Here is a 72,089-nt window from a genome sequence, read left to right on the forward strand (position 1 = left end):
AAACCACAATTCATTCATAGTTTCATAGAAATATTGTTGGATTTTTTTTCTGGTTTGTGCGGAATCGTTAGGAATAATATAAAACCAATCTGCACACCACCAAGGTGAATTGGTTTAGTCTTGACTCTTCGTTGACAGTGTTGGGGGATGGGTAACGTATTGATGCCCGAGTGCCAAATCAACACAAATTTGTTTCTATTTGTCTTTGTTACTTATTTTTGAAATTTGAGTCTTATTTTTGTATATATATATATATATATATATATATATATATATATAGTTTTAAATGTTATGATAATTTATTTGTGTTGTTCCAAATGTCTGAGGGGGGGCTGAAGGGGTCGGGGGTCGCCCAAGGAGCCACTGGCTAGAAACGCCACTGGCTGCAGGGGTTGCCTTTCATCAGCAGAACCCTGATATTTCAAAGGTTAAGAAGGTAGACTTTGTGGCCTTTATAAATATGGTGATTAATGGCACTGCCAAGGTGGAGAGAAGGTCCAGGAAAATAGTATTATTGTGGATGTGCCGGAGAGGTTTCTCGGTGGAGGAGTTATATGGAATATTGTCACAAGCCGTACCACCCTCTCAGATCCTACAGCCTGAGAAGGGAGATATGGAGATTTGAAAGAAGTGGGAGTTTTGGTCAATTTACAATTTTTATTTGGGTGGATTAAGTTAGTTTCTCTATCATGTATGGATTAGATTATTTTCCCCTTTAAAAAAAATCCCGTCCAGTTGGTGGCGCCAATACATATTTTGGGGATGAAGTCCGCCATAAAACCCACAGAAGAAGAAGCAGTACCAACACCTGGTTGTTTGTGACCAAAATGTGCAATCCGAGATGATTTTCAGTTTATTTTATAAATAGTTTTGGCTCTTGTTTCGGCTGATGAATATCGACTATCTTAATTCGCTACCGTTTGCTAGTTGGCTGTTAGGTATCACAAGCTAGCCATGTAGTTTAAATAGGAAAACTTTTTTCAAAACATCAACCAACGCCAATTTAGCACAAGTGAGCAGCTGAAAACTACTGTCATGATCTGATCTGAGTGGATGTGGAACTACCTACGCTAGCTAACGTAAGTTAAAATTTTCCATTCCTCTTGATGCTATTTATCACTAGCTAATGACTGCGTGTTTGAAAACATCGCTACATAGCTTGCAAGCTAGCGTTAGCAGATAGCATGCTAGCTAGCTTGTCGTACTATAGACGTAACGCACGAATTTGTCAAATTAAAACTACATGTATCGTTAGCTAGAAAACATAAGCTACACAAACTAACGTTAGGTATTTTTTAACTAGCTGGCTACTAGCTAGTTAATGTAGGAGGCATTTGTGGCGTAAATTTAGCTAGCTAACGTTAGCTTGCTAACAAGCTCCTAGCTAGACCAGAGCGGGCTACCATAATCTTCAAAGTTGACAGGTTAATTAGCTGTTTATGATCGTCTATAGTACTTGCTTGCGCAGTCAATCGGAAGGCTATGCCTTTCACCAACACCACATGACGTTGTTACTGCTCTTGTAAATTATTTAACAAGCCGAGCTCCCTGCCATCCAGGACCTCTAATTTACCAGGCTGTGTTAGATGAAGGCCCAACATTTTTCAGACTCAAGTCACCCAAGCCATAGACTGTTCTCTCTGCTACCTCATGGCAATTGGAACCAACAGTACCCTAACAGCTTCTACCCCCAAGCCACGAGACTGCTAAATAGCTAATCAAATGGCTACCCGGACTGCTCGCATTTACCCTTTTTTTCTCTCTCACTATTTTACCTACTTTACGAACACACTACCCACACACTTGCACATACTGACATCCCACCACACACACTACATGAGCCTGCACACATGCATACTGATGCCTCACACATGCTGCTGCTACTGTCTTATCTATGCTGTTGTAGTCACTTTACCCCTACCTAAACTCAGCAAAAAAATAAACGTCCTCTCACTGTCAACTGTTTGTTTATTTTCAGCAAACTTAACATCTGTAAATATGTGTATGAACATATGATTGAACAACTACCATAGGCATGTGACCAACATACATTTAATAATGTGTCCCTGAACAAAGGGTGGGGGTTCAAAATCAAAAGTAAGTCAGTATCTGGTGTGGCCACCAGTTGCATTAAGTACTGCAGTGAATCTCCTCCTCATGGACTGCACCAGACTTGCCAGTACTTGCTGTGAGCTGTTACCCCACTCTTCCACCAAGGCACCTTGAAGTTCCTGGACATTTCTGGGGGGAATGGCCCTCACCCTCCGATCCGACAGGTCCCAGATGTGCTCAATGGGATTGAGATCCGGGCTCTTCGCTGGCCATGGCAGAACACTGACATTCATGTCATGCACAGAACGAGCAGTATGGCTGGTGGCATCGTCATGCTGGAGGGTCATGTCAGGATGAGCCTGCAGGAAGGAAGGGAGGAGTTCTTCCCTGTAAACGCACAGAGTTGAAATTGCCTGCAATGACAACAAGCTCAGTCTGATGATGCTGTGACACACTGCCCCAGACCATGACTGGACCCTCCACCTCGAGTACAGGCCTCTGTGTAACGCTCATTCCTTCGACGATAAACGTGAATCTGACCATCACCCCTGGTGAGACAAAACCGCGACAAGTCAGTGAAGAGCACTTTTTGCCAGTCCTGTCTCATCCAGCGACTTTGTACCGATCCTTTGCAGGTGTTGTAACTAGAGGTCGACCGATTCTGATTTTTCAACGCCGATACCAATTTATTGGAAGACCAAAAAAAGCCCATCCGATTTAAATCGGTCAAAATATATATGCAATGATGACAATTACAACAATACTGAATGAACAATGAACACTTTAACTTAATATAATACATAAAAATATATTTAGTCTCAAATAAATAATGAAACATGTCAAATTTGGTTTAAATAATGCAATAACACTGTGGAGAAGAAATAGTGCAATATGTGCCATGTAAAAAAACGGCCCTATGTTCCCTGCTCAGAACATGAGAACATATGAAAGCTGGTTGTTCCTTTTACATTTACATTTACATTTAAGTCATTTAGCAGACGCTCTTATCCAGAGCGACTTACAAATTGGTGCATACACCTTATGACATCCAGTGGAACAGCCACTTTACAATAGTGCATCTAAATATTTTTAGGGGGGGTGAGAAGGATTACTTTTAACATGAATCTTCAATATTCCCAGGTAAGAAGTTTTAGGTTGTAGTTATTAGTGGACTGTTTCTCTCGACTATTTGTATTTCATATACCTTTGACTATTGGATGTTCTTATAGGCACTTTAGTATTGCCAGCCTAATCTCGGGAGTTGTTAGGCCTAGTCATAAACAGCACTGTGCTTAGAGCATTGCTAAGAGCTGCTGGCAAATGCAGTAAAGTGCTGTTTGAATGAATGCTTACGAGCCTGCTGTTGCCAACCACTGCTCAGTCACTGCTCTATCAAATCATATACTTAATTATAATACACACAAATACGAGCCCTTGGTATAACATGGTAAAATCCGGAAATTATAATTTTGTAAACAAAATGTTTGTCCTTTCAGTGAAATACGGAACCGTTCTGTATTTTATGTAATGGGTGGCAACCCTAAGTCTAAATATTGCTGTTACATTGCACAACCTTTGCTGGTATTTTACATAATTATGAAAAATGAATTTGTCTTTGTTAGGAAGAAATGGTCTTCACACAGTTCGCAATGAGCCAGGCGGGCTGCTGTATGTACTCTGACTCTGCTTGCACTGAATGCAAGAGAAGTGACTTTTTTGCCCCCCTTAGTTAATATTGCCTTCTGACATTAATTTCTTAACGACATATGAGCAGGGACCCTGGGCATCTTTCTTTTTGTTTTTTTTCAGAGTCAGCAGAAAGGCCTCTTTAGTGCCCTAAAGTTTTCATATCTGTGACCTTAATTGCCTACCTTCTATCAGCTGTTAGTTTCTTAACAACCTTTCCACAGGTGCATGTTCATTAATTGTTTATGGTTCATTGAACAAGCATGGGGAAATGGTGTTTAAACCCTTCATAATGTAGAGCTGTGAAGTTAATTAGCCTGCAGAGTTCTGTATTACTAAGTCTGTACCCAAACAATTTGAGCTTGTACTTCTAAAAATTCACCTTTCCAGAAACAAGTCTCTCAATGTTGCCGCTTGCTATAGATCTCGCTCTGCCCCCAGTTGTGCCCTTGATACCATATGTGAACTGATTGCCCCCCCCATCTATCTTCTGAGCTTGTGCTACCTGGTGACCTGAACGGGGACATGCTTAAAACAAATCCTACAAACAAAGCTTGATGCCCTCAATCTCACACAAATTATCAATGAACCTACCAGGTACAACCCCAAATCAGTAAACACGGCACCCTCATAGATGTCATCCTAACTAATTCGCCCTCCAAATACACCTCTGCTGTTTTCTATCAAGATCTCAGCAATCACTGCCTCATTGCCTGCGTCCGTAATGGGTCTGCGACCAAATGACCACCCCTCATCACTGTCAAACGCTCCCTGAAACACTTCTGCGAGCAGGCCTTTCTAATCGACCAAGCCGGGGTATCCTGGAATGACATTGACCCCATCCCGTCAGTAGATGATGCCTGGCTATTCTTTAAAAGTGCCTTCCACACCATCCTAAATAAGCATGCCCCTCTCAAACAATTTAGAACTAGGAATAGATAGTCCTTGGTTCACTCCAGACCTGTCTGCTCTTGACCAGCACAAAAACATCCTGTGGCGTTCTGCATTAGCATCGAATAGCCCCTGTGATATGCAACTCTTCAGGGAAGTTAGCTTTTCTAACTGCCTGTGTATATTTATTCCTAAGGCAAGCTTTTTCAAACAAATTTGCATCCTGTAGTACTAACTCAAATGTTCTGGGACACTGTAAAGTCCATGGAGAGTAAGAGCACCCCCTCCCAGCTGCCCACTGCTCTGAGGCTAGGAAACACTGTCACCACCGATAAATCCACTATAATTGAGAATTTTGATAAGCATTTCTCTCCGGCTGGCCATGCTTTCCACATGGCTAGTCCGGTCAACTGCCCGGCACCCTGCACAGCAACCCGCCAAAGCCCCCACCATTTCTCCTTTACCCAACTCCAGATAGCTGATGTTCTGAAAGAGCTGCAAAATCTGGACTCCTACAAATCAGCCGGGCTAGACAATCTGGACCCTCTCTTTCTAAAATTATCTGCCAAAATGGTTGCAACCCCTATTACGAGCCTATTCAACCTCTCTTTCGTATCGTCTGAGATTACCAAAGATTGGAAAGCTGCCTCGGTCATCACCCTCTTCAAAGTGGGTGACACTCTAAACCCAAACTGCTACAGACCTATATTTATCTTACCCTGTCTTTCTAAGGTATTCGAAAGCCAAGTCAACAAACAGATTACTGACCATTTTAGAATCCCAACATACCTTCTCTGCTATGCAATCTGGTTCTAGAGATCATTGGTGCACCTCAGCAACGCTCAAGTTTCTAAACGACATCATAACCGCCATCGATAAGAGACATTACTGTGCAGCCATATTCATCGACCTGGCCAAGGCTTTCGACTCTGTCAATCACAACATTCTTATTGGTAGACTCGACAGCCTTGGTTTCTCAAATGATTGCCTCGTCTGGTTCACCAACTACTTCTCAGAGTTCAGTGTGTCAAATCGGAGGGCCTGTTGTACGGACCTCTAACAGTCTCTATGGGTGTGCCGCAGGGTTCAATTCTCAGGCAGACTCTCTTTTCTGTATACATCAATGATGTTGCTCTTGCTGCTGGTGATTCTCTGATCCACCTCTACACAGACGACACCATTCTGTATACTTCTGGCCCCTCCTTGGACACTGTTAACAACCCTCCAGGCAAGCTTCAATGCCATACAACTCTCCTTCCGTGGCCTCCAACTGCTCTTAAACGCAAGTAAAACTAAATGCATGCTATTCAATCAAATACAAATACCTAGGTTTCTGGTTAGACTGAACTCTCCTTCCAGACTCACATTCAGCATCTCCAATCCCAAAATAAATCTAGAATTGTTTCCTATAATCGCAACAAAGCGTCCTTCACTCATGCTGCCAAACACCCCCGTAAAACTGACCATCCTACCAATCCTCGACTTCGGTGATGTCATCTATAAAATAGCCTCCAACACTCAAACTGCATCCAGTTTGTTGAGTAATCGCAGTGCCATCCGTTTTGTCAAAGCCCCATACACAACCCACCATTGCGACCTGTACGCCCTCGTTGGTTGGCCCTTGCTTCATACTCGTCGCCAAACCCACTGGCGACAGGTTATCTAAGTCTCTGCTAGGTAAAGCCCCGCCTTATCTCAGCTCGCTGGTCACCATAGCAGCACCCACTCGCAGCACGCGCTCCAGCAGGTATATAGTGGGGCAAAAAAGTATTTAGTCAGCCACCAATTGTACAAGTTCTCCCACACAGGACAGGGTCCTGAAAAAGGTACATAGCTACCTCAATTACCTTGTACCCCTGTACATCAATTTTGTATTGGTAGTCCCTTCACTGTGTAATTATTGCTTGTCACTTTTTTTGTTGTCTGTCTAACTGTTGGACAAGGACCTGTAAGTTACCATTTTTATGTAAGTCTACACCCATTGTTTACAAAGCATGTGACAACTATAATTTATTTTTATCGTGCCTTCCAACCAAAGCAGTTTGGTTATGAGAGATACAGGCTTTGAATTCAACCTTTTGACTGTGGTAATATAGCTAGCTATAGCAAATATGATCTATTATATTGTAAAGATGGTCAAGTGACCGCTCTTACAATAGAAATGCATGCCCTCAAAGATGGGATGCAAGAACAGGTGGGACCGTTCTAGACATTGAGATGGCAGATACAGTTGAAGTCGGAAGTTTACATACACCATAGCCAAATAAATTTATACTCAGTTTTTCAATATTCCTGACATTTAATAACAAATTTCAGTCTAACTCTCCCTCTTTGTGTGGGGGGATCTGCAGCGAATTGTAATTAATGTGGACTTCCTATTTTTTATTTTTTTTGTTCAAGTGAAGTAAAACAAATGTGATGTACTGTATTCTTTATATTTTGGGTAACAGATTGAGTAAAAATTCCCTGTCTTAGTTCAATTATGATCACCACTTTATTTTAAGAATGAAATGTCCAAATAATAGTTGTGATTTCTGCTTATCACATTCCTAGTGGGTCAAAAGGTTACATACCAAATACTTATTGAGTGTAGCATTGCCTTTAAATAGCTTAACGTGGGTCAAATGTTTCAGGTAGCCTTCCACAAGCTTCCCACAATAAGTTGTGAACTTTGGCCCATTCCTCCTCACAGAGCTGGTGTAACTCAGTCAAGTTTGTAGGCCTCCTTGCTCCACACGCTTTTTCAGTTCTGTCCACACATTTTATATAGGATTGAGGTAAGGACTTTGTGATGGCCATTCCAATACCTTGACTTTGTTGGCCTTAAGCCATTTTGCCACAACTTTGGAAGTATGCTTGTGGTCATTGTTCATTTGGAAGACCCATTTGTGACCAGCATTTAACTTCCTGACTGACGTCTTGATGTTGCTTCAATATATCCACATAATTTCCCTTCTCATGAAGCCATCTATTTTGTGAAGTGCACTAGTCCCTCCTGCAGCAAAGCAACCCCACAACATGATGCTGCAACCACCATGCTTCACGGTTGGGATGGTGTTCTTCAGCTTGCAGGCCTCCCTTTTTCCTCCAAACATAACGATGGGCATTATGGCCAAACAGTTCTATTTTTGTTTCATCAGACCAGAGGACATTTCTCCAAAAAGTACGATCTTTGTCCCCATGTGCAGTTACAAATCGTAGTCTTGCTTTTTTATGAGTTTTTTTGGAGGAGTGGCTTCTTCCTTGCTGAGCGGCCTTTCAGGTTATGTCAATATAGGACTTGTTTTACTGTGGATATAGATACGTTTGTACCGGTTTCCTCCAGCATCTTCACAAGGTTATTCTGTAATTGATTTGCGCTTTTCACACAAGTGTGTTCATCTCTAGGAGACAGATAGCATATCCTTCCTGAGTGGTATGACGGCTGCTTGGTCCCATGGTGTTTGTACAGATGAACGTGGCACTTTCAGGCGTCTGGAAATTGAATGATCCAGACACCCACAGGTACACTTCCAATTGACTCAAGTGATGTCAATTAGCCAATCAGAAGCTTCTAAAGCCATGACATAATTTTCTGGTATTTTCCAAACTGTTTAATTTCTTATGGTATTGGGGAGGCTTGTGTCCCTCTTGGCCAAAAGGCAGGGAATATGCTGCGTGGCAAATTCAAATAAAATGATATAAAATCAAACTTTCATTAAATCACACATGTAAGATTCTCAATTAAAGCTACACTCGTTGTGAATCCAGCCCACGTGTCAGATTTTAAAAAGGCTTTTCGGCGAAAGCATAAGAAGCTATCTGATGGCACAACAGTAAACAAAGAGTAGCATATTTCAACCCTGCAGGCGCTCCACAAAACGCAGAAATAAAATATAAAACATGCCTTACCTTTGACGAGCTTCTTTTGTCAGCACTCCAATATGTCCCATAAACATCACAATTGGTCCTTTTGTTCCATTAATTCCATCCATCTATATCCAAATGTCCATTTATTTGACACATTTGATCCAGACAAACGCAATGTCACTACAAATTATTTCAAAAGTTGCCTATAAACTTTGCCAAAATATTTCAAACTACTTTTGTAATACGACTTTAGGTATTTTTAAACGTTAATAATTGATCAAATTGTAGATGGGTATCTGTTTTCAATAGAGGACGAGGGGAAACTAACGCTACTTTTCAAGTCTTGCTCAACTCTCACCAGTGTTACCCAGTTCCTAGATGGTTGTACTTCATTGCACAAATGAATAACCTCAACCAAATTCCAAAGACTGGTGACATCCAGTGGAAGTGGTAGGAACTGAAAACAAGTGCCTAAGAAATATCGTTTCCCAATGAGAACTCACTGAACAGACAGACCTAAAAAAAAAAAATTGGAACGGTTAGTCCTCTGGGTTTTACCTGCTACATAATTTCTGTTATACTCACAGATATGATTCAAGTAGTTTTAGAAACTTCAGTGTTTTCTATTCAAATCTACTAATAATATGCATATCTTATTCTTGGCATGAGTAGCAGGAAGTTGAAATTGGGCATGCTATTTTTCCAAAAGTGGAGATGCTGCACCCTATACACTGAGTTGACTGTGCCTTTAACTTCTTAAGGTATGTAAACTTCTGACCCACTGGAATTGTGACAGTGAAATAATCTGTCTGCGAACAATTTTTGGACACATTTCGTGTCATGCACAAAGTAGATGTCCTAACCGACTTGTGAAAACTTTGGTTTGTTAACAAGGAATTTGTGGAGTAGTTGAAAAGCGAGTTTTAATGACTTAACCTAAGTGTTTGTTAACTTTAGACTTCAACTGTACCTGTGTGAACAACAGGCACAATTATGTACATTTATTCCGTTGACAAAATGCTATGTGTGTCCACATCGGTGCATTCTTAACAACCTAACCATTACTAAACTTTTATTGGATCAAATGAGCAATTCCATTATTTGTTGACTTAATTTGACTCTCATTGACCACCATACAGAAACTCAGTTCGTTGTCTTATTTTCGTGGACTGATTTTTGGGCTTAGTAAACCCTGTCGCTTTGCCTCTTTATATCTGGCTCTCGTCCGTGTTTATTATAAAAAAAAAAAAAATTGTATTGATATCTTCCACCTAACATACCATGCTGACCAGACCGGACACGTCAATTGTGCGATCGTTGAATTGCTTGCATGTGTACATTTATTTTGCGGTCATTGCATCCCACGCTACTCGCGGGCATCAGCGAGCATCCGGGTGGCCCGGCGTTAAAATCGAAATCTGTTCTTCTCGTGACAAGCAACGCGCTGCATGTCCGGCCTCATCTCATTGGTTTTTAGGAGCATATTCCATCATGGGTGATTTCCTGACCCTGTAATGCAAACAACGCTTCTTATAACACCAATGCCCACTTCTAAGTTAACCTCTATCCACTAGGCACTTGAGTAGATCTGAAAGGATTGGAGTGGATAGGTATATGCAAAAGATGACTGTCCACACTCCGGTAGGTTGTAGTAATGCTTTAGTTGGTTGCCAACTGACATATTAAGTCCAAAATAAGAAGCCTGAAGGAGGAGCGATGACGAGAAACGGGATCTGTTTACTGGTTTTATCTGTGGATTAATTGTCAGAGTTGACGACATTTGTGCATTTCAGGTAAAATAACAACCCAATGTTTATACCTCAGGACAAATTAGCTAGCAACAATGTAATTCAGAGTTTGTTTTGAAATTGACCTGACTCTCCTGATCATGTCTTGGTGTGGGGGTACGAAATCCATATGCATGTAAACGGTTTGGTCAGCATGTATGGCATTTTGAAAGATTTCATAATCAAATGGAACATGAATTTATTCTAACAAGGATGAAGCAGCAGTACTCGCCTTGCCCATTTATTCTTATTAGACTTGGCTTTACTTTATATATTATTACTTAATATTGGAAGCCGTGGTGTGCCTAGATGCTTTTGCCAGTCATTTCTTTTGAAATGGGTTCACGAGACAGGGTGTGACGGATGTATTAACTTTTTGGTGGGTGTGTGTGCAGGTGGTGATGGCAGAACGTCGTGTGGAGTGTTCATGGAAGAGGCACGTCGGAGAGCAGCTGAAGCAGAGGGACCGTGTGCAGAGGCAGGCCTTCGAGGAGATCATCCACCAATGTTAGAGCCACATACCATATCTCAGTGCTATTGATGCTAAGATGCTTTTTAGATCTGCCTGTGCAGCTATCCCAGAAAGTATGTTTTTAATAAAGTTCCTTTTTGTGTTTGTCTCAGATAACCGTCTCTTGGAGAAGTCCGATCTACAGGCTGTTCTTTCAGAGAGATACCAGTCGGACAAATATGACTTTCAGAACAGACATGACGGCAGGTAGGCCTCCCTAGGATTTGACCTTTGAACTTGTTTGTGTGTTGCGAAATCAAGCTACTACAATATTGCTTATACCTATCCACTCAAGTCCTTTCAGATCTACTCGAGTGCCTAGGGGATAGAGGTTAATTTAGAAGTGGGCATTGGTGTTATAAGAACCGTTGTTTGCATTAGATTGGATGGTGTTCCAGAAATCCCTTGCTTGAGAGAAATTCTAAATGGGATCCTTGGGATGTCCAAATCTTAATTACCACATTGATGTTGAAACGGTTAGGGTAGGGATTTCCCAAGAATCTCGGATAGCACTAACCTTGCTTGTGACCTTGTATAACCATTTGTGTTTGATTCCTCAGCCCGGGGGCAGACTCGAGTCGCAGCGACAACCTACAGCAGGAGATGGCCCAGATGCGAATCAGGCACCAGGAGGAGCTGACGGAGCTTCATAAGAAAAGGGGCGAGGTTAGCTTGTTTATTGTGCCTGCCCATCCAACGTCCAGCCCAAATCTTCCTCTGGAGAACTACACTGTAGGCTTTCGTGCTGACCCTAACCTGGCACAGCTGACTCAGCTAATTTGAGGTTCTGGGGAGCAGCTAATTAGTAGAATTGGGTGTGCTAGATTAGGTTTGGGACAAAATCTGGAGGGTAGATTTCCAGAATGAAGGTTGCTCACCCCTTGGCTGTGTCTGAAAATCTTACTAGATGCCAAGTCCTTGCTTTCTCATTTCCTCTCAAACAAACTGGCCCCGGTTTGAGGCAAAAATAGAACGGGTTTAAATTAACTACTTCATACATAGAACAAAAATATAAACTCAGTCAACAATTTCAAAGATTTTACTGAGTAAAAGTTCATAAGGAATTCGGTCAATTGAATTAAATTAATTATGCCCTAATCTATGGATTTCACATGACTGGGAATACAGATAGCTTAACCTGTCTAGGCTAGATGGGACGCTACCGTCCCACCTGACCAACATCCAGTGAAAGTGCAGGGTGCCAAATTCAAACTACAGAATTGTAAATATTCAACATTTTTGAAAATACACATGCAATATGTCAAATTAAAGCTTGACTTCTTGTTAATCCAGCCACTGTCATATTTCAAAAAGGCTTTACGGCGAATGCAAACCATGCGATTATCTGAGGACAGCCCCCCATCAAACAAAGACGATCATATTTCATCCTGCCAGGCGCGACACACAACTCAGAAATAACGATATAATTCATGCCTTACCTTTGTGATGAGTCGGTGAACATATCTGATAGTAATGGGGCAAGTTGATTGGCTTGCCCTTCCATTTATTTAAAGCCATCGGGGCCTGTGGCCTTGCCACTTTGCGTTACCTTTAGACCCTTTTATTTTATCTAGATGCTGAGGGTTATCCAGAACTTTACTCATGTACATAACTTGGATATCAATGGATGGAATATCTAAAGTTGTCCATAGCTGTATCTGATGGTGTTTTGGATTTGTGGAGGTTGGAATAAAATTAATATTAGAGGGATCACTTGTAATATTATGGGACGAGTCTTATACCTGAGAAATAAGATGAATGTTGACTGGCTTTTTAAGTTGGTGTGCCAACAGGAGGCTGGCCTTGTCACCATATTCGAAGTATCCCCCCTTTTGTTCATTGCAACAAACTCTGCTTTCAGTTAAATTGAGTTTGAAGTTTTAGCCTCTGTGTCTAATTCAGGGAATTGTGAAGTTGTATATTGGTGGTCTTGTGCCAAGATTGAGTCCAGTAGTTCTTGAAGTTTCAGTTCTTTCTTTGACCATAATGAGCATTGTAAGAAATTCTTTCCCCGTAATACACCTTTGGAAGTCTCCCAAAGAAGAGGGAGAGGTGTCGTCATTGAATACATCTGTTGGTTGAGATAGTCACAGAATTCTTTGTTAGACAATATGGTCCTGTTAAATCTCCAATTCTAATTTCTTGTGTTCGGAGTTAGCGCTTAGGCATTATTTTGGGCGAAAGGTCTGAAATTACTATAGCAGAATATTCTGTAGTCTTAACTGAAGGGAGAAAGGTTCTATCTAAAAACTAGTCTATGCGCGAGTAGGCTTGATCAACATGACAGAAGTTGAAGTACAATGTGACCTGGGGTGGTGGACGCAACATGGATCAACACAACCCATTTGGGTCATGAATGAAGAAAGAGCTTTTGCCTTCCCGGAGGTCCCCGCCAACGATGAGGCGGTGGGTGTCAAGATTAGGGAGAGAGGCTAAATACCCCAAATGTAAAAATGTGCATTCGGAAAGTATTCAGACTATTTTTTTTAATAAAAAAACAAACAAATTGTTACTTTACAGCCTTATTCTAGAATGGATTAAATTGTTTCCCCCCCACTAAATCTACACGCTACCCCATAATGACAAGGCAAAACCAGCTTTTTAGAACTGAAATATCACATTTACCTAAATATTCAGACCGTTTACTCAGTACTTTGTTGAATCACCTTTGGCATTGATTACAGCCTTGAGTCTTGGGTATGATGCTTCAGTCTTGGCACACCTGTATTTTGGGAGTTTCTCCCACTGTTAACTGCAGATCCTCAAGCTCTGTCAGGTTGGATGTGGAGCGTCACTGCACAACTATTTTCAGGTCTCTTCAGAGATGTTAAATCGGGTTCACGTCCGGGTGCTGGCTGGGCCACTCAAGGACATTCAGAAACTTGTCCCGAAGCCACTCCGGCGTTGTCATGGCTGTGTGCTTAGGGTCGTTGTTCCTATTAGGCTGGAGCGAAGGTTCACCTTCCAAGGTCCTGAGCGCTCTGGAGCAGGATTTCATCAAGGATCTTGCTGTACTTTGCTCTGTTCATCTTTGCCTTGACCCTGACTGGTCTCCCAGTCCATGTGTCTGAAAAACATCCCCACAGCATGATGATGCCACCGCCATGCTTCACTGTGCCAGGTTTCCTCCAGACGTGATGCTTTGCATTCAGGCCAAAGAGTTCGATCTTGGTTTCATCTGGCCAGAAAATCTGCTTCTCATGGTCTGACTGTCAAGGTGCTTTTTGCCAAATTTTGAGCAGGCTGTCATGTGCCTTTTATTGAGTGGCTTCCGTCTGGCCACTCTACCATAAAGGCCTGATTTGGTGGAGTTGTAAGTATATTTTGAAGATAAATACACAACGCACAGTACTAAAGGTCAAGAGGACTAACATTCAAGAGTATTAACGGTCAATGGAATTAGTGGTTTGTCTGTAATAGGGGATTAATGATCAATGGGTCAGAGACATGGGAGGAATTTCAGTCCTGGACTCATGGCTACATGGCAAGTCCAAATTGTTTATTGGTCCAAATTGTTTATATGTTGAACCTGAAATAGGATACTTGTAATTTGGCCATTGGCCCAGTTTTATTGCAAGAAATTCTAATTGGTCAATCACAGGCTAGGGCTGGGTTAAAAAACAGCATCCTGTCCCTTTGTTCTGTGGAGAGAATCACAGGAGAGAAGCACAGGGGAATGAACATCTACCTCCCCGATTGATTTGTTCTCTTTGAATAAACTTATTTTCCTCCCCCTGATTTGCTTTGGGGTCTGTGTTATTGAAGAGTAATATCAACTGCTTAGTGCTTCAGAGATGGGAGAACCTTCCAGAAGGACAACCATCTCCACAGAGGTATTCTGGAGCTCTGTCGGAGTGACCATCGGGTTCTTGGGAACCTCCCAGACCAAGGCCCTTTTCAACCGATTGCTCAATTTGGCCCGGCGGCCAGCTCTAGGTAGAGTCTTGGTGGTTCCAACTTCTTCCATTTAAGAATAGAGGCCACTGTGTTCTTGGGGACCTTCAATGCTGCAGAAGTGTTTTGGTACCCTTCCCCAGATCTGTGCCTCGACACAATCCTGTCTCGGTGCTTTACGGACAGTTCCTTTGACCTCGTGGCTTGGTTTTTGCTCTGACATGCACTATCAACCCTGGGACCTTATACAGACAGGTGTGTGTCTTACCAAATAATGTCCAATCAATTGAAATGAACACAGGTGGACTCCAATCAAGTTGTCGATACATTGATCATCCTTGAGATGTTAACAGTATGCACCGGAGCTAAATGGAGTCTTGTAGGAAAGGGTCTGAATACTTAGTGGGGCAAAAGTATTTAGTCAGCCACCAATTGTGCAAGTTCTCCCACTTAAAAAGATGAGAGACCTGTAATTTTCCTCATAGGTACACTTCAACTATGACAGACAAAATGAGAAAAAAAATCCAGAAAATCACATTGTAGGATTTTTTTATGAATTTATTTGCAAATTATGGTGGAAAATAAGTTTGGTCAATAACTAAAGTTTATCTCAATACTTTGTTATATACCCTTTGTTGGCAATGACAGAGGTCAAATGTTTTCTGTAAGTCTTCACAAGGTTTTCACACTTTCTGGTGTTTTGGCCCATTCCTCCATGCAGATCTCCTCTAGAGCAGTGATGTGTACCTATGATAAATTACAGGCCTCATCTTTTTAAGTGAGAGAACTTGCACAATGATGTTTTGGGGCTGTTGCTGGGCAACACGGACTTTCAACTCCCTCCAAAGATTTTCTATGGGGTTGAGATCTGGAGACTGGCTAGGCCACTCCAGGACCTTGAAATGCTTCTTACGAAGCCACTCCTTCGTTCCCCGGACGGTGTGTTTGGGATCATTGTCATGCTGAAAGACCCAGCCACGTTTCATCTTCAATGCCCTTGCTGATGGAAAATCCACCAACTTTTCACGGATCAGTCGTCCTGGTCCCTTTGCAGAAAAACAAAGCATGATGTTTCCACCCCCATGCTCCACAGTAGGTATGGTGTTCTTTGGATGCAACTCAGCATTCTTTGTCCTCCAAACACGACGAGTTGAGTTTTTACCAAGAAGTTATAGGATGACCACATCAGTGAATCAACCCACCCATTGCCTTATAACTAAAGACTTATGTAGCTCTGTCCCCAAAGATGCAGTGACTGATGGCTGGAAATAAAGGATTGATCATGAGTCGTGATCGATCAAAGGGGTGAAATGTGTATAAGTCTCGTGTTAACCATGTGGCTGGCTAGCTGTGATTTCATAGTAAGCTTGTTGCTGAAATGACTTTATTTACCAGATAATATCTGAAGAGCATACTACTGTTGGTTAGCTATTTATTTTGATTCAAATAAGTCTGTAATTTGGAGCAAGGTCTGGATTTAAGACCTTGACTTTCCATTTGTTTATAATTGGGTTTGTTTTGTAACTAACTTGCCAACAGTTGTGGATTTTTTTTGACAATGTCTTTCTCTTCTCTCTTGCTCTGCTTTCATATAGCTGGCCCAGAGTGTGATTGAGCTGAACCACCAGATTCAGCAGAAGGACAAGGAGATTCAGCACAATGAGGCCAAGTGAGTTTACTCTACATGTTATTTAGTCTCTGTGCTTGATTGGGACTTTTTGTACTTTCCAACACTCCAGCTATTTGCTATATTGTTACCTACTGATGTCGTTCCCATGAACCAGAGGTATGGTTTCTTCCTGATAAATCAGGGATTTCTGACCATCCTATTTACACTGAACAATGTGGTGTTTCATGAGTTGAAATGAAAGATCCCAGAAAATGTCCACACGCGCACAGTTTATTTCTCTCATTTGCACAAATTTGTTTACATCCCAGTTAGTGAGCATTTCTCCTTTGCCAAGATAATCCATCCACCTGACACTGGGCATATCAAGAAGCTGATGAAACAGCATGATCATTACACTTGTGCTGGTGACAAAAGGGCCACTGTCAAATGTGCAGTTTTGTAATGCCACAGATGTCAGAAGGTAAGGGAGAATGCAATTGGCATGCTGACTGCAGGAATGTCCACCAGAGCTGTTTCCAGATAATCGAGTGTTCATTTCTCTGCCATAAATCGCCCCAATGTTTTAGAATTTGGCAGTACGTCAAACCGGCTTCACAACAGACCACGTCTATGGCATCGTGTGGATGAGCAGTTTGCTGATGTGAACGGAGTGCCCCATGTTCGGGTTATGGTATAGGCATGGATAAGCTATAGCCAACAAACACAATTGCATTTTATCGATGTCAATTTCAATGCACAGAGACCGCAATGAGATCCTCAGGCCCTTTGTCGTGCCATTCATCCTCCCCACCACGTTTCAGCATGATCATGCACGGCCCCATGTCGCAAGGATCTGTACACTATTCCTGGAAGCTGAAACTTTCCCAGTTCTTCCATGGCCTGCATACTCACCAGACGTGTTACCCATTGAGGCTGTTTGGGATGCTCTGAATCAGGGGCCCAGGAAGACCTGCAACTATAAGTAAATATGGGTACATTACATTGTCCTAACGCCAAAAACAAATGCAATATAGATGACAACAACAACTTAATACTCATAAATAGCTATTCATGTTTGATCCCCATTTAAAAACTCATGCATATCTGTGTAGTTTTGAACTGTTGCTGTTAAAATACAATAAATAATATAAATTCTGAACAGGAATAAACTGATTTGATCACATCACACATGTCTAACAGAACCCACAAGCTAAGTTTTTAATAGTGCAAGCCTAAGTAACAATACAGATGAAAAATGGTCAGGCCTATTGTACATCTTACTTTAGAAATGATTGTTGAAAAAAAGTATAGGTCAGAACTGTGACTGTTAAAATACATTTTTTTTTTATATGAAATTTAATAATCTGATCACATCACACAGGTGTAGACCAGAAAACACACACGCAATCCTAATGAGAGTTTGGCTGGTTGACTTTTAAAAAAAGGTCTATTCTGGCCGCTGTTTGACTGCAACCCTGATGTCATATGCAGCATTGATTCTGTACTTGTAAAGGGGTAAAAGCACATTATTACCATCCCCCAATTTCGTGATATCCAATTGGTAGTTAACTTTTTTGTCTCTCCCGAGTTGGAACAAGACTGAGAGCCATGCGTCCTCTGAAACACATCCCTGCTATGCCACATTGCTTCTTGACATACAGCTCGCTTTACTCGGAAGCCAGCCACACCAATGTGTCAGAGGAAACGCCGTCCAGCTGTCGATCGAAGTCAGCTTGCAGGCGCCCGTCCCGTCACTCATCAACTGACACTAATTAGCATAATGCAACGGACATAAATATTACTAGAAAATATTCCTATTCATGAAATCACAAGTGAAATATATTGAAACACAGCTTAGCCGTTTGTTAATCACCCTGTCATCTCAGATTTTGAAAATATGCTTTACAGCCAAAGCAAGACAAGTATTTGTAAGTTTATCGATAGCCTAGCATAGCATTTTGTCCAGCTATCAGCAGGTAACTTGGTCAATGAAATCAGAAAAGCAATCAAATTAAATCGTTTACCTTTGAGCGTCGGATGTTTTCACTCATGAGACACCCAGTTAGATAGCCAATGTTCCTTTTTTCCCCAAAAAATATTTTTGTAGGCGAAATAGCTCCGTTTGTTCTTCACGTTTGGCTGAGAAATCGCCTGGAAATTGCAGTCACAAAAACGCTGAAAAATATTCCAAATTAGCTCCATAATATCGACAAACATGGCAAATGTTGTTTATAATCAATCCTCAAGGTGTTGTTCAAATATTTTTTCGATAATATATCAACCGGGACAATTGGTTTCTCATAAGTGATTGGAATAATGGCTACCTCTGTATTTTACACGAGAATTTCTCTGGGAGCATCAGGTGACCACTTGCGCAATGAAGCCACCTACGGGTATTATTCAACATAAATACGTAAAACTACGTCTCAATGCTGTAGACACCTTGGAGAATACGTAGAAAGCGTAATCTGTTTGATAGGGCATTCGCAGCTCAATAGGGACGCATCGGAACGCAGGGCTTTCAAAAGATGAGTCACTTCCGGATTGGGTTTCTCTCAGGCTTTCTCCTGTAACATCAGTTCTGTTATATTCACAGACAATATTTTTACAGTTTTGGAAACTTTAGTGTTTTCTATCCTAAGCTGTCATTTATATGCATATTCTAGCATCTTATCCTGACAAATATCCCGTTTTTAATTGCTGGAATGTTATTTTTCCAAAAAATGAAAATACTGCCCCTAGTACCAACAGGTTAAGCGTAAACTGCTTTCCTCTAGCTTACCCATCAATTCAAGATGGAACTTTGTAACATTCACTGGCATTTTTAATATACAGAAAAGACCGTGGACTGATCCTTCGTTGGTTGTCTGACCCTGTTGGTGAGCGGTGTTGTGGACTAGAGGGCTGCATTCCCGTGGGACGACTGCAGGTCCCGACAGGGATCATTGTGGCGCGGTCGGCATTTTTCATTCTGCGGCTTTGGGATGAAAATATTTTTGTTGTCCCGCCGATTTATTTAGAAATGGTCCTCTTTCTGCTTTGTATGCATTCTTTCTGTTGTATTAAAATATATTTTTTGCATTATTCACATACTCGCTGCTTCAACTTCAGTTGCCTACCTTCTAGTATGTGTGGTCTCATTTGAAATAGAGTAGGCTAAATACATGTGGCAGTAACCGTAAATATGTTTACAGTTTACGATAGTGTCTGTAAATATAATGTTGATAATGGAAAGAAGTGGAGGGCACTCAACCAGCGTGAGGTTGAAGCGCAAAGTGAGCTGCGTCACGTACGCCTAAAATAACATTGCGGGACTGTGGGTGAGTGTTGGGACAGAAAGCCACCAGGTGGGGGAGGAGTGTGCATGAAAAGCTGTGGGAGCGGGATGAAGAAATGGGTCCCACGCAGGCCTTTACTGTGCACCATGACAGTGAAGACTGTAACATTACAGCTGTTTATAATTGTCAGTGTGAAAAGTAGGTAATTAGCTAGGGAAACTGACAGCTCAATAACATTACATTGCCATATTGGCCTTATAAAAACTGGCAGTGCACTGAAATAACAGTCAATCGTTTGGCTGATGGTTTCATCGTTTGATTCCGGTCTAGTGGGATTGATGCAAAAACAATAGCTAACGTTAGCCAACATTTGGCCAGCTCTCTCTCTGACCTGGCTGTGGTAGCTACTAGCTTGTGTAGCTTATTCCTTCACCTCAGTCAAGAGGGGATAAAACATTAGCTGACTTCATATGTTAGTTACAATACTAGCTCAGCACTGGGAACAAACACTAGTTAACTTAAACAGCAGTTACCTTGCCAGCTACATCAGTCAACTAAAGAGTTTCCAGTTTTTGCTCTATTTGCTTTTGCAACTTGGTAAAAGTGCGCAACACATACACACTGAACTATGCTCAACTCTCCCATGCTGGTCCAACCAGCCCCCCCCCCAAGTCCCTGGGTTTACTGTCATGCTGTGGAAGTTTGGTCAGGACGCTTAATTTAAATTGATTCGTTTTAAGAGACCCATTACTAAGCACTTCTCCACACAAAACACATTGTGGGCGCTCCTCGTTATTTGTCAATGTTTGTATGAAACCAAGAGCGAGAAACTCATCGCTGTTTGTTTCAAAACGATTGATCTCAGTCAGAACTTCTGGCTAGCTTGAATCAATTCGATGACAGCGGTGAGTGATGGTGTGTGGGAATGACAAGTTGGTGGCAGACAGCCCATCTTCTGCTGAACGACAGCGCTGCGGCTAATGGGTTGCGGAGTGATCTTCAAGAGAACTGCCGAAAAAAGATCCGGTGAAGCACATCTCCCTCCCACTCGCTTCGCTGCCAAGCTGAGCAGAGGCACTGCTGCCAAGCTGAGCAGAGGCACCGCTGCCAAGCTGAGCGCACTGAACAGGGAGCACAGTTGCACTTGGCCTAATTAATGAAATAATTATACATTTACTCGAACACATTGCGACCCAAACTTTTAAGTGTACGACAGCATGTTCCAGTTCCCGCCAATATCCAGCAAAGTTGCATAGCCATTGAAGAGGAGTGGGACATTCCACAGGCCTCAACTCTGTGCTAAGGAGATGTCGCGCTGCGTGAGGCAAATTGTGGTCACACCAGATACGGACTGGTTTTCTGTTTCAAGCACCTACCTACCTACCTTTTTATTAAGGTATCTGTGACCAACGATGCATTTCTGTATTCCAAGTCATGTGAAATCCATAGATTAGGGCCTAATGATTTTAAATTGAAGGATTTGTTTATGAACTGGAACTTTATTGTTTCATGTGTTTTATATATTTTTGTTCGGTATAGATTAGGTTATTCGACATTGCAACTGACCATCCCAAATGGTCTTTCCTCCTTTCCCCCCTATTATGATTACATTTTTCTGCCAATCTCATCTGCCAGGATGCAGGAGTACCAGCGGCAGATTGCCGAGCTGGAGGGAGAGTGCCGGGAGCTGCGTGGACAGCTGCAGGATCTGGAGCAGGCTAACCAGACGCTGAAGGATGAGTACGACGCCCTGCAGATCACCTTCGGTGCCCTGGAGGAGAAGCTGCGGCGCACCACCGATGACAACCAGGAGTTGGTGTCGCGCTGGATGGCTGAGAAATCCCAAGAGGCCAACAAGCTCAATGCGGAAAATGAGAAAGACTGCAAGTGAGTGGGGTTGTCGTGATACAGGGTATCACGATACCAGGAAGTATCATGGCAACGAAACAAAATATGAAGCATATTCTATTTCTTGAGGAAAACAACTTTGTCTTGTCACTGAGTCACATTTAATTTATTCCAAGCTTTAGCACTCCATATTTTACAGAAACCGAACCTACAAGTAAGTGAACCAGGGCGTCACAGCTTGACTCAGCTCTAATTGTATCATATCCTAGTGTGATGAGGGTGCATAGAGCAACTGGGTGGCTGGCCTGGCGCTGAGAAGGCTTGGAGACCCAGCTGTGGCTCAGGGATCAATCTTCTAGGTGCCCCCAAGTGGCCTGCATGCAATTTTAGTACTTTTTGTATTTTAACCATTCATCTTATACGGAGCAACTAGCAATCAATGGATTCAACTAAAGCAGGCAGGATGACCTCATGTCACGTTCATTTTAAGTAAAACCTTCCAAATAAGTTTTTTTTAGGTTGTTGTGTAATCCAGTAATGAGTGCATTTTATCTAGTTATTCTCATGCTTTTCATTCCAGGCGCAGACAAGCCAAGCTTCAGAAGGAGCTTGCAGACGCTGCAAAGGAGCCCCTGCCCATGGACCCGTGAGTATTATTTACCATAGAACCACAGACTGCTCTGAGCAGAGGGATAGAGTAGTTTGTGCTAAACTGGTCAATTCTTAACTCCACTTGGGGTGACTCACCTTTTTTAGTTGGGTTCATTTCTATGGCAACGAATGCATCAGCTTTAACCTTTTCCGTGGCAGGCTAACTCCACTTTATCCTGAATGAGGTGTTTGAGCTGCGAGTTGAGGACCAATCATATTTTCTTTACTGTCGCAAAGCGTCTTTATCATACCCTTCATTCTCTGTTCAATATTTGAGGAAGATGACATTTAAATATTTTATTAATCAAATGTACAATTTAAATGCATATCACACTATACAGATAATTATGGCAAGAGCGGATGTGAGGGATCAAGGAATTACAATTGAGACTCACCCCTAGGATTGGTGGTTGACTTTTCTGGTCTCCTGTTCTCAGGGACGACGACATCGAGGTTCTAGCTGAGGATTCTGGGAAAGGCACTAGAGAGGCCTCTCCCAACCGGCCGCTCAGCCGCACCCCCAGGTGGGAGTGTGACTCAAACATGTTCTTAGTGAAACCCTGTCCAGAAACGTCCCCTTTAGCCAGTCCTACACACTTGATGTAGATCTAAGAATTTGATAGATCTAAACCATATGGAAGTAGCTCCATCTTACCCTATGAAAGGCTTGGGTGAAATCTTCAATCGGCATTTTGTTTATACAATACCTGGGTTCAAATGATTTTGTTCTTTAAATACTTATTTTCAAATTAACTTACTATAAAAAGCCCACTTAATCAGATTTCTTTTCTTCCAAATACCATACAGACCTGGGTTGAAATGCATGGGAGTATTTATTTGTTGTATTAGAAAATACACTATTTCCAAATACATTCCAATATTCAGCTACTAAATATATAATCCAAATACTTGCAGTACTAGTCAAAAGTTTGGAGACACTTACTCATTCAGGGGTTTTTCTTCATTTTTACTGTTTTCTACATGGTTACTTACATGATTCCATATGTGTTATTTCATAGTTTTGATGTCTTGACTGTTATTCTACAAAGTGTCAAACAAATCAAAATTATATTAGAGGTTCTTCAAAGTAGCCACCCTTTACCTTAATTACAGCTTTGAACACGCTTGGCATTCTCTCAACCAGCTTCACCTGGAATGCTTTTTCATGTCTTGGAGATTCTTCAAAGTAGCCACCCTTTGCCTTAATTACAGCTTTGAACACGCTTGGCATTCTCTCAACCAGTTTCACCTGGAATGCTTTTTCATGTCTTGGGAGGAGTTTGAGAAAGCTCACATGTTGAGCACTTTGCTGCTTTTCCTTCACTCTGCAGTCCAACTTATCCCAAACCATCTCAGTTGGGTTAAGGTTGGGTGATTGAGGAGGCCAGGTCATCTGATGCAGCACTCAATCACTCTCCTTGGTCAAATAGCCCTTACACAGCCTGGAGGTGTGTTGGGTCATTGTCCTGTTAAAAACAAATGATAGACCCACTAAGCGCAAACCAGATGGGATGGCCTATCGCTGCAGAATGCTTTTGGTAGCCATGCTGGTTGTGTTTGTTGAATTCTATATAAATCACTGACGGTGTCACCAGCAAAGCACCCCACCACCATCACACCACTTGCTTCATGGTGGGGTGCTACACATGCAGAGATCATCCTTTCACCTACTCTGCATCTCACAAAGACACGGCGGTTGGAACAAAATCAATTTGGACTCTTCAGACAAGATCAGAATGCCACCTGTCTAAATTTATTGTGTTTCTTGGCCCAAGCAAGTCTCTTCTTGTTGGTGTCCTTTAGTTGTTTCTTTGCAGCAATTTGACCAAGAAGGCCTAACTCACGTAGTCGTCTCTGAACAGTTGATGTGTGACTCTGTAAAGCATTTATTTGGGCTGCAATTTCTGAAGGTGGTAACTCTAATGAACTTAACCTCTGCTGGAAAGGTAACTCTGGGTTTTCCTTTCCTGTGGCAGTCCTCATGAGAGCCAGTTTCATCATAGTGTTGATGGTTTTTGCGACTGCAATTGAAGGAACATTCAAACTTCTTGACTTGTTCCTGATTGACTGACCTTCATGTCTTAAATGATGGACTGCCATTTCTCTTTGCTTATTTGAGCAGTTATTTCACCAAATAGGGCTGTCTTCTGTATACCACCCTTGTCACAACACAACTGATTGGCTAAAAAGCATTAAGAAGGAAAGAAATTCCACAAATGAACAAGGCACACCTGTTAATTAAAATGCATTACAAGTGACTACCTCATGAAGCTGGTTGAGAGAATGCCAAGTGTGCAAAGCTGTCATCAAGGAAAAGGGTGGCTGCTTTGAAGAATCTCAAATATAAAATATATTTTGATTTATCACTTTTTTGGGTTACTACATGATTCCATGTGTTATTTCATGGTTTTGATGTCATCACTATAATTCTACAATGTAGACAATAGTAAAAATGGCGAAAAAACCCTTGAATGAGTAGGTGTCTGGACTTTTGACTGGTGCTGTACTTCCAAATGTGTCTTGAAAGTAATTGAAATACGCTAAATATTTTTTCAACCAAAGTCTGGTTTATACTCGATATTTAGCTGGGGCTAGGGGTTTTTCTGGACCGGGATGTATATTTTTGGCGAAGGTTTTGCGTCGCGTATGAAATAACCCTCTCTGTGATCCTCTCTTGTAGTAAACGTATCTCCGGACAGCCTCCTCAAAGCGGCCTGTTGGACTCAATCTCCAACATATTTGGGTGCGTTTGCTTGGTTCTCTGTGGCGAGTCTGAAGTCTTCCGCTCTATGGGTGGCTGTCTGTTCGTCTGTCCTGGGTTGTGTTCATAAGGCACCAAACGGAAGAGTTGCAAAAAGTATTGCAACAGTGTGCGTTAATGAATACACCCCTGGAAAGGGGCTTTTTTCGTTTCCTGTTTCATTACATTTTCAAACATTTTCCCTTATGTTACTGTGGATCCTTTGGACGGGTGTGTCCATCCTGTTGATGGCTTCTCTCTGTCTGTCCGTCTGCAGCGTATCTGAGTCTGTGCATCCCGGACTCCTTCCTCCAGACTCCAGGTGAAACGTCACTGTGGTGTCTGTAGGGCTCACAGCTGTGTGGGGGTGTGCGTTTTTTGTGTGTGTGTGTGTATTAGTGGAGGCATCTTGATGTAGCTACTAAATATAATCCAGGATGACGGCACTATTAAATTTGGCTTCTCAGTGAAAACAAATTAAAACACTTGGTCAGATTGTTAGTTTCCCACGTGGGATTTATCTAGGGCCAAATCTGGGAATGACAGTGGCACTTATCGACTGACCATCAAATCTTAAACTGATCGATTGATTTAAAACGTGGTCTCGGACATAACTTTTGCTTTGTTAGTGATTCAATGGCTTTTTAAAAATCATATTTATGCAAATTCATAAATTCTGGAACTCTTGCTGAATGTTACCTTTGTCTTTTTTTTATTGCTTGTTTTGAGTATAAGACTAATTCCATCTGTGACTGTGGTAATATGTTTGATTATTCCAAAGTGCTCCATCTCATATGTATACCCTCACTAGGGTGCAAATATCACATACTGACATGCTTTTCAAAGCACCTGCGTCTTTGTATGTGATTTCCCCACCCTTATACGGGTGGGTATGTAAACAAGCGTGGAGACTTTGGGGTGTTCCATAAAGCAGGATTATTAAGTTACCCAGTCAGCTTTGATAAGCAGTTTATGTATGTATATATATATATGTGTGTGTGTGTGTGTGTGTGTGTGTACTTTTAATATATATATTAAAAGTACCTTTTTATTCATAAAATTATTATTTTTTACTTTTTTTTATTTTTTTTAAAGGTACTTTTAATATGGGTTGTTAGATATGAAGTCTAATACCATGGTAATTTCATGTCTTTCTCTTGAGGCAGCATTACGTTTGTTGGCTTACTGTAAATAAGTTCATTGTTTTTGCTCCGTGTTGGTTAGCTTCCCAGCTAAAGTTGTTTACAGTTGGCAACCGCTCCTACACTATTTAGCTACTGTGACACTTGGCTATAGCGTATTGGATATAGTATGTAGCCTTGATTTCCGGTGTGAATTTATTCACCCTGGGAGTGTTGCATTTTCCTTTCCGTTAGCATAGAAACAGACTAAAATGAAGTGTGAGACAGTTGTGAGTTGCTTCTGCATGTCTCGTTGGTTACCGTTTCAGCTATGCTACGCTCGCGGTCTAGTTTGGCCGTTAGCGGCAACTGATTTGGGATCTTAGAAATCCCTGGCTTCCATTTGCTTCCTGACAAGAGTTCCCTGACTACTTCCCACTTCCATCGCTCTGCATTCTGACCATGCACTGGCTTCCCTGGGACCATTGCATGTTGTGCTATGAGTTCTGTGAACATATGGTTGTATTTCGACTTCCCTGAATGCATTTTGTTCTTGATTGTTTGAGGTGATTAGTAGTTTTACGGCTCTCCGCTCTGTTGACAGGCGTCGTCCTGGGAACTCGTACGGAACATCACCTGAAAACACGGAGACTACCTCCGGAGTGTGTGCCGATGTCCGCGTTCCCTCCACTGCCCTCCATGTATTTGTAAGTATCTTGGTTTAATTTTCCTTCAGTGTTTTGAGATCAGGCCAGCTCTCACACATGTGGACATGCACACATTTTTATGGAAGGCGGGAGTCTTTTTTAAAATTATTTATTTTTTAGGTCAGGGCGCTGAAAGGTCGATGATGTGATGTAAAAGGTCTGATTGCCCAAGTCCCTTCCCATTGTCCCCTCTGCTCCCAGCAGCCCCTGCTCTACTCCCAGCATGCTCTAGTTGTGCATTGTTGGCCACAGGGGCTGCTGACAGAGAGGATGACCTCACATCCTGTCTCTTTAAAAGACCAAGGTGTCACAGTGATGGTCATCCAACATTACCAATCACCAAGGAGTGTGGGGTTGTGGGATTGGGATAGGTAGATGATCTCAAGTTTTCAAGCTGAGACCGAGACTTCAGAAAACGATGCAGAAGAGAAAGAATAATAAATGTGATCGGCCACCTTGATTCAGTCTTATGTAGAAAATTTTGAAATTGTGTTTTTTATATTGAATAAACGCAGAGGCATAGAACTACAAAATGGTATATCATACACTGCATTTGAGGAACAATGGGAAAGTAATTCTGCTTTGAAGGTTGATAACTTGAGAAAATGGCCCTGGACTATTTTGGGACACCTACTGGAGAGCTCTTTGTGTACACCCATTCAGGATTGTTCACACCTTTTTAAGCCAGCCCCACCCATTTCTTTAAGGATTCACATGTGAGGTCATGTGCTAACAGTGAGTAGTGTATTAAAGATTAAGACTAGGTGGTAAAAGTAGTAGCCTACAATGATGAAAAATTCCAGGTGAACAAAATGTCCAGATAAAAATATTTTATAAATAGATGACACTTTAACAACTTGATTCGTATTTACAGATGGCGTACAAGTTTAAGGCACATAAAAGTTAACATGTTCCAGAAAGCATTTCTGCAAAACAAACTTGCCGACATACGGCTAAACTAGTCACAAATGGCTTTTATGGACTTTCAAAGGAACTGTGGACCAATTGTCAAAGTGTGTATGACATTTGTTTGTGGTGTAAAAACAACCTCTGTATCTACAGTCACTGCCTGTATTTACTGTGAAAACCCAATTTTAGTTTTTATTAGGCACCAAATGGACGAATTCTGCAAATAAGATGTTTTCTGTCGCAAACCCCTTTTTGAAAAATGTTCAGTTGCGTGTGTGCCTATATCAACATGAATGACGCTGATGATCTCTGGTCACCACTGTGTGTGGCATTTGTCTGTTCAGGAAGCCCATGATGGGGAAGTGAATGCGGTGCGGTTCAGCCCAGGCTCCCGACTCCTGGCCACTGGAGGGATGGACCGCAGGGTCAAACTGTGGGAAGTGGTCTCGGGTATGTGACGTCTTTGTATGAGGAAAGTGTGTGACTTGTTGATCTGGAGGTCAGTGATGAAATGTAAAAGGTCTGATTGCCCAAGTCTCTTCACATTGTCCCCTCTGCTCCCAGCAGCCCTTGCTGTACTCCCAGCATGCTCTAGTTGTGCATTGTTGGTCACAGGGGCTGCTGACAGAGAGGATGACCTCGCATCCTGTGTCTGAGACCAAGGCGTCACAGTGATGTTGGACATCCAACATGACCAATCATCAAGGAGTATCAGGGTGTGGGTTTGGGATGGGTAGATCTCAAATTTTCAAGCTGAGACCTTGATGACAGGAGAATGATTAGTGCACCAAATGGGAGTGTCAATTAGGTATGTGACAATTTTAGTCTTTCCATTAAAACGCTAAGAAAAAAATATTTAAATGAGCAATTTGGTTAAGTACAAATTGTTATTTACAATGACGGCCTACCCTGGCCAAACCTGGACGACGCTGGGTTAACACACTATGGTACTCCCAATCACGGCCGGATGTGATACTGCCTGGATTCAAACCAGGGACTGTGACATCTCTTGCACTGAGATGCAGTGCCTTAGACCACTGCGCCACTCGGGATCCCCTTTTCCAGCCAATGACTCAACATTCTAACAGTCCAATGAATACATTTCAATTATGTGACCCGAAGAATAATCATTTGGTTGTTTATGAAGATCACATTAGAATACTTAAACTTATTTTTAAATGTAATTTTTTTTTTTTTTAAACATGGCATTTGTTTTTTACTTAAAGGCCCTCAACTCTGGACCTTGAAGCCAGTTACACTGCATTTCTTTTCATTTTCCCATATAATCAGGGACTGATTTATACCCGGGACACCGTGTGTGTGCAATTTATTATCGGGTAGAACAGAACCAGCAGGCTCCAAATCTCATAGGCTAGGCTAAAAAAAATGTTTAAAAGCATGTTCAAGAGTTACATCCATTATTTTGTTTTGTCAGGTTTAAAGAAACATTGTGGAAATAAGAATATATTAAAATATGCTTTTCTGTTTAAAAAATAAATAAAGTTACTCGTCTTTGCTTAATAGTCAGAGCTATGCTGCTGCTCGAGTGGTGCTGAACACATGGACAGTGTGGATATTCTTGGGGAAAGTTATTTGGAAATAGAGCTGCATCTCTTGAATTTGTTATTTGACAACTAAGTGTCTCAAACTGCAGAATATGCTCTTTCTGATACTATATAAGAAATCAAAACGTCTTACCTGCATGGAGTCTTTCTGAAGCAGGATTTAATTGTGATGCTCCTTTCCCTGAATCTGTCAATTCTAAGCTGTGCCCATCTCGTGTACACTGATAATATTGTCACTCATCAGACTGTCAATTTAATCTTATCTTTAGGCTAACTTTTTTTATGTGTGAAATTAGTTTCTGTATACTTTAAATGTGGTTTTGATGGGCTGGCTGCACTGGCTGGCTATCATTTGCTTCCCCTCCACGCATCAACTCGGATAGAGTCAAGCGTACGTTTTGCAATATTCTAAAAGCCTACTGCAATACGTAGCATGTTTTTGTTTCTTATAGTAAATAAAGTGGTACCCTAACTGCTGCTTTTCACAAATTAAAACAGAAGAGTAACTTATCTACCCATAAGGCGTGCGGTCAAATAATTTGCTTTAAATGTGAGTGCCAATGCTGATAAATAAGCATTCGTTATCATTCAGTTAGGCCTAATTTAAATTCAATTGTGTGGTAATGTGCACGATCATTGTCCATTAATCCATTTGACTCACCACCTGGATTTGGTTTTATGTAGCAGAATTTGAATTTAAAAAAAAAAATTTCATTAAAGTTGAGAATCAGAGCTACACAATGTCATGCACTGCATTTGAGGAACAATGGGAAAGTAATTATGTTTGTAAACTCACTTTTGAGAAAAGTGTCTTTTGAATGTTTTCTCTTGTGAAGAGCTGTCTTCACCCATTCAGCATTGTTCACACCCTCTTAAGCTTTAGCCCCACCCATCTCGTTTCACTCTCTGAACATTCAGAGAGCACACTTGACTCTCTGGCCAATGATGTGTTTACCACTGGATAACATGAGAACAGCCTAACCTGCTCTGCTGACAATTTCATTGCGCTTTTTTGCCGACTTTACTGACACTGGCCATATTCAACGGGTGTGATGTCATACACGTAAAGTTAGCTAGGGAGCCAGCAAGTTAACCTTTCCACAACATTCCGGTGAAAAGGCGCAATTCTTTTAAAAACATTTTAATTTTAATTTTAAAAAATATGTACAGTATTTCAAAAGTGAGTACACCCCTCAAATGTTTGTCAATAGTTGAGGTGTATCTTTTCATGTGACAACACTGAAGAAATTACACTTTGCTACAATGTAAAGTGAGTGTACAGCTTGTATAACAGTGTCAATTTGCTGTCCCCTAAAAATAACTCTACAAACAGCCATTAATGTCTAAACCGCTGGCAACAAAAGTGAGTACAAATTGGGCTCAATTAGCCATTTTCCCTCCCCGGTGTCGTGTGACTTGTTAGTGTTACAAGGTCTCAGGTGTGAATGGGGAGCAGGTGTGTTAAATTTGGTGTCATCGCTCTCACACTCCCTCATACTGACTGGTCACTGGAAGTTCAACATGGCACCTCATTGCAAAGAACTGAGGATCTGAAAAAATGTTTTGCTCTACATAAAGATGGCCTGGGCTATAAGATTGCCAAGACTCTGAAACTGAGCTGCAGCACGGTGGCCAAGACCATAGAGCGGTTTAACTGGATAGGTTCCACTCAGAACAGGGCTCGCCATGGTCGACCAAAGAAGTTGAGTGCGCGTGCTCAGCGTCATATCCAGAGGTTGTCTTTTGGTAAATAGACGTATGAGTGTTGCCAGCATTGCAGAGGTTGAAGGGTGGGGGGTCAGCCTGTCAGTGCTCAGACCATACGCCTTACACTGCATCAAATTGGTCTGCATGGCTGTCGTCCCAGAAGGAAGCCTCTTCTAAAGATGATGCACAAGAAAGCCTGCAAACAGTTTGCTGAAGACAAGCAGACTAAGTACATGGATTACTGGAACCATGTCCTGTGGTCTGATGAGAACAAGAAACTTATTTGGTTCAGATGGTGTCAAGCGTGTGTGGTGGCAACCAGGTGATGAGTACAAAGACAAGTGTGTCTTGCCTACAGTCAAGCATGGTGGTGGGATTTTTATGATCTGGGGCTGCATGAGTGCTGCCGGCCCTGGGGAGTTACAGTTCATTGAGGGAACCATGAATGCCAACATGTACTGTGACATACTGAAGCAGAGCATGATCCCTCCCTTCGGAGACTGGGCCGCAGGGCAGTATTCCAACATGATAACGACCCCAAACACACCTCCAAGACGACCACTGCCTTGCTAAAGAAGCTGAGGGTAAAGGTGATGGACTGGCCAAGCATGTCTCCAGACCTAAACCCTATTGAGCATCTGCGGGGTATCCTCAAACGGAAGGTGGAGGAGTGCAAGGTTTCTAACATCCACCAGCTCCGTGATGTCGTCATGGAGGCATGAAGGATGACTCCAGTGGCAACCTGTGAAGCTCCGGTGATCTCCATGCCCAAGAGGGTTACGGCAGTGCTGGAAAATGATGGGGGCCACACAAAATATTGACACTTTGGGCCCAATTTGGACATTTTCACTTTTGTTGCCAGCGGTTTAGACATTTAATGGCTGTTATTTTGAGGGGACAGTAAATTTACACTGTTATACAAGCTGTACACTCACTACTTTACATTGTAGCAAAGTGTAATTTCAGTGCAAAGATACACTCAAATATTTATGAAAATGTGACGGGTGTACTCACTTTTGTGATGTTAATGTGTAAAAGTTACAGTACAAGTCCAATACAGCAAATGAAAAACTTATTGTTAATCTACCCATCGTGTCCATTTTCAAAAAGGCCTTACAGCGAAAGCACAACATATGATTGTTAGGTCATAGCCAAGTCAAAAAAAAAACATCCATTTTTCCAGCCAAAGATAGGAGTCAGAAGCAGAAATATAATTAATCACTAACCTTTGATCTTAATCAGATGACACTCATAGGACATCATGTTACACAATACATGTATGTTTTTTTTGATAATGTGCATATTTATATCCAAAAATCTGTTTACATTGCTGAGTTATGTGCAGTAATGTTTTGATTCAAAAACATCTGGTGATTTTGCAGAGATACTTATAATAAACATTGAAAGATCGACTTCACCTTAATGCAACCGCTGTGTCAGATTTCAAAAAAACTTAACGGAAAAAGCATAATTTGAGAACGCCGCTCAGAACCCAAAAACAGCCAGAGGAATGTCCTCAATTTGAGTCTACAGAAGTTAGAAAAAAACACTAAATATTCTCTTATCTTCATCAGAAGGGACTCCCAGTAATCCCAGTTTGACCATAAATGACTGATTTGTTCCATAAAGTCTATCATTTAGCCACTTGTTAGCGTGTTCAGCACAGTAATCCATCTTCATGAGGCACGAGCACTTCGTCCAGACAAACTCAAAGTTCCGTTACAGGTCGTAGAAACAAGCTAAACGATGTATGGAATGAATCTTTAGGATGATTTTAACATAAATCATCAATATAAGGTTCCAACCGCAGAATTTCATTGTCTGAAGAAAAGCACTGGAACGAGAGCAAACCCCGTCGGGAGAGCGCGTCACAATCCTGAGACCCTGACAGACTTGACTCAAAGCGCTCTTATGAGCCCATCCTTTATAGTAGAATCCTCAAACCAGTTTCTAAAGATGGTTGACATCTAGTGGAAGCCCTAGGAAGTGGAACTTCATCCATATCACTGTGAATTCAATAAGGACTGGGTTGAAATGACCAACCTCAGATTTCTCACTTCCTGTTTGGATTTCTTCTCAGGTTTTTGCCTGCCATATGAGTTCTGTTATACACAGACATCATTCAAACACTGTTTTAGAAACTTCAGTGTTTTCTATCCAATAATACTATGCATATATTAGTATCTGGGGCAGAGTAGGAGGCAGTTCACTCTGGGAACACTATTCATCTGAAAGTGAAATGCTGCCCCTATCCCAAAAGGTTAACGTTAGCTAGCTAACAGTACACTTTAGCTTAAGACATGTTGCTAGCTAAGTAAACAATGAACCTAGCTAGGTAAGCGGCGTAAGATCACACACGTAAAGTTGGCTAAGAAGCCAGCCATCTATCGTTAGCTAGTGAAACAACAATGAACATAGTGCCAAATCATGTCGTTACTATCCTGCATGAATCTGTTGGGAGCTAACCAACCAAGTTCCATGTTAGAGCCTAATGTTAGCTAGCAAAGCAAACGGTTCTGGGATACCAATGTCATACACGTTAGCTAGGGAGCCAGCCAGCTAACAGTGCACTTTAGTTTGAAATGAAACTACTTTCTCTCAAGTAGAAATGTGTAATATCTGAATGTAGCTAGATAGACTATCTTACCCATATATCATCATGCATGATGGAACCGTCTCCCCTTCACAAATGCCATGCCACGGTTGCCCTTAGTTTGAAGATGTGATCAGGAGACAGGTGTTTTCTCCCTCTCTTTAGCTATCATACTGTACTTTATCCTATCCTAGTTATTCAAAGAGGTGGGGTTTCGGGTGTCTCCAGGTGGTGATTGACTCCGCTGTCCTGGCGTCGTGAGGGTGTGTTCCACCATTGGGGAGCCAGAGCAGCGAACAGTTTTACTGGGCAGCTCCACTCAGTGGTAGGGAGGCGAGCAGGCCACAGGTGGATGAAAGTGCCCTTGTTTGGGTGTAGGGCCTGATCAGAGCCTGGAGGTACTGATTACCAGGCAAGCACCATGGTCACTGACCAGCTCAACAAGCCAGTGGACAGCGGAGTAGCTGATAGAGCAGAAGGTTGAACACCAATGCGGCGTTCTGGATGAGTTGTAGGGGTTTAATGGCACAGGCAGGGAGCCCAGCCAACAGCGAGTTGCAGTAATCCAGACGGGAGATGACAAGTGCCTGGATTAGGACCAATGTGAGGCGGATGTTGTAGAGCATGAACCTACAGGAACGGGCCACCGCCTTGATGTTAGTTGGGAAGGTTCTTAGCGCTCTGGGAGGAGGACACAATGGAGTTGTCAACCGTGATGGCGAGATCATGGAACGGGCAGTCCTTGTCGGGAGGAAGAGCAGCTCCGTCTTGCCGAGGTTCAGCTTGAGGTGGTGATCAGTCATCCACACTGATATGTCTGCCAGAGATGCGATTCGCCACCTGGTCATCAGAAGGGGAAAGGAGAAGATTAATTGTGTGTCGTCTGCATAGCAATGATAGGAGAGACCATGTGAGGTTATGACAGAGCCAAGTGACTTGGTGTATAGCGAGAATAGGAGAGGGCCTAGAACAGAGCCCTGGGGACACCAGTGGTGAGAGCGCGTGGTGAGGAGACAGATTCTCGCCACGCCACCTGGTAGGAGCGACCTGTCAGGTAGGACGCAAACCAAGCGTGGGCCGCGCCGGAGATGCCCAACTCGGGAGAGGAGGATCTGATGGTTCACAGTATCGAAGGCAGCCGATAGGTCTAGAAGGATGAGAGCAGAGCAGAGGAGAGAGAGTTAGCTTTAGCAGTGCGGAGCGCCTCCGTGATACAGAGAAGAGCAGTCTCAGTTGAATGACTAGTCTTGAAACCTGACTGATTTGGATCAAGAAGGTCATTCTGAGAGAGATAGCGGGAGAGCTGGCCAAGGACGGCACGTTCAAGAGTTTTGGAGAGAAAAGAAAGAAGGGATACTGGTCTGTAGCTGTTGACATCGGAGGGATCGAGTGTAGGTTTTTTCAGAAGGGGTGCAACTCTCGCTCTCTTGAAGACGGAAGGGACGTAGCCAGCGGTCAGGGATGAGTTGATGAGCGAGGTAAGGGAGAAGGTCTCCGGAAATGGTCTGGAGAAGAGAGGAGGGGATAGGGTCAAGCGGGCAGGTTGTTGGGCGGCCGGCCGTCACAAGACGCAAGATTTAATCTGGAGAGAGAGGGGAGAAAGAGGTCAGAGCATAGGGTAGGGCAGTGTGAGCAGAACCAGCGGTGTCGTTTGACTTAGCAAACGAGGATCGGATGTCGTCGACCTTCTTTTCAAAATGGTTGACGAAGTCATCTGCAGAGAGGGAGGAGAGGGGGGAGGATTCAGGAGGGAGGAGAAGGTGGCTAAGAGCTTCCTAGGGTTAGAGGCAGATGCTTGGAATTTAGAGTGGTAGAAAGTGGCTTTAGCAGCAGAGACAGAGGAGGAAAATGTAGAGATGAGGGAGTGAAAGGATGCCAGGTCCGCAGGGAGGCTAGTTTTCCTCCATTTCCGCTCGGCTAGCCCTGTTCTGTGAGCTCGCAATGAGTCGTCGAGCCACGGAGCGGGAGGGGAGGACCGAGCCGGCCTGGAAGATAGGGGACATAGAGAGTCAAAGGATGCAGAAAGGGAGGAGAGGAGGGTTGAGGAGGCAGAATCAGGAGATAGGTTGGAGAAGGTTTGAGCAGAGGGAAGAGATGATAGGATGGAAGAGGAGAGAGTAGCGGGGGAGAGAGCGAAAACCACCACAAACGATTGTTAGGTCACCACAGTCACAGAAACACAGGCTTTTTTTTTTCAAAAAAGTTTCAAAAAGCAGAAATGGAGATAAAATTAATCACTAACCTTTGATCTTCATCAGATGACACTAATCAGACTTCATGTTACACAATACATGTGTTTTGTTTGAAAATTTTAATTTATCAAAATATGAGTTTACATTGGCGCGTTACATTCACTAGTTCCAAAAACATCCAGTGATTTTTGCATAGCCACATCATTCAACAGAAATACTCATCATAAATGTAGATGATAATACAAGTTATACACATGGAATTATAGATATACCTCTCCTTAATGCAACTGCTGTCTGATTTCAAATAAACCTTACGGAATAAGCCAGCCATGCAATGATCTGAGACGGCGCTCAGAAAAATTTGTCACAATAGCTGACATATTGACGTCAACATAAACAAGAAATTGCATGATAAATATTCCCTTATCTTTGATCTAAATCAGAAAGCACTCCAGGAATCCCAGGTCCACAATAAATGTTTGTTTTGTTCGAAAATGTGTTTCATTGCGGGGGAGGGGCAAAGTATAGGCAGGTTGGCCACCAGGCTGTCCGAGTCAGAACCACACACTAGGCCCATCTGTCGGCAATCAAAAGCTGTATTTTGCAATTTCTTTGCTTGCAATGGCTTACAAATTCAGTAAAGCAGGGCCTATCAATGAATAGGCTAGGATATTCTACACGAAACAGACCGAAGACTGAACACACACTCACATCATTAGCGAAGAGAAGTGCGGGCTAGCCAGCTGCACTGTGATACATTTTTTGGGGGAGGGGGAACAGCTTTCTGTCAGGGATTTTTCTTAAAATTAAGGATCCCAATTTCCGTTTAAACGTTCCCTCCCCTTATGTCAATGCAGATTATTTACCATAGCTGCATAGAATTGCACAAAGGTTGTAATTTTGAAATGGTTGACTGTTAAGTTGGTGTGTATTTTAATGGGTACTCTTTTGTTCTGTGTTGTAGCAGTCTGTCATGGGTCTTGTTCATTCGTCACCAAAAGAAAACTGCTTGAAAAGGGTGGGGGGGGGGGGAACTCGTCCAATACGAAACGCTAATTTTAGTTTTCCGTCACGTGCTACAATTTAACATGGCCCAGACATCACCCCCTTTCAAATTGACTGCCATTTATTTGTCTCTAAGACTTGCAACCCAAAGGAAGCAAATGGATGGAAACGGCGATAAACTAACCTGAACTTGTCCAATAAGAAAAGCTTGTTTTTGATTGCTAAACTTTTTCTTATGCAACATTGTTTTGCTACGGTGTGCACTAATGAATACCCCTGTTTTCTTCCTGTATGCAGGTCGCTGTGAACCTAAGGGTGCTCTGACTGGCAGCAACGCCGGGATCACCAGTATAGAGTTTGACAGTGCTGTGAGTGTCATCCTGATTTAATCTCCTAGCCTGTCTAAAATGTCACCCTATATCATGGATCATCAACTAGTCCGAACCATGAAAACAGCCCCAGACCATTATTGCTCCTCCACCAAACTTTAGTTAGCACTATGCATTCGGGTAGGTAGCATTTTCCTGGCATCCGTCAAACCCAGACTCGTCTGTCGGACTGACAGATGGTGAAGCGTGATCAATCACTCCAGACAATGCGTTTACACTGCTCCAGATTTACACCACTCCAGCCGATGCTTGGCATTGTTCATGGTGATCTTAGGCTTGAATGTGGCTGCTCGGCCATGGAAACCCATTTTATGAAAATCCAGACGAACAGTTCTTGTGCTGACGTTGCTTCTAGCTTTAGCACTCGGCAGTCACTTTCTGTGAGCTTTTGTGGCTTAACACTTTGTGGTTGAGCCTTTGTTGCTCCTAGGCGTTTCCACTTCACAATAACAGCACTTACAGTTGACCCGGGCAGAAATTTGACTAACTGACTTGTTGGAAAGATGGCATCCTATGACGGTGCCATGTTGGAAGTCACTGAGCGCTTCAGTATGGCCATTCTACTGCCAATGTTTCTATATGGAGATTGATTGCATGGCTGTGTGATTGATTTTATACACCTGTCAGCAACGGGTGTGGCTGAAAAAGCTAAATCCACTCATTTGAAGGGGTGTCCACTTTTGTATATAAAGTGCATTCAGACCCCTTGACATTTTCCACATTTTGTTACGGTACAGCCTTATTCTAAAATTGATTTCAATATTTTCCTCATCAATATAATCACAATACCATGTAATGACCAAGTGAAAACAGGTTTTTAGGAATTTTTGCAAATGTATTAAATAAGAAACATATTTACATAAGTATTCTCAGACCCTTTACTCTGAGACTCGAAATTGAGGTGCATTCTGTTTCCATTGATCATCCTTGATGTTTCCACAACTTGATTGGAGTCCACTTGTGGTAAATTCAATTGATTGGACATGATTTGGAAAGGCACACACCTGTGTATGTACAAGGTCCCACAGTTGACAATGCATGTTGGAGCAATAACCAAGCCATGAGGTCTTAGGTATTGTCTGTAGAGCTCTGCTCTGGGGAAGGATATCAAACAATTTCTCCAGCATTAAAGGTCCACAAGAACACTGTGGCTTCCGTTCTTAAATGGAAGAAGTTTGTAACCACCAAGACTTTTCCAGGAGCTGGCCGCCCGGTCAAACTGAGCAGTCTGGGGAGAACGTGACCAGGACTACCTGACATGATGACTCTTTGCTGTCCCCAGTCCACCTGACTGTGCTGCTGCTCCAGTTTCAACTGTTCTACCTTACTATTATTCGACCATGCTGGTCACTTATGAACATTTGAACATCTTGGCCGTGTTCTGTTATAATTCGACCATGCTGGTCATTTATGAACATTTGAACATCTTGGCCATGTTCTGTTATAATCTCCACCCGGCACAGCCAGAAGAGGACTGGCCACCCCACATAGCCTGGTTCCTCTCTAGGTTTCTTCCGAGGTTTTGGCCTTTCAATGGAGTTTTTCCTAGCCACCATGCTTCTACACCTGCATTGCTTGCTGTTTGGAGTTTTAGGCTGGGTTTCTGTACAGCACTTTGAGATATCAGCTGATGTACGAAGGGCTATATAAATACATTTGATTTGATCAATAACTCGATGGTTACTCTGACAGAGCTCTGGAGTTCCTCTGTGGAGATGGGAGAACCTTCCAGAAGGACAACCATATCTGCAGTGGTCCACCAACCGGGCCTTTATGGTGGGATGGCCAGATGGAAGCCACTCCTCAGTAAAAGGCATATGACAGCTCGCTTGGATTTTGCTAAATGCCACGTAAAGACTCCCAGACCATGAGAGACAAGATTCTCTGCTCTGATGAAACCAAGGTTGAACTCATTGGCCTGAATGTCTGGAGGAAACTTTGCACAATCACTAGGGTGACGTATGGTGGTAGAATGCTGTGGGGCTGTTTTTGGCAGAGCCTGGGTGACTAGTCAGGATCAAGGGAAAGCTGAACGGGGCAAAGTACAGCGAGATCCATTTTCTTCTGTTCAGGTCCTCAGACTGGGGCAAAGGTTCACCTTCCAACAGGACAACGACCCTAAGTATACAGCCAAGACAAGGCAGGAGTGGCTTTGGGACAGGTCTCTGAATGTCCTTGAGTGGCCCAGCCAGAGCTTGGACTTGAACCCAATCAAACATCTCTGGAGAGACCTGAAAATAGCTGTGCATCGACGCTCCACATCCAACCTGACAGAGCTTGAAAGGATCTGCAGAGAAGAATGGAAGAAATTCCCCAAATACAGTGTACCCAGCTTGTAGCTTCGTGCCCAGCTTGTAGCTTCATACCCAAGAAGACTTGAGGCTTTAATTGCTTCCAAAGTTGCTTTAACAAATGACTGAGTAAAGGGTCCTGAATACTTGTCTAAATGTGATATTTTCTGTATTTTGCTTTGTTATTATGGGATATTTGTGTGTGTGTTCTTGGGGGGGGACAATTGAATGCATTTTTGAGTACGGCTGTAACCTAACAAAATGTGGAAAAAGTCGGTCTGAGCTCACTGTGCATTTGGAAAGTATATTTCACTATGAAATCACTTGGAGCTGATTTGCTTGTGTTTTTAGTCATGTCCAACAATAAAGAAAATAAAAAGGACCCTGCCCTATAAAGTGAAGCGCACTTTATAGGAAATAGGCTACCATTTCAGGCAATATCTAATTTCCCCTATTCAGATCACAGGCAACCTCTGCCTTCTGTTTTGCTACCTCTGCAGCAGGGTTGGGATCAATTACATTTCAGAAATTGAAGGTCTAAATGGAATTGACCCCAACCCTGCAGCATGACCAGTAATAGAAATCTGAGGGGAGACTATGGATCTGTGTGTGTTGGTTATACACAATATATGACACCACTAGCCCAATTTTGACAAACTTGTGAATGACACGTTTTTCCATAGGGATCCGGCTTTTATAAACTTTGAACAAGCACATCTCCTGTTCTGTTTGAACTTGAATCGTTGGCAATAATTGGCCCAAGGGCTGCATTATGCGTGGGGGATGTTGACTTTTTTTTTGCTTGTGGATACTTGCACAGCAAGTTTAATGAGTCACGACTGTCCATCTTTGGTCTTTTGTGAGCTGTTGCAACCTGAACATTTTTTTTTGTCTTACTTTGAACTAGATTTCTTGTTTCATTTCAGTGGGCCTCAGAGTTCAGGTTTAGAAAATGTCATTGAATGACCTATGTCCGACTGCAATGATGCTCTTCCACTCCACTGTTTAACTGGGTGATGTGTGTCACAGGGCTCCTACTTGCTTGCTGCATCCAATGACTTTGCCAGTAGGATCTGGACTGTGGATGACTACAGACTGAGGGTAAGTATGCCTCAGAAGTGCCCTTCTATTACATCCAGGACAAAACATTACCCAATTAGCTTGTACTTATCGTTCTAGCATGCAAATGAAGGTTGTAGGGCTGACAGGCCATGCGTAGCCAATGTGATTTATAGAATGTTTATTTTTATCAGTATATTTTCTACCTGCAGGCTGCGACGTTTTTGTGTTTGCTTTATGTAGGTTATTTTTAGATTTGTATCATTTAGATTAACCAAAATGTAAGTGATTTTGAGATACAAAGACGACAAACTAAATTAAACATTCCACAAATGTGCAAATGAAAATCATAACTGGCTCGCACATCGGTAGAAATTGTAAGTTAAATTGGCTCTCCAAATGGAAAAGGTTGCCGACCTCTGGTGTAGCCTCTTACCGTTTACTTCAGAGGTGTTAATGGCAGAATCTGCGAAGTCCGGCAGGAGGGGGTATCAGGAACATTTCAAAAATGTTTTTATTTTTTCTCCTGGTTAGGCCATCATCTCTGGCTTCCTCTTGAGTCATTTGTGTGTCATAATTATTTGATCAGTGTGCTTAAAGCATCAGACAAGCTCAATACATACAGTGCATTAGGAAAGTATTCAGACCCCTTCACTTTTTCCACATTTAGTTACGTTACAGCCTTATTCTGAAATGGATGAATTAAATATTTTCCTCGCCAATCTACACAAAATACCCTATAATGAAAAGTGTGCACATTTATAAGAGAAACCTTACGTAAGTATTCAGACCCTTTGCTATGAGACTTGAAACTGAGCTCAGGTGAATCCTGTTTCCATTGATCAATGTTAATGTTGCTACAACTTGGAGTCCACTTGTGGTAAATTCAATTGATTTAGAAAGCACACACCTGTCCATATAAGGTCCCACAGTTGACTGTGCATGTCAGAGCAAAGACCAAGGCATGAGGTCAAAGGAATTGTCTGTAGAGCGCCGAGACAGGATTGTGTCGAGGCACAGTTATGTGGAAGGGTACCAAACAATTTCTGCACTATTGAAGGTTCCCAAGAACACAGTGGCCTCCATCATTCTTAAATGGAAGACTCTTTGAACCACGGAGACACTTCCTAGAGCTGGCCGCCCGGCCAAACTGTGCAATCGGGAGAAGGGCCTTGGTCAGAGGTGATCAAGAACCCGATGGTCAGTCTGACAGAGCTCCAGAGTTCCTCTGTGGCGATGGGAGAACCTTCCAGAAGGACAACAATATCTGCAGTGGTCCACTAATCGGGCCTTTATGGTAAGATGGCCAGATGGAAGCCACTCCTCAGTAAAAGTCGCATGACAGCCCACTTGGAGTTTTTGGCAAAAGGTACCCAAAGGACACTCAGACCATGAGAAACAAGATTTTCTAGTCTGATGAAACCAAGATTGAACTCTTTGGCCTGAATACAAGTACAGCGATCTTTGATGAAAACCTGCTCCATGGCGAAGGTTCACCTTCCAACAGGACAACGACCTTAAGCACACAGCCAAGACAATGCAGGAGTGGCTTTGGGACAGGTCTCTGAATGTCCTTGAGTGGCCCAGCCAGAGCCTGTTCTTGAACCCGATCGAACATCTCTGGAGAGACTTGAAAATTGCTGTGCAGCGACGCTCTCCATCCAACCTGACAGAGCTTGAGATAATCTGCAGAGAAGGGGGAGAAATTCCCCAAATACAGGTGTGCCAAGCTTATAGCATCATACCCAAGACAACTTGAGGCTGTAATCTCTGCCAAAAGTTCTTCAAGAAAGGTCTGAATACTTATTTAAATTATTTGTTTTTATACATTTGCAAAATGTCTAACCTGTTTTTGCAGGTTATGGGGTAGTGTGTGTGTGTGTGTGTGTGTGTGTGTGTGTAGATCAATTTTAGAATAAGCCTGTAATGTAACAAAATGTGGAAAGTCAACGGGTCTGAATACTTTCCGAATGCAATGTACATAAGAACATAAGCCCCTTTCGGGGCCTAAAATAACTTTGGTTTAGGCTGTGTTTGTGAGACGGCAAAAATCCTGTGCTGATGGTCAATGATGTGATGATGTAAAAGGTCTGATGCGCAGCTCCACTGCCTGCTATCCATCGGCTCCTAACAGCTCCTGCTCTACTCCCAGCCTGCTCTAGTTGTGCATCGTTGGACATGGGCTGCTGACATGGAGGATGATGTCACATCCTGTGTCTTTAAGAAACCATGGAGTCACTGTGACAAGTCCAACAGAACCAATCCCTAAGGAGTATCAGGCTGTGATATGGGGCTGGGCCGCTGATCTCAACTTTCAAACTGAGACCGCACCTGTGTTCTCAAACACAAAGGGCCATGAGTTTTCCTTCACCTTAACGTGACTGAGTGAAATCTCCAGGCCTAGTTAGTTATAGGCTCCAACTATGTCCCAGAGATTGTGCTGAGCAGGGTTGTGTTCACTTGGCACAAAATGGAAGAAAATGCTCAGTGAAACGCTATCTGAGCTTGGCCAATAAATGCTTGTTTTCATTCGTTCCCCCCAGCACACGCTGACAGGCCACAGCGGGAAGGTGCTGGCGGCTCGCTTTCTCCTGGACAACGCTCGTATCGTCTCCGGGAGCTACGACAGGACTCTGAAACTGTGGGACCTGCGCAGCAAAGTCTGTAAGAGTTTATTTTTTTCTTATCCCCTTTTAGTGTTAGCATTTTGTTTGTTCCTCCTTGTCTCTGGTTCCCCTTTTTTAAAAGGATTTGTATTTTTTCAGCCACACAAAATGGCTTAAGATTTTAACGCAGATAGTGTATGGTCTACGCATTGTGGATTAGATTTTCTTGTTAGGAACCCCCAGTCTGTTTCTTCCTCAGGCATGAAGACTGTGTTTGCTGGGTCCAGCTGTAATGACATAGTTTGCACAGAGCAGTGTGTCATGAGCGGCCATTTTGATAAGAAAGTGCGGTTCTGGGACATCAGGTGAGTGTGGAGGGATTAGTCCCCATTTTTAGATGGGGTGTATACATCCAACTAACCTTAAAGGGGCAATCCGCAGGGGAAACAATCAAGCAATTTCCCCCCGCCCCTATTTCGGTAAAGTACTGTGGGATAGGGCTGGAGAAATAGGACTTACCATCCATGATATCAAAATGAGTTTTAACCATATTTTGAGGTTATTTAGTGTTTTTGTACATTTACTTTGTAAACAAACATTGTAGTAAAATAACCTTATTTCGGGTTCTGATGGGGTTCGTTGTTTAAACTAAGCTCATGAGGTGTTTAAGTTGTATTCTTCAAGAATCAATAGGTACATATTATTAATTTTGAAGTCTGAAAATGGATGGCGCAACTGCAGATTGCCCCTTTAACCTGAAACTGTAAACATAACCATATCCCTAGTAATGCTTCATGTATGCTTCCCAAGTCTACCATGAAATTAGCAGCAGCAGTACAGAAACTTCTCTCGGCAAGTGCATTCTGCTCTCCTAGATGTGGAATTAAAGGGGAATTACACTCAAATAAAAATGTTTTTTTTTTTTTTGCCCAGACCTCCAAAGGTCATCTGAACCTGAACATCTGGACCGGTTTCTCTATAAATGATTGTAATTTTGAGCAGTAAAATGCAAAATAATCAAAAACAAGGAAAAATAAAACGGAAGATATGTAACACAGTTTAAGACTATGATACAATAGCAATATTGCTGGAAATGGAGGGGTATTGAGTGCACTAATGAGCAACATGGACATGAAATAGATTTCATATGAAGCACAATTTCCCAATTTAAAATGTCCTAATCTCCTATAGCTTGTTATTGTGAGGTGACTGTCAAAGCTGTACTGTGATTTAATCAGCAAACAAGCAACAAGGGGTTGCCCTTGCTTAGTCCATCCACTGAACCTGCTGCTAGTCAACTCCATGGCAATGCAGACAAAGATAACTACTATATTTAGAAAGTTCTAACTTAAGCTAGTTAAACATACAAAAAAAACTACCTAAAATGGAACGAAATGTAAATGGCTATAGCTAGCTAATCTACGTAGATAGCTAGCTAATTTAGCCAGTAGGTCCCCCTGACTTTGCTGAAATTCCGGTTAGCATGCTAACTGATTAGCATGCGCCCTACCAAACTTAAAAGTAGTACTCGTGCTAGAAAAGGGGGAACATGTTGCTCTCATGCTGCGATAGGAGAGTATCCAAATACTGGAAGTGGAGAACCCAGCTGCGGAAAATCATACATACCCAGTGTAATTGTGTCGTGGGCAATGGTTGTATAGGCTCTTTGCCTTGAGGGTGATTTTCTTGTCGTGACACTGGCTTTTTGTCCTGGGATGTATTCACTAGGAACCAAGCGGAAGCATACATGCATAAACTGGGAGGGACCTACATGAATGTGTCCAATAAACTTATTTTGCTACCGTGTGTTCTCATGAATGCCCCCCTCTCCTAACACATTTTTTAGCTGTGGCGTCTGCTGAATCACTTGTTTGTTTTTTTTAGAGCGGAGAGTATAGTTTGCGAGCTGGAGCTCCTGGGCCGAGTCACGTCTCTTGACCTGAACCACGACCGCACCGAGCTGCTCACCTGCTCCCGGGACGACCTGGTTAAGATCATCGACCTGCGCAGTAACGCGGTCCGCCAGACCTTCAGGTACGGGGACATGTCACTGCTCTAGTACTGCAGACTACATATCACTCACTTGACCACCACACACCAATTGCTGTGTCAAGCCAGCGCTCAGGGTTTTCATTGAATATATTTAGTTATGGAGAGCCTCACCCATATTGTCAATTGAGCAATCGGATGCGTTGGTAGTCAGAGATTCTCTTTATTCTTATTGGTGAATAGATGCTATATCTAGGCAATGGAATTGTCCTAATAGTGCAAACCCTGCATGTCTGGCAATCCAGGTGCAATCGAACACTCAATGTATTTCAAAGGAAACCAAATACTATTTGAACCCATGTTTGACGCGGATTAGTGGTGTTGGAGGTTTATGTTGTGTATTCTCATCTCTCCTCCCAGTGCTCAGGGCTTCAAGTGTGGCGCTGACTGGACCCGAGTCACCTTCAGGTGAGTGACACCCTTTACACCAATATTGTGTCCTAAATGGCAACCTATTCCCTACATAGTGCACTACTTTTGACCAGAGCCCATTGGGCCTGGTCAAAAGGAGTTCACTTGGTAGGGAATGGATTGGACTGTGTCCCAAATGGCTATTATTGGTTTAGTTTTTACTAACATCGGTTGTGGTCAAATTCCCTACCTTTCTCCATGCAAGTGTGCACATGCTCACCTCTCCAACCACAGTCCCATGACTCCATTTGAGCCCCTTATTTTGACCCTACTATTGCCTTGTGTACTCCTCAGTCCTGATGGCAGTTACGTGGCGGGGGGCTCTGCAGACGGTGCCTTGTATGTGTGGAATGTCCTGACGGGCAAGTTGGAGCGCACCCTGGACAAGAACCACTGGTCAGTTTGAACTTCCGGAGTAGGATCAAGTCTTCCTTCCGCACTGTTTTCCAGTCAGTTTTGCACTTTTTGTAATTGTTTCAGGTTCAGGATTTGAAGGTAAGCCATAGACCTGGATATACAGCTTTAGTACCACAAAGCCTGTTTTAACTTGAGCAGTGCCATTGAGGACTTTGACCATTTTGAACTAGTGAACTGGGTGGGACTTTCTATGTGGTGTTTCCCATAGAATTTTAGCTGTAGTGGCAAGGGTTCGGGTAAGGATTATCTGAGGGTCCCAGGGGCATGAACCACCTGGAGACTTGTATAAGGACTGAGAAAGGCAGTTCTGGGGAGTGACATTCTACTCAAAAATGAATGAAAATATAATTAAATAGGCTGAGACACTGGGTTAACCATATACATACTCAATTGGGCTAATCAGTAGCTAGATCCCAAACTCTAAACATGATCAATGTGTTTAGTGTTCCACCAAAACTTAACATAAACACAGTGAATGTGTTACATTTATCCCCTGGTCTCACCTATGCACACAGTGAATTATGGAGGCTAAATGCGCCTAAACCATGCTCATATACAGCACTGAGCGCTCCTTTTTAGGAGTTGAGAGAGTCGTAGCCATGGAAAGCTGGGATTCCCCTCTTTTTAACAAATTCGATCAAAATTGCTTTCAGAAGATTACTGCAATTGCATTAAGAAATGTGCATTGACTGCTTATCAGAATACATATTTCTCTCCTTGTGGCACTCGCAACTTGAATGCACCTCGAGGAATATTTATTTCTCGCACAGAACACACACAACGACAAGCTGACTAGGTAAATACCTGGGTAAACTATTCTACTATGGGGTTGTTGCTGTTCATTACTCTTGTTGGCAGAGGAAAAGTACATGTTGACAGTTCAAGACTCTTCAAAGTTTATATTGGCTGATACCACTGCTATGGGTTATGGAAATATCACCTGCTGCCATCCTGGATGGAATTCTGTATCAACCAATATGAGCTGGGTGGGTTGGGCCCTGAATGCTGATTTGGCTGAAAGCCATGCTATACCACAGGTGTGACATCTATTTTTACTGTTCTAATTGTTTTGTTTTTTTTAACCAGTTTTCTAATAGTAATAAGACACCTCGGGGGTTTGTGATATTTGGCCAATATACCACGACTCAGGGCTGTGTCCCAGCACTCTCCTCGTGCATAAGACCAGCCTTATTGGCTGTATACCACATCCCCTCTGGCCTTATTGTTTAAATATACAGTGCATTTGGAAAGTATTCAGACCCCTTGACTTTTTCCATATTTTGTTAGGTTACAGCCATATTCTGAATATTGTTTTTTCCCCCCTCAAATCTACACACAATACCCTACAATATTGTTTTTTTTTCAGACCCCCTACTTTGTTGAAGGACATTTGGCAGTGATTAAACCCTTGATTATTCTTTGGTATTGTGCTAAAACACAATGGGATGTTTCCCTATCTTCTCAAGCTCTGTCAGGTTGGATATGGACTGGGAGTCTCCCATTGTCTTCCCTGGCCATTGTCCTGTTGGAAAAACATTCCCACAGGTTTTTATCAAGGATCTCTCTGTACTTTGCTCTGATGACTAGTCTCCAGTCCCCCTGAAAAACATGCATGATTCACCAGTAGGGATGGTGCCAGGTTTCCTCCAGACGTGACGCATGGCATTCAGACCAAAGAGTTCAAGCTTGGTTTCATCAGACTTGAGAACCTTGTTTCTCATGGTATGAGTCCTTTAGGTGCCTTTCGGCAAACGCCATGCAAGCTGTTATGTCCCTTTTACTGAAGAGTGGCTTCTGTCTGGCCATTCTAGCATAAAGGCCTGATTTGCTGGAGTGCTGCAGAGATGTTTGTCCTTCTGGAAGGTTCCCCAATCTCCACAGATGAACTTTGGAGCTCTATCAAAGTGACCACCGGGTTCTTGGTCACCTCCCTGACCAATACATTCTCCCCTGATTGCTCAGTTTGTCCGGGCGGCCAGCTCTAGGAAGAGTCTTGGTGGTTCCAAACTTCTTCAATTTAAAAATGATGGAGGCTACTGTGTTGGACCTTAAATGCTGCAGAAATGTTTTGGTACCCTTCCCCAGATCTGTGCCTTATCACAATCCTGTCTCGGAGCTCTACGGACAATTCCTTCGACCTCATGGCTTGGTTTTTGCTCTGACATGCACTGTCAACTGTGGGACCTTATATAGACAGGTGTGTTTGCCTTTCCATATCATATCCAATCAATTAAGAAGGTATGAATTAACTTTTAACAAGGCACTCCTTTTAATTGAAATACATTCCAGGTGACTACCTCATGAAGCTGGTTGAGAGTGCAAAGCTGTCATCAAAGCAAAAGGTGGCTACTTTGAAACATCTGAATCCAGATGTTATTTCATTGTTGTGATGTCTTCATTATTCTACAATCCAGAAAATAGTAAAAAATAAAGAAAACCACTTAAATTACTAGGTGTCCAAACTTGTGTGTGTACATTTGGGGCAGCAGGTAGCCTAGTGGTTAGAGCGTTGGTCTTGTAACTGAAATGTTGCAAGATCAAATCCCCGAGCTGACAAGGTAAAAAGTCTGTCATTCTTCCCCTGAACAAGGTAGTTAACACACTGTTCCTAGGCCGTCATTGAAAATAAGAATAGTTAAATAAAGTTAAATAAATAAAAGTTAATAAAAAATTCACTTTGGCATTATGTGGTACTGTGTAGAGATTAATATATAATAATAATATATGCTATTTAGCAGACGCTTTTATCCAAAGCGACTTACAGTCATGTGTGCATACATTCTACGTATGGGTGGTCCCGGGAATCGAACCCACTACCCTGGCGTTACAAGCGCCATGCTCTACCAACTGAGATTGACGAGGAAATGTATTTAATCCATTTTAGATTAAGGCTGTAATGTAAAAAGTCAAGTGGTCTGAGTACTTTTCAAATGCTCTACTCGTCAGCAAACATTAAATTACTGCAATGGCAGTAAATCACCAACCGTGTGTTTTGCCTGTTCAGACAACACACTCCAGGTGGCAGTATGACCCCTTTGTTTGTTGACCGACTCATGGTAGAAGAGATTGTACTTTAAAATGAAGTTAGCCCTCAATGGCGCATCCCATGCTGGCGCAGATGCAAGGAAAGGCACTTTTTCTATCTCTTTGGGGTAAGGTGCAACTTCTACCTGACACTCCCATTATGCCGTCCTGCTCAGGTTTGACTTTCTGTTGTCTCTTCTCTCAGCTCGGCCATCAACTCGGTGTCCTGGTCGCCATCGGGAGCCTACGTGGTCAGTGTGGAGAAGGGCGGCAAGGCCGTCCTCTGGTCTGATATGTGATTGGCTATGCTCTGCTCTGGCCCTCTGCCATGGGTGACTGGCTCTGTCTGGACTGTTCAATGGAGGCACAGACTGGACGGGGGTTCCCTAGCCCAACCCTCTAACGGCCAACCCCCGCACCAACTTTGCCTCACTGGCATTGGACCATTCTGTGCTCCGATACGTTGGGGTAGTTGTTTTCTTACCCAAAGGAGGTAATCCGGTGGCCCATGGGTGGCAAGCAGAGTTTTCGTGTCCAGTTGAACGTGTCAGTGATGAGCCATGAAGGCAGAGTTTTCTCCTTAAAGTTAAACAAAATTATATATCCATTTGAAATTATATCCAAGGCAAGGCGGAATGAGTTAGACAGTTTAACTAAAAGATGACATTATAAAACAGTTGTTGCCAAATTGCCACTATAAACAGAGCTGGATTGTCTGTTTTTTAAGGCTGCAATTGGACACGTCGTTAGTTTTACAAGACCTTGGGGTGGGCAGAAGCTTTTAAAGTTTAAGTCTGTCTCCTGGGCCCACTTTTTCCATACTTATCTGATCGTATTTCGGTAATTGGATAGAATTAATCCGTAGAAATAAAATGAATAGAACACGTGCATCATTGACTTGAATGGGGACGTCTGTTCGATTCGTTCTATTTATATGTATTTAATCTAAAAAAAATTGCCAAAATCCAATCAGGTAACTTTGAAAAACTGGGCCCAGGTTTCAGTTTTTAAATACAATTCCTTTTTTTGTCCTTAAAAGAAATGAATGCATGGCAACAATAACGGAAAGCATTTTGTGCAGTTCCCGGTCTTTCTAATGTAGCAGTGTTTCCATTCACTTTGCACCACCTTTGCTGTGTCTGAAATGGCACACGGTGGGTGATTGGTTGGTTGTCTCCAACTGTATGGGAGCATTGAGTTGTCAAGTTAATGCTGTGCTCTTCAAACCTTGTCCTGGATACCCACAGGGCCTGTTATATGGCTCTGCACCAACACACCACAACAAGTTTAAGTAGTTGTACTGGGCTGGAACAAAAGCCTTACACACCTCGTGGGTCCTTGGGACCAGGATTGAAGAACACTGCTGTAAGGAGTGAACACGTGTTGTGAACAAGAGTAAACGCAATTCTCTAAAACAAACTCATGTGCCAATCACAATGACCATGTAACATTTAAACAGGGAATGCTCTGTTTGAGATGACAATTCTCTAGACAGCTGGAATGAACCCACACACTTGGCTCATCTGCTTAATACTATTTATTCAGGTGTTTGTTAAGTGTTACGGCCTATCAGTCACTGTCAACATTAAAATAATGCAATGTTCCGGTCTTGGAGGGCCACAGCATGTGCTGGTCTTTTTGAAATTGTTATTGATCGGTCAACTGTTAGACCCGTTTATTGGTCAGCTCACCTCGATTCCAGGGGTGAAATGCTGGGCCGCGTTCTGGCTGGGATGCATAGTTCAGGACGTTGCAAGAGATGTTTCCCTGTAGAGCTGACATGATTCCCCACTATAAAAGCATGTACAGTATGTTCTAATCTACATAATGTATTTGTATCGGAACTTTTATGTAGTCCTAAAGCTGACCCCCATCGTCCAAAGACGTTAAGCATATACTGTGGTCCTCCATAGCCTGGGGATTAGCTCCACTCCTTAACACTTGCATGCTGTTTTTGTTTGTTTTTTTTTCTTTTTAATTTCAATGGACTTGTTGACACACATGACATATGTGTCATGTTTACATGATGCTGTTCTAAATATCAATGACTAGTATCTATCGTTCACCACATGGGCAGGGAACCCCAGTCCCGCAAGGATCACTCGGTCCAATGGGATCTGCTGACAAAGGGCCAGGTTCAGTAGTGAAATATTGTCGAACATTGCGGGTAGAAATACCATAAATAGAATCAATGATTCCTTTGTTCAATATGTCAGAGCCATGTTTCTACTTACGTCTATCTGAAAGTTCCACAACGTTGAGTCCTGAGGGGTATAGTACAAAGCAAGATCAATGCTTTAGCCAGCAAACTTGCCTAAATATTCTGAAATAACATTTTTTTGAAGGACACGTTTGAAAATGCAATGGTCTGATTTAAACTAACAACCAGAAGCACATATCTTAGTTTAGATTTCCTAATGAACCAGAAAATCTGATTATTTCTGTTTATCAAAGTTAGCTGGGTAACTCATTGATCCTGCTTGTAATATACACGTCTGCTGAAAGCACCCAAATTTGCACTTGTAATTTTTCCAGAGGGGAAAAGTTTAAGATAAAGTTTGAAGATCAATGGTGTCATGTTTTTTGGCTTTGTTGGTCATGTTTTCCACTCTGACAATAACTGGTGCAAACACTGAGTAAAGCTGGCCCAGAAAAGTGTCTTTCACTCATTAATAATGAAATGTTCACTATCTGATCTGAGTTGTATGAATACATGCCCAGGAGGATGCAAGGCACTGATAAGATCGAACAGGAGATTCTCTCTTCAGAGTGGTCTGTTGAAACAGGCCAGCATATCCTGCCCTCTTCGGGGTCATGTTCAGTAGGCACCAAATTGGAGAAAATGAACTGAAACCGGGGAGGACTATCTGGACTTGTCCAATAAGACAGCTAATTTTCGTTTCCCGTTTTATTTATTTTTTGTTCCATGTTCTTATGAACATGACCCAGGACTCCTTTTCCCACAGTTAACTCCAAGCTTCAGTCATCGTGTACAGGCCAGGGGAAGGGGAGGTTGGTTTTGAAATGTAAAGGACTGCTGATCAGCAGTTTACCAAGCACCCCACCCCTCTGCGATCAGCAAAAAGATTGTAAAGCTTAAGTTATATTATGTATGTATATGAAACATGTATGTGTTAATGTATGCACACTGAGAAAGTGTGGGAACATTTGTGTTATATTGTTTTTTGGGGTGAGGCAGATGGTAGCTGACTACAGATGGCGTGTGTCAATAAAATTACTATCTTACTGTTGATGTGCAGTACAACAAACTACAGAATTATTAGTCATATGAGCGATTCTATTTAGGCACATGGTCTTCTCAATACAGCGAACAGCTTTTCCACAAATTGTGTAATGGTTGCATGATCTTGGTTAGCCCGTAAAATATTCTGTGATTTGTTCTCGATTAGGTTCTGGGGATAAGCGTGTTAGAAATGGATATTTCCTGTATGCAAAGTCCTCCCCCTCACAAAAGGGAACTCTCAGCCTGTTTGTCATCCGTTGAACCAAAGCAGTTTGAGCACCGCCTTCACCCAATCCTGGTAGGTCCAAATAACCAGTGACGAAACCCAAGAGCCGGCACTAATGCTGCTTGTTATCACGCATCCCATAGGATGGTGACAGATTATACGGTACCAGTTATGTTTAACTAAATCTGTCCACTAGAGATTAATGGGTGCATAATGTCAAAGTAGTTTCATTCATAAATATTGGATCCTTGAAAGTACAAATGCAATATTTATTGCCATTTCAATTCATGATATACCCATGGATTCTTGGTGAATATAACTTAAACTAAGCTCATGAGGCATCTCATTTAACTGTCTAATGCAGGGCTGGCTGCTGCTATAACAGCCTCCACTCTTCTGGGAAGACTTTCCACTAGACGTTAGAACATTGCTCTAGGGACTTGCTTCCACTCAGCCACGAGCATTAGTGAGGTCAGGCCCTGATGTTGGGAGATTAGGCCTGGCTCGTAGTCGCTGTTTCAATTCATCCCAAAGGTGTTCGATGGAGTTGAGGTTAGGGCTCTGTGCAGGCCAGTCAAGTTGTTCCACAACGATCTCGACAAACCATTTCTGTATGGACCTCGCTTGGGGGGCATTGTCATGCTGGAACAGGAAAGGGCCTTTCCCAATCTGTTGCCTCAAATTTGGAAGCACAGTATCGTCTAGAATGTCGTTGTATGCTGTAGCGTTAAGATGTCCATTCACTGGAACTAAAGGGCCTAGCCCGAACCATGAAAAACATCCCCAAACCATTATTCCTCTTCCACCAAACTTTACAGTTCACACTATGCATTGGGGCAGGTAGCATTCTCCTGTCATCCTCAACTCTGATTCATCTGCCTGATGGCAAAGGGGGATTCATCACTCCAGAGAACACGTTTCCAGAGTCCAATGGCGGTGAGCTTTACACCACTCCAGCCAATGCTTGGCATTGCGCATGGTGATCTTAGGCTTGTGTGGCTACTCTGCCATGGAAACCCATTTCGTGAAGTACCCGATGAACAGTTATTGTGCTTCCAGAAGCAGTTTGGTACTCGGTGAATGTTACAACCGAGGACAGATGATTTTTATGCGCTTTAGCACTCTGCGGTCCCATTCTGTGAGCTTGTGTGGCCTACCACTTCGCAGTTGAGCTGTTGTTGCTCCTTGATGTTTCCACTTCACAATAACAGCACTTAGTTGACCAGGGCAGAAATTTGACTAACTGACTTGTTGGAAAGGTAGCATCCTTTGATGGTGCCATGTTGAATGTCAAAGTTTGATAATGTGTTTCAGAAAGGGGTAGTGTCTGTTTTAGACATACTTATAGAATGTATGGTGCCCTTTGGTAATATACTGGCAGAACACAATGGCCATCAAAAGCTTGCTGTGTGAATTATGTATTAAATAAGTTGTAACACTTCTAGGAGAAGCCCCCATGTTCATGTAATCTTATTCATTGAGACCTTAAATCAGAACCCCTACTGTGAGACACTGGACACATACGGCCACTGATGGCATAAGCTAACAGGGAGTTGCAGTTGAATTGCAGTGGTGACCCGCACCTGTGGGTTCATGCGCTACACACAACAGAATCACTTTTCCTCAAGGGAAGTGTCTGTCGCAGAGAACGACAGTCTCGTCAAAGGTCTTTGCGTGGGCAGGTTTTCCAGGGAGGAAGAGCATCTCCATCCAGTTATGGTTTAACTTGAGTTGTGTGGTAGGGATAGATATGTCTCCTGTTTTCCGACTGTTCTTCCTGTTCTATTAGGAGGCTTTCAATAAGGCCAACTTACGCAAGAAAAGGAACGAGGCAGAAGCCCAAGCTGCTCTTGGGCCACCACCCTGCTACCCTACTGGGGTGGCTGGTAGCCTCGCGGTTAGAGAGGCGAGCCAGTGGCCAGGGGTTGCCAGTTCAAATCTCGGGTATGATGGGAAAAATCTGGCGTGCAGTGAGTTGGCAACTGTAGGTTCCTAGATTCCATTGCCTGTCGTTGTGCCCTTGGCCGCAGCAGCACCTCTCCAAAAAAAAAACTGTCTTTAGGAGGGTTCGGGTTAAGAGCAGGAGTCAAGTTTTGGTTGAACCTTGTGTGGAATTGACCAATGAAGTAATCTTAAGTGTGACACTTGGGGGCTGTCACATGTATAAGGGCTGCTTCCCAGGGTAAAGTATTCACTTCAAGGAGAACAATCCAATTTTAAGGAAGATTCCTCAATTCTACAATGCATCGGTGAGTAAAGCGTGTGTACCGTAGCATCTGAGTGATGGGTGAATGTGTTTTAGTGAGATTGTGGAACAGGATTGGTGATTTCAAATTGTGATTTTGCTTGCGCATGTGTAACCCCTCAATTCTTGACTGGAGCTACGTTGCAGGATTGATACCCTGACTACTCTCCAGTGTTGCAAAATACATTTAGAAATATAATATTATTAAATTATTTCATCCACACTGCTCGCCCTTACCAATGAGCATCTTTTTTTGCCAAGGGCTAAAATAGAAGTCGGCTTTATTTGTGATTCTGATCGCGCTGCAAGTCCTACCTCTCCTATCTCCTCATTGGTTTATAGAAGCACGTACCCACGTGCCATCTCATCATTGGTTATACCCATGTGGGTGACTGAAAGGTGAACTAGGTCAGTGGCGCTAAATGCACCTAATTTATGAAAATTGCCAAACTCAATATAAAGTCAAGAGAAGGAGAAGAGATGACTAGAAACGATTCGGTTGACCTGTTTGTGTGGATTAATTGTTGCAGTGGAGGTCCTTGTGCATTTCAGGTAAAATAACAACTCAATGTTTATATCCCTAGCTAAATAGGACAACTTGCTAGCTAAATTGACCATGTTTAATGCTTTTCGACCTGTCCCCAAATGTAATATAATTGATTGTTTGTTTTTGATATTTTAATCTGCGTGTCGTGATCGCGTTTGGTGCAGGGGGACAAAATACATTTATTCACAATACGGTTTGGGTTCCGTGAGACACGCACACACAGGATCTTCGGTTTCAGGCGAGTGGCCCCTTTTATTGTAGTCTGGCAATGAAGCACGCAACAAGGGTTAAAGTTAGACTCGGACCATTATGAATGTAGATTCCTCCAGCTCCTGTACATGAAAATGTAACAGTTTCAACTGTCTTGACTGCTCATGGTAACGTTAGCCAATGAGGCGTGAAATGGCTAACAAAGTAAACATTCAGAACGTTAGCTCAGATAGCATCAAGATACTGAGCTATTCAAATATGAGTGTGATCTTCACAGTTTGATATAAATATACACTGCTCAAAAAAATAAAGGGAACACTTAAACAACACAATGTAACTCGAAGTCAATCACACTTCTGTGAAATCAAACTGTCCACTTAGGAAGCAACACTGATTGACAAATTTCACATGCTGCTGTGCAAATGGAATAGACAACAGGTTGAAATTATAGGCAATTAGCAAGACACTCCCAATAAAGGAGTGGTTCTGCAGGTGGTGACCACAGACCACTTCTCAGTTCCTATGCTTCTTGGCTGATGTTTTGGTCACTTTTGAATGCTGGCAGTGCTTTCACTCTAGTGGTAGCATGAGACTGAGCAGCTCATCCAGGATGGCACATCAATGCGAGCTGTGACAAGAAGGTTTGTGTCTGTCAGCGTAGTGTCCAGAGCATGGAGGCACTACCAGGAGACAGGACAGTACATCAGGAGACGTGGAGGAGGCCGTAGGAGGGCAACAACCCAGCAGCAGGACCGCTACCTCAGCCTTTGTGCAAGGAGGAGCAGGAGGAGCACTGCCAGAGCCCTGAAAAATTACCTCCAGCAGGCCACAAATGTGCATGTGTCTGCTCAAACGGTCAGAAACAGACACCATGAGGGTGGTATGAGGGCCCGATGTCCACAGGTGGGGGTTGTGCATACAGCCCAACACCGTGTAGGACATTTGGCATTTGCCAGAGAACACCAAGATTGGCAAATTCGCCACTGGCGCCCTGTGCTCTTCACAGATGAAAGCAGGTTCACACTGAGCACGTGACAGAGTCTGGAGACGCCGTGGAGAACGTTCTGCTGCCTGCAACATCCTTCAGCATGACCGGTTTGGCGGTGGGTCAGTCATGGTGTGGGGTGGCATTACTTTGGGGGGCCGCACAGCCCTCCATGTGTTCGCCAGAGGTAGCCTGACTGCCATTAGGTACCGAGATGAGATCCTCAGACCCCTTGTGAGACCATATGCTGGTGCGGTTGGCCGTGGGTTCCTCCTAATGCAAGACAATGCTAGACCTCATGTGGCTGGAGTGTGTCAGCAGTTCCTGCAAGAGGAAGACATTGATGCTATGGACTGGCCCGCCCGTTCCCCAGACCTGAATCCAATTGAGCACATCTGGGACATCATGTCTCGCTCCATCCACCAACCCCACGTTGCACCACAGACTGTCCAGGAGTTGGAGGATGCTTTAGTCCAGGTCTGGGAGGAGATCCCTCAGGAGACCATCAGCCACCTCATCGGGAGCATGCCCAGGCGTTCGAGGGAGGTCATACAGGCACGTGGAGGCCACACACACTACTGAGCCTCATTTTGACTTGTTTTAAGGACATTATTATCAAAATTGGATCAGCCTGTAGTGTGGTTTTCCACTTTAATTTTGAGTGACTCCAAATACAGACCTATGGGTTGATAAATTTGATTTCCATTGATTAATTTGTGTGATTTTGTTGTCACCACATTCAACTATGTAAATCAAAAATTATTTAATAAGAATATTTCATTCAGATCTAGGATGTTATTTCAGTGTTCCCTTTATTTTTTTGAGCAGTGTATATTAATTTGGCTCTTATACAGTTAGACTAGACTTGTATGAGGATTATGACGTGTTATAGCACAAAAAGGAGCGGAGCTCAACTTTCTCCGTACCGTCTCTGCCCTAATCATAAATGAAAGGGAACTCAAATGATTGCCTCAATGGTGAACTTCACACAAGACCAATACCAGCTTATACCAGGAGGGGGCGTAAACATTGCATAATAGCTTTGACGAGGAAAAACATCTTGAACCATTCTCACACTTCATACAATTACTTGCAGGTGAAAACTGCTCCTGCTATATTCTTCCCCTCCTTGAATACAGCAAAATATCAGAACATATTCAATAGTTTAAGTGCAACAGTTCATTTTTCCCTCAGATTTCACTTCAATAGAATTTTTCTTTGCTCAACAATGTCAAACCACAATGCTGTATCATAAGAATTCATGAGGGAGAGTGCTTGTCATTAACCCTTAAGTGATTACATTAAATGTACCAGTCTACAAAACTCATATTCAAATCATACTCAAGTCACTTTTAAAATCTGACCTTCAGGACTCAATAAAGAGAACTAATAATAATAATCTCTGTTCCTTAGGATCAATTAGCAGTGCTAATGCTGAATAGTGAACTGGCTCATGTTTTATACTTATTTGTCTGCTGTGCAAAAGCTTCTGATTTGCTCATCTTGTAAAATAAGCTTATTCACAGGTTTTAATGATCTGGCCTGCTCTGGAACTAACAATGTTTGTCATGAAAGTGACGATTCCACTACATGTGAGGCTCTGGATTCAGTATTACCTGCCCTCCAAGACACCTACAGCACCCGATGTCACAGGAAGGCCAAAAAGATCACCGACAACAACCACCCAAGCCACTGGCTGTTCACCCCGCTACCGTCCAGAGGGTGAGGTCAGTACAGGTGCATCAACAGAAGCTATTGATAGCTTCTATCTCAAGGCCATCAGACTGTTAAACAGCCATCGCTAACACAGGAGAGGCCGCTGCCTACAGTCGTGGCCAAAAGTTGAGAATAACACATTAATTTTCACAAAGTTTGCTGCTTCAGTGTCTTTATATGTGTCTCTCCACTGGCTTCCAGTTGAAGCTCGCATCCGCTACAAGACCATGGTGCTTGCCTACGGAGCTGTGAGGGGAACGGCACCTCAGTACCTCCAGGCTCTAATCAGGCCCTACACCCAAACAAGGGCACTGCGTTCATCCACCTCTGGCCTGCTCGCCTCCCTACCACTGAGGAAGTACAGTTCCCGCTCAGCCCAGTCAAAACTGTTCGCTGCTCTGGCTCCCCAATGGTGGAACACACTCCCTCACGACGCCAGGACAGCGGAGTCAATCACCACCTTCCGGAGACACCTGAAACCCCACCTCTTTAAGGAATATCTAGGATAGGATAAAGTAATCCTTCTCACCCCCCCTTTAAAAGATTTAGATGCACTATTGTAAAGTGGCTGTTCCACTGGATGTCATAAGGTGAATGCACCAATTTGTAAGTCGCTCTGGATAAGAGCGTCTGCTAAATGACTTAAATGTTATATAATATTGTCAGATATTACTATGGAATACTGAAATATAATTGACACTTATGAAATGCTTGTAAAGGCTTTTATTGCCAATTACATGAAGTTGATGCAAAGAGACAATATTTGCTGATTTGACCCTTTTTCAAGACCTCTGCAATCCACCCTGGCATGCTGTCAATTAACTTCTGGGCCACATCCTGACTGATGGCAGCCCCTTGCATAATCAATGCTTGGAGTTTGTCAGAATTTGTGGGGTTTTGTTTGTCGACTCGCCTCTTGAGGATTGACAAGTTCTCAATGGGATTAAGGTCTGGGGAGTTTCCTGGCCATGGACCCAAAATATCTATTTTGTTCCCCGAGCTACTTCGTTATCACTTTTGCCTTATGGCAAGGTGCTCCATCATGCTGGGAAGGGCATTGTTTGTCACCAAACTGTTCCTGGATGGTTGGGAGAAGTTGCTTTCGGAGAATGTGTTGGTACCATTCTTGGCTGTGTTAGGCAAAATTGTGAGTGAGCCCACTCCCTTGGCTGAGACGCAGCCCCACACATGAATGGGCTCAGGATGTTTTACTGTTGGCATGACACAGGGCTGATGTTAGCGCTCGCCTTGTCTTCTCCGGACAAGCTTTTTTCTCGGATGCCCCAAACAATCGGAAAGGTGATTTATCAGGGAAAATGACTTCACCCTAGTCCTCAGCAGTCCAATCCCTGTACCATTTGCAGAATATCGGTCTGTCCCTAATGTTTTTCCTGGAGAGAAGTGGCTTCTTTGCTACTCTTCTTGATGTAACGGATGTGAAATGGCTAGCTAGTTGGCGGTGGTGCGAGCTAATAGCATTTCAATCAGTGACGTCACTCTCTTTGAGACCTTGAAGTAGTGGTTCCCCTTGCTCTGCAAGGGCCGCTGCATTTGTGGAGCGATGGGTAACGATGCTTCGAGGGTGACTGTTGAAGTGTGCAGAGCGTCCCTGGTTCGCACCCAGGTCGGGGCGAGGGGACGGATGTAAAGTCTATACTGTTACATTGACACCAGGCCATCCTCAAAGTCTTCGCCTCACTGTGTGTGCAGATGCACTCACACCTACCTGCTGCCATTCCTGGGCAAGCTCTGTACTGGTGGTGCCCCGATCCCGCAGCTGAATCAACTTTCGGAGACGATCCTGGCGTTTGCTGGACTTTCTTAGGCGCCCTGAAGCCTTACTCACAACAGTTGAACCGCTCTCCTTGAAGTTCTTGATGATCCGATAAATGGTTGATTTAGATGCAGCAATATCCTTGCCTGTGAAGCCGTTTTTGTGCAAAGCAATGATGACGGCATGTGCTTCCTTGCAGGTAACAATGATTGACCGAGGAAGAACTGATTCCAAGCACCACCCTCCTTTTGAAGCTTCCAGTCTGTTATTCGAACTCAATCAGCATGACAGAGTGATCTCCAGCCTTGTCCTCGTCAACACTCACACCTGTGTTAACGAGAGAATCACTGACATGATGTCAGCTGGTCCTTTTGTGGCAGGGCTGAAATGCAGTGGAAATATTTTTGGGGATTCAGTTAATTTGCATGGCAAATAGGGACTTTGCAATTAATTGAAATTCATCTGATCACTCCTCATAACATTCTGGAGTATATGCAAATTGCCATCATACAAACTCAGGCAGCAGACTTTGAAAATTTGTGTAATAACAAACTTTCGGCCACGACTGTACTGACTTGAAATCATTGGTCACTAACAAATGGATCACTAGTCACTAAAGTTTTCATATCTTGATTTTTCATCCCATATGTGTACAGTTGAAGTCGGAAGTTTACATACACTTAGGTTGGAGTCATTAACTCATTTTTCAACCACTCCACTTGATAACAAACTATAGTTTTGGCAAGTTGGTTAGGACATTCCTGTGTGCACGACACAAGTACATTTTCCAACAATTGTTTACAGATATTTTATTTCACTTATAATTCACAATTTGTGGGTCAGAAGTTTACGTACACCAAGTTGACTGTGCCTTTTTAAACAGCTTGGAAAATTCCAGAAAATTGTCACAGCTTTAGAAACTTCTGATAGGCTAATTGACATCATTTGAGCAATTGGAGGTGTACCTGTGGATGTATTTCAAGGCCTACCTTCAAACTCAGTGCCTCTTTGCTTGACATCATGGGGAAATCAGCCGAGACCTCAAATTGTAGACCTCCAAGTCTAGTTCATCCTTGGGAGCAATTTACAAACTCCTGAAGCTACCACGTTCATCTGTACAGACAATAGAACGTGTTGTGGAATATCGACTCAGAAATATAACACTTTTACTAGAACCTGTGAATTCAATATACGCTGTAATACAGAGTTGGAAAGCCGAGCCCTTCCATGGAAGGACTTCATTACATACGTAGCCGAGACTAAATTCTCATATTAGAGTCCTGCCTTTATAGGATTCTCTCTTTGCATTACGTATAGAGTTCCCTCCCTCTATATGAAAATAGCTTTCCTTGACCTTTTTTAATCATTATCTTTTCTTCTCAGTTCTTGCTTAACGCCCACGTCTGACAGCTGTATAGGTTATAATGGTAGCAGGCCCTGGTCATATGTTCCATTCCTTACATAGCCATTCTGACTTAGCTCTTCAAACTGGACAGCCTAGATGCTGCTAATAATTGGAATGTAATCATAGTAATGTGTTTTGCTCCAACATGTGCAAGTATGAACACCATGGGACCACACAGCCGTCATACTGCTCAGGAAGGCGACACATTCTGTCTCCTCGAGATGAGCATACTTTGGTGTGAAAAGTGCAACTCAATCCTAGAAAAACAGCAAAGGACCTTGTGGAGATGCTGGAGGAAACGGGTACAGTAAAACCACAGTAAAACAAGTCCTATATTGACATAACCTGAAAGGCCGCTCAGCAAGGAAGAAGCCACTGCTCCAAAACAGCCATAAAAAAGCCAGACTACGGTTTGCAACTGCACGTCATGGGGAAAAATATTTTTGAGGAATTTCCTCTGGTCTGATGAAACAAAAATAGAACTGTTTGGCCATCGTTATGTTTGGAGGAAAAAGGGGGAGGCTTGCAAGCCGAATAACACCATCCCCCACCGTGAAGCACGGGGGTGGCAGAATCATGTGTGGGGGTGCTTTGCTGCAGGAGGGACTGGTGCACTTCACAAAATAGATGCCATCATGAGGCAGGAACATTTTGGCTATATTGAAGCAACATCTCAAGACATCAGTCAGGAAGTTAAAGCTTGGTTGCAAATGGGTCTTCCAAATGGACAATGACCCCAAGCATACTTCCAAAGTTGTGGCAAAATGGCCAAAGGACAACCAAGTCAAGGCATTGTCGTGGCAATCACAATGCCCTGACCTCAATCCCATAGAACATTTGTGGGCAGAACTTAAAAAGTGTGTGTGAGCAAGGAGTCCTACAAAGCTGACCAGTTCTGTCAGGAGGAATGGGCCAAAATTCACCCAACTTATTGTGCTAAACTTGTGGAAGGCTACCCAAAACGTTTGACCCAATTTAAGCAATTTTAAATGCTACCAAATACTAATTGAGTGTATGTGAACTTCTGACCCACTTGGAATGTGATGCAATAAATCAATCATTCTCTCTACTATTATTCTGACATTTCACTTTCTTAAAATAAAGTGGTGATCCTAATTGACCTAAGACGGGGCATTTTTACTAGGATTAAATATCAGGAATTGTGAAACTGAGTTTTAAATGTTTTTGGCCAAGGTGTATGTCAACTTCTGACTACAACTGTACATATTCTTATTCCATCCCTTTACTTAGATTTGTTTGTATTAGGTAGTTCTTGTGGAATTGTTAGATTCCTTGTTGATATCTCTGCACTGTCGGAACAAGACCCACACGCATTTCACTACACTCACAAAAGCATCTGCTAACCATATGTATGTGGCCAATAAAATTGGATTTGATCTAGGCTTTGTGTGTTGCCCATACTATGTTCAGAATCCGTTCCACTATAAGCTTCACTGGTGGACTTCTGTTGGACAAGCCGTGCCCACTTCAGGATTCTCATCCTATTCAGTCACACCACTTCAACCCTGTTCTTGATCAAGATTTCTACCCTGGGACTGGGTGGGTGGGTTCCTGGCTGCTAACAAAACTTTGCTCCATAACTCTGTGATCACACTCTCTGGAGCCGACCTGAGTAAGACCTTTTTTTAAACAGGTCAACATTCACAAGGCTGCGGGGCCAGATGGATTACCAGGACGTGTGCTCTGGGCATGTGCTGACCAATTGGCAGGTGTCATCACTGACATTTTCAACATGTCCCTGATTTGAGTCTAATACCAACATGCTTCAAGCAGACCACCATAGTCCCTATGCCCAAGAACACAAAGGCAACCTGCCTAAATGACTACAGACCTGTGGCACTCACGTCCGTAGCCATGAAGTGCTTTGAAAGGCTGGTAATGGCTCACATCAACACCATTATCCCAGAAACCCTAGACCCACTCCAATTTGCATACCGCCCAAACAGATCCACAGATGATGCAATCTCTATTGCACTCCACACTTCCCTTTCCCACCTGGACAAAAGGAACACCTATGTAAGAATGCTATTCATTGACTACAGCTCAGTGTTCAACACCATAGTGCCCTCAAAGCTCATCACTAAGCTAAGGAACCTGAGACTAAACACCTCCCTGTGCAACTGGATCGTGGACTTCCTGACGAGCTGCCCCCAGGTGGTGAGGGTAGGTAGCAACACATCTGCCATGCTGATCCTCAACACTGGAGCTCCCCAAGGGTGCGTGCTCAGTCCCCTCCTGTACTCCCTGTACACCCACGACTGAATGGCCAGGCACGACTCCAACACCATCATTAAGTTTGCAGACGACACAACAGTGGTAGGCCTGATCAACGACAAAACAGGGAGGAGGTCAGAGACCTGGCCGGGTGGTGCCAGAATACCAACCTATCCCTCAACGTAAAAGGAGCACCGAGCACGCCCCCATTCTCATCGACGGGGCTGTAGTGGAGCAGGTTGAGAGCTTCAAGTTCCTTGGTGTCCACATCAACAACAAACTAGAATGTCTGGTGTGTTCGGACCAATCGTGAAGAGGGCACGACAAAGCCTATTCCCCATCAGGAAACTAAAAAGATTTGGCATGGGTCCTAAGATCCTGAAAAGGTTCTACAGCTGCAACATCGAGAGCATCCTGACCTGTTGCATCACTGCCTGGTACGGCAATTGCTCGGCCTCCGACCGCAAGGCACTACAGAGGGTAGTGCGTACGGCCCAGTACATCACTGGGGATAAGCTGCCTGCCATCCAGGACCTCTACACCAGGCGTTGTTAGAGGAAGTGCCCTGAAATTTGTCAGACCCCAGCCACCCCAGTCATAGGCTGTTCTCTCTACTACCGCATGGCAAGCGGTTACCCGGACTATTTGCAACGTGTGCCCCCCCAACCCCTATTTTCTACGCTGCTGCTACTCTCTGTTCATCATATATGCATAGTCACTTTAACCATACCCACATGAACATACTACCTCAATAAGCTTTGACTAACCGGTATCTGTATATGGCCTTGCTACTCTTATTTTCAAATGTCTTATTACTGTTGTTTTATTTCTTTACTTACCTACACACACACTTTATTTTTTTCTTCTCCGCACTATTGATTAGAGCCTGTAAGTAAGCATTTCACTGTAAGGTCTACTACACCTGTTGTCACGTGCTGCGAATACAAACTTTGATTTGATTTACTCTCTGAGGTCTAGGCTGCTCACTGGAGACTTCTCCATCCAAACTGACTGCACTGGAGACCATGAAGGCACTCCTCTTCACTTCCAGGCAAGACCTAAATGTTCACACACAGCAGCAGGTTGTGATGGACTACTTTGGACTGGCCCGTGACAGGGTCACTGATCTGAAAGGTGTGGGTCTTGGGATTTCTTTCACCACAGTGTCGATGAACATCCTCCCATCGGTCTACCAACTTCCTCTGTCCTCTCTTGTTTGCTAGAAGAACTCTGTCACCTGGCTCGATGAGTGCACCTTTTACTCTCCTATTGTAAATATTTGCTTGGCGCTTCTGCTCACCACTGGTGTGTTTATCAGCGAAGACCATTGCCCCCTGGAGATCTTTCTTCAGGCCCTTCACATACTTTGGGTATGTACGTTGAACAGTACGTCAACAGACAGACGGGGGACTCTACCAAACATCTGGTAGAACGGTGGGAAACCAGGGGTCTCATGGGCAGTGCTGTTATACAGTACCAGTCAAGTTTGGACACCTATTCTTCCTGGGTTTTTGTTTATTTTTACTATATTCTACATTGTAGAATAATTGTGAAGACATCACTATGAAATAACACAAACATGTAGTAACAAGTGTTAAACAAATCAAAATATATTTGTTTCTTCAAAGTAGCCACCCTTTGCCTTGACAGCTTTGCACACTCTTGGAATTCTCTCAACCAGCTTCGTGAAGTCACCTGGAATGCATTTCAAGTAACAGGTGTGCCTTGTTAATTTGTGGAATTTCTTTCCTTAATGCATTTGAGCCAATCGGTTTCTTTTTTTGTGACAAGGTAGGGGTGTTATACAGAAGATGGTCTTTTACCAAATAGGACTAAGTCCATATTATGACAAGAACCGCTCAAATAAGCAAAGACAAACAGCAGTCCATTACTTTAAGACATGGTCAGTCAATCCTGGAAATTTCAACAACTTAACATTTCTTCAATCACTGAAATGTATTTATGAAGCCCATTTCACATCAGCCAATGTCACAAAGTGCTAAATGGAAACCCAGCCTAAAACCCCCAAAAGTAAGCAATGTAGAAGCACGGTGTTATGGGTGTAAGATGGCACAGTGATGCCATCTGTTGGTAAATGTTCATTACTGCAACTCTTGTGTTTTACAGGGGTGCTTGAGATACCCGGATGTGTTGTCATGTACTGAACAAGACTGGTTACTCGCATCAATGCCTCTGTCTCATCATTTAACATTCAAACATGGTGTCAGAGTCGGATAACTAACCATGCTTTCTGCAGATTAGTCACCTGCTCTGGTTTACAAACAAATGCTTATTTGTGTAAAATTTCGCACGGAATTGGCCTTAAGCTAGAGTGAGTTTGCTAGTTAGCTTCAGTGTTGTTAGCACCGGTTAGACATGGCAGCGAACATTCCCCCTCCCGCCGTTATGAAGCTCATCGGGGATTGGAGCACGAACTGGGATACGTTTAGAGGTGAATGGGAGGACTATGCGCTAGCAACGGGACTTCTGGAAAAGGAAGATGAGGTAGTGGCTGCCACTTTAAGGACTATAATGGGAACTGAATGCCGACACGTATACAAACACAACCTGAACCTAACAGCAGCACAGCAAGGTAACGCTATAGCTATTCTTGATGCTCTTGAACATTACTTTACGCCAGCAAAGAACGTCATCTACGAGCGTTATGTTTTCGGTCGTTGCAAACAGGAGGACGGGGAGTCCATTGACAGCTTTGTCACTAGGTTAAGGGAAAAGGCAGCTGCATGTGACTATGGTGCTTTAAGAGATGAACTGATCAGAGATACGATTGTGCTTGGCATAACTGATGAGGGCACCCGCAGACGTTTGCTGAGAGAACGTGACCTGACGCTGGCCTTGGCAGTGGAGACATGCCGTGCAGCAGAGCTTACTGATATACGGATGAGGTCCATGGAGCTAGTAAGGCAACATACGGACAATGTCAATGCTACATTCAGGCAGCCAGTAAAGAAATTCCCCTTTGCCACAGCTAATACTAATACTACAGCCAACTCTGCAGTAGACAACCCCAATACATGCCGATATTGTGGCATTTCTCATGGACGAGGAAAATAACACTGCCCAGCCTATGGAAAAATATGCAAATCCTGTGGTACAGCTAATCACTTCGCAAGGATCTGCATGAAAAGCAAGAGAAAGGAGGGTAAAGTGCACTCCATTGAAACAAACAGATGAAGGGAACGGCAGCACAGAGGATGTACATTCTAGCGAGTGCATAGGGGCAGTGAGGGCAAAAGGACAAAAGTGGTTTGTCACGCTGCTACTTAATAATAAACCACAGCAATGCCAGCTAGATTCAGGGGCCACATGCAACGTTATGAGCCTTAAAGACAAAAGGAGGCTCGCGCCCAGAGACAAACTCGCACAGAGTTGCACCAAGCTGAAACTGTATTCAGGCCAGTTCATGACCTCTTTAGGCCTGTTTGTGACAGTGTGTTTTACGTGGCCAGAAATACACCCTTGAGTTTGAAATAGTTGAGGCTAGTCAACAGCCATTACTGTCAGGTTCTACATGCGAGCGCCTTGGACTTATTAACTTCACCATCCCAGCTGATCTTAACATTATAGACAAAGTCCAGGCTGGGCCCCTGAGCAAGGAGACACTCCTAAGCAAGTACCATGATGTCTTCAACGCACCGGTCGAGTCAGTTCCTGGGGAAGTCCACTTTGAGTTGGACGCAGCAATCCAGCCTGTCCAGTGTGCACCCCGCAATGTACCAGTGGGCATGAAAGCAGCTACGAAGGCTCAGCTTGACAAATACGAAGCAGATGGCCACATCATATCCGTCACCGAGCCTACGGACTGGATAAGTAATATGGTTATCGTCAAGAAACCAGACAAGCTACGGATATGCATTGATCCTAAACACCTCAACCGGGCTCTGTGACGTTCACATTACATTATGCCCACGTTGGAGGATGTTCTTTACAAGCTCCCAAAGGCCAGAGTCTTCACGCTCGTGGATGCCAGAGATGCCTTTCTGCAGTGCAAGCTCGACGAGCCCAGCAGCTACATGACCACCTTTTGGACACCCTGGGGCAGGAAGAGGTGGTTGAAGCTTCCGTTTTGGTGGCTCCAGAGGTGTATCAGTGGAAACAGCATGAGCTGTTGATGGGACTCAGTGGCGTGGAACCCATAGCAGATGACATTCTCGTAGTGGGCTGTGGGGACAGTGATGAGGAGGCAGAATGTGACCATGACGCCAAGCTGCTGGCCCTGATGGTCAGATGCAGACAGGTCAAGCTAAGGCTAAGCATAAAGCTAAGGCTAAGCATAAAAAAGCTTCAGTTTAAAGTGCCAGAGGTCCGCTTTCATGGGCACATCTTGTCCTCCACCGGATTGAAGGCGGATCCTGAAAAAGTGAAGGCTGTCTTGGAAATGCCCCACCCATCTGACGTGAAGGGAGTGCAGCGCTTCGTCGGATTCGTCACCTACCTGGCCAAATTCCTACCGTGGCTCTCTGAAGTGTGTGAGCCACTGAGGAGGCTCATGGACAAGGACACCATCTGGCATTGGCTCCCAAAACATGACGCAGCGGTGAGGGAAATAAAACAACTGGTCACTCAGACACCTGTACTGCGATACTACAATGAGTCAACCTGTCACGATTCAGAGTGACTCAAGACACTATGGACTTGGCTGTTGCCTCATGCAGGAGGGCCAGCCTGTGGCATTCGCCTCTAGGGCACTCACCCCAACAGAGCAGAACTATGCCCAGATAGGAGTGCCTCAGCATTGTGTTTGCATGCCAACGCTTCCACCACTACCTGTACGGGCGCGACAATATTACCACAGAGACCGATCACAAGCCCCTTATTGCTATATTCAGCAAGCCTCTCCTGAATGCCCCAAAACGACTGCAGAGCATGCTACTGGCCCTACAAAACTACAACCTCAAGGTGGTGTATAAGCCAGGGCCAGAGATGTATGTGAGTGACACGCTCAGCAGGGCTACTGCATCAGGCACTCACACGCTCCATGCATGAACAACACGCAGTGTGCAGCTTACAAACAGAGCAAGTGGATGTTGAACACATCAACCAGGCTGACTACCTTAATGTTACGGACCAGCGCCTTATACAAATCAGACGGCACACATACAGGGACGGGCAACTCCAGGCATCGAGGCCTGTGATTCTGATGGGCTGGCCCGACTGCAGGGAAGAAACTGCTTTAGCCATCGGAGAATATTGGCCAATCAAAGAGGAGCTCAGTGTTCAAAACGGAGTAATATTCAAGAGTCAGAGAGTCGTTATTCCCCAGTCTCTGCGCCCTGAGATGTTGGCACATAGGAGGTGAGGCCTGTTACAGACAAGCACGTGACACACTGTATTGGCCAGGAATGCAGAGTGAAATTAAAGACTGTCAGTAAATGCACAATCTCCAATGAATATGCCATTGAGCAACAGAGAGAGACTATGATGTCCCACGAGCTACCGATGCACCCCTGGCAGATAGTAAGTCTAGATCTCTTCCAGCACAGTGGCAAAGACTTTCTGCTGGTAGTCGATCATTACTCAGACTTTTGGGAGATCGACCTCCTCCCCGACCTCTCAGCAGAGACAACGATCAAACGCTGCAAGGCTCAGTTTGCCCGCTATGGCCAGCCAGATAGGGTAATTTCAGACAATGGACCACAATTCTCCGGAGTTGAGTTCTGAAAATTTGCTGCAGGATGGGAATTCGAGCACTTCACTTCGTCACCACGACACCCAAAAGCTAATGGGAAGGCGGAGTCCGCAGTAAAAATCGCAAAGAACCTCTGCAAAAATGCCTGGAAAGCAATCCTGCAGTGGCGCAATACCCCGACAGAAGGCATGGACAGCATCCCGGCACAGCGCCTCATGGCACGGCGCTTAAAAGCAGCTCTGCCAGTAGCCAGCACTCTCCTGGAGCCATGTGTGGTGACAGATGTGCTGGTGAAGCTACATCACAGAAGACAGGTCTCGAAGTTAATCTACGACAAATCAGCAAAAGACTTACCTGAGCTCAGGGTGGGTGAAACGGTGCGAATGAAGCCACTACCAGGGGACCGGACAGGCTTCTGGAGACTCGGATCCTGTGTACAGAAAGTGGCACCACGCTCCTACTTGGTCGAAGTGAATGGATCACTGTACCGTCGTAACAGGGTTGACCTTCGGATTGCTGAGCCAGCACCTTCTCAGAACCCTGATGGTCAAAGGGGTCGCATGACAAAAGACAGAACCCCAGCAAGTCACATGGGGCCTGAGGCACTGGGCGAAGAGCCAGGGGGATCACAGGTCGGCCGCTCCCTCGCCCATCAATTCTCCCCTTAGACATTCAGGTGACACGCCTGTGTGGGAACCCACAGTCCTCGCAGACAAGCCCCCTGTCTTTTCACGATGCGGGCGTCTGTCCCAGCCACCAAAAATACTTAATCTGTAGGTTTCCCATCAGGGATTGTTGACAGATAAAAGTGAACAGAATATCAAAATGTGTTGTTGTTCTGGGAAAAAAAATACTAAACTGTTCATGTTGGAAATTGTTACTAGGTTTGTTTTGTTAGTGAATTGACACCTCCTGTCCTATTTTATTAAATGGAAGATGTTATCGGTGTAAGATGGCACAGTGATGCCATCTGTTGGTAAATGTTCATTACTGCAACTCTTGTGTTTTACCGGGGTGCTTGAGATACCCGGATGTGTTGTCATGTACTGAACAAGACTGGTTACTCGCATCAATGCCTCTGTCTCGTCATTTAACATTCAAACACACGGTGGCTAGGAAAAACTCCCGAGGAAGAAACCTAGAGGAGAATCAGGCTCTGAGGTGGCAAGTCCTCTTCTAGCTGTGCTGGGTAGAGATTATAATAGTACATGGCCAAGATGATCATAGATGACAAGCAGGGTCAAATAATAATCACAGTGGTTGTAAAGGGTGCAACAGGTCAGCACCTCAGGAGTAAAATGTCTGTTGGATTTTCATAGCTGAGCATTCGGAGAGAGAGTAGAAAACAGCAGGTCCCGGGCAAGGTAGCACGTCCGGTGAAAGTTTCAAGTGCAGTCGCAAAAACCATCAAGCGCTATGATGGAACTGGCTCTCATGAGGACCGCCACAGGTAAGGAAGACCCAGAGTTACCTCTGCTGCAGAGGATAAGTTCATTAGTTACCAGCCTCAGAAATTGCCTCCCCTAATAAATGCTTCAGAGTTCAAATAATGGACACATCAACTGTTCAGAGAAGACAGGCCTTCATGGTCGAATTGCTGCAAAAAAAACACCACTAAAGGCCACCAATAAGAAGAGACTTGTTTGGGCCAAGAAACACGAGCAATGGACATTGTCAGTCTGAGTCTAAATTTGAGATTTGTGAGACAGTGTAGGTGAAAGCTTGCGTAGTTCCCACCATGAAGCATGGAGGAGGTGGTGTGGGGGTGCTTTTGCTTGTGACACTGTCTGTGATTTAGAATTCAAGGCATACTTAACCAGCATGGCCGCCACAACAGTCTGCAGGCATACAGCATCCCATCTGTTTTGGGCTTAGTCCCACTATCTTTTTGTTTTTCAACAGGACATTGACCCAACACGCCTCCAGCCTGTGTAAGGGCTATTTGACCAAGAAGGAGAGGGATGAAATGCTGCATCATATCTGGCCTCCACAATCACCCAATCTCAACCCAATTGAGATGGTTTGGGATGAGTTGGACCGCAGAGTGAAGGAAAAGCCGTGCTCAGCATATGTGGAAACTCATTCAAGACTTTTGGAAAGCATTCTAGGTGAAGCTGGTTGAGAATGCCAAGAGTGTGCAAAGCAGTCAAGGCAAAGGGTGGCTACTTTGAAGAATCTAAAATATATTTAGCTTTGTTTAACACTTTTTTTTTACTACATATTTAACTAGATATGTTATTTCATAGTTTTTATGTCTTCACTATTATTTTACAATGTAGAAAATAGTAAAAGTAAAAACCCTTGAATGAGTAGGTGTCCAAACCTATGACTGGTACTGTACATGAATGTCAAGGTGTGCAGAATCTGAGGCCATGCCTGCTTCGTTCATGGTGGGAGTGCTCTGATTGTGTTCCCCAGAGTATGATTGAAACGCTCATTGGTGCCATTTCCCATAGGGTGTTATGGAGTACGAGACTTAATGCCTGAGATGTTGAGCAGGGCAGCTATCAACTCACTCAAAGTTGGCATCTTGATCAGAATGGATTCTCTCAGGGAAACCATTGGCACAGAAATAGTTGTCCCACAACTTTCTTGCTAGCTGCTTTGTGGTCTGGGCAATGGAAGGTATGAGCGAGCTTGGTAAAGTGATATGTAACCACCAACACATCCATAGGTCTGTTCTTCAGTCTTCAGCTGTCCAGAAGTGCATACACCAACTGCAGCAGCGCTGTTGTCTTGATACCTTGAGTGGTGCCAGGCCCTCTGGCTTTGGTGTTTTACCCACCCTGACACAGCACTTGACATGGCTCTGCACATCACGTTCCATAGTACTCCGATAGAATCTGCTTGACGAGGTTGTTTGCTCCTGGCCTTGGTGACCTGCCTCGTTATGGCATCCATGCAGATCTTCCTCTTGCAGTGATTGGGGTACTAGGTATATCTTTTTCCTAGTGATTGGGTCCTTACCCACTCTGTATAGGATTCTATCCTCCAGCACTGGCTTATCCCAC

At 43.4% G+C, this 72,089-nt stretch overlaps 1 protein-coding gene and 3 non-coding genes across 5 annotated transcripts; all 4 read left to right on the plus strand.

Annotated features, from left to right (window-relative positions):
- Positions 1–768: 768 nt before the first annotated feature.
- On the plus strand, positions 769–52,092 carry atg16l1 (ATG16 autophagy related 16-like 1 (S. cerevisiae)). 2 transcript variants are annotated; one of them, XM_035791422.2, is made up of 20 exons: positions 769–1,079; positions 10,661–10,772; positions 10,890–10,983; positions 11,337–11,442; positions 16,266–16,339; positions 21,193–21,444; positions 21,986–22,051; positions 22,494–22,580; positions 24,737–24,799; positions 25,074–25,118; positions 26,522–26,624; positions 27,878–27,983; positions 36,893–36,963; positions 40,305–40,376; positions 42,878–42,998; positions 43,200–43,305; positions 44,825–44,974; positions 45,350–45,397; positions 45,695–45,796; positions 49,047–52,092. In XM_035791422.2, exons 2-20 carry the CDS (start codon positions 10,667–10,669, stop codon positions 49,138–49,140), a joined length of 1,866 nt encoding a protein of 621 aa, XP_035647315.1. In that variant the 5' UTR covers positions 769–1,079; positions 10,661–10,666; the 3' UTR covers positions 49,141–52,092. The 2 variants fall into 2 exon arrangements, with proteins under 2 accessions (XP_035647315.1, XP_035647316.1); XM_035791423.2 differs by lacking the exon at positions 25,074–25,118.
- On the plus strand, positions 26,760–27,026 carry LOC118397608 (small Cajal body-specific RNA 6). The gene has a single exon (XR_004828452.1). It is a non-coding gene; the product is annotated as a small Cajal body-specific RNA 6 (non-coding RNA).
- Positions 28,032–28,294, plus strand: LOC118397609 (small Cajal body-specific RNA 6). Its single transcript, XR_004828453.1, has one exon. It is a non-coding gene; the product is annotated as a small Cajal body-specific RNA 6 (non-coding RNA).
- Positions 42,398–42,661, plus strand: LOC118397611 (small Cajal body-specific RNA 6). The gene has a single exon (XR_004828454.1). It is a non-coding gene; the product is annotated as a small Cajal body-specific RNA 6 (non-coding RNA).
- Positions 52,093–72,089: the final 19,997 nt, after the last annotated feature.

Source organism: Oncorhynchus keta, chromosome 18 (genome assembly GCF_023373465.1).
Source record: "Oncorhynchus keta strain PuntledgeMale-10-30-2019 chromosome 18, Oket_V2, whole genome shotgun sequence".
Taxonomy (NCBI): Eukaryota; Metazoa; Chordata; class Actinopteri; order Salmoniformes; family Salmonidae; genus Oncorhynchus; species Oncorhynchus keta.

Bases quoted from the DNA above. Each gene is read 5' to 3' on its own strand.
- atg16l1 (XM_035791422.2), top strand. From the start codon at position 10,667: ATGGCAGAACGTCGTGTGGAGTGTTCATGGAAGAGGCACGTCGGAGAG. The intron at 27,984-36,892 runs GTATGTGACGTC...TCCTGTATGCAG, and splicing joins ACTGTGGGAAGTGGTCTCGG to GTCGCTGTGAACCTAAGGGT. The intron at 45,398-45,694 runs GTGAGTGACACC...TGTACTCCTCAG, and splicing joins TGGACCCGAGTCACCTTCAG to TCCTGATGGCAGTTACGTGG.